At 44.6% G+C, this 70,937-nt stretch overlaps 4 protein-coding genes across 5 annotated transcripts in view; 1 reads left to right on the top strand and 3 right to left on the bottom strand.

Moving 5' to 3' along the window:
* LOC134492377 (zinc finger protein 585A-like) overlaps nucleotides 1-6,729 on the top strand; it is a 7,626-nt gene extending 897 nt beyond the window's left edge. Inside the window, exon 3 of the mRNA XM_063296548.1 lies at nucleotides 3,218-6,729. Within this exon, the coding sequence (XP_063152618.1) occupies nucleotides 3,218-6,729 (3,512 nt within the window). The remainder of the gene's footprint in view (nucleotides 1-3,217) is intronic.
* A 19,594-nt stretch (nucleotides 6,730-26,323) lies between these two features.
* Nucleotides 26,324-36,423, bottom strand: LOC134488990 (endothelial zinc finger protein induced by tumor necrosis factor alpha-like). Its single transcript, XM_063291371.1, has 2 exons — nucleotides 36,302-36,423; nucleotides 26,324-28,221 (listed from the first exon to the last, which is right to left on the bottom strand). Exon 2 carries the CDS (start codon nucleotides 28,205-28,207, stop codon nucleotides 26,627-26,629), a length of 1,581 nt encoding a protein of 526 aa, XP_063147441.1. The 5' UTR covers nucleotides 28,208-28,221; nucleotides 36,302-36,423; the 3' UTR covers nucleotides 26,324-26,626.
* Nucleotides 36,424-39,101: 2,678 nt separating this feature from the next.
* On the bottom strand, nucleotides 39,102-46,962 carry LOC134492375 (zinc finger protein 79-like). The gene is made up of 5 exons (XM_063296544.1): nucleotides 46,428-46,962; nucleotides 45,397-45,457; nucleotides 44,020-44,146; nucleotides 42,239-42,352; nucleotides 39,102-40,090 (listed from the first exon to the last, which is right to left on the bottom strand). The coding sequence occupies exons 2-5, from the start codon at nucleotides 45,445-45,447 to the stop codon at nucleotides 39,102-39,104; spliced, it is 1,281 nt and encodes a 426-aa protein (XP_063152614.1). The 5' UTR covers nucleotides 45,448-45,457; nucleotides 46,428-46,962.
* A 6,973-nt stretch (nucleotides 46,963-53,935) lies between these two features.
* On the bottom strand, nucleotides 53,936-59,758 carry LOC134488989 (52 kDa repressor of the inhibitor of the protein kinase-like). Of its 2 annotated transcripts, XM_063291370.1 has the most exons (3): nucleotides 59,629-59,746; nucleotides 58,009-58,086; nucleotides 53,936-56,696 (listed from the first exon to the last, which is right to left on the bottom strand). In XM_063291370.1, exon 3 carries the CDS (start codon nucleotides 56,692-56,694, stop codon nucleotides 54,388-54,390), a length of 2,307 nt encoding a protein of 768 aa, XP_063147440.1. In that variant the 5' UTR covers nucleotides 56,695-56,696; nucleotides 58,009-58,086; nucleotides 59,629-59,746; the 3' UTR covers nucleotides 53,936-54,387. The 2 variants fall into 2 exon arrangements, with proteins under 2 accessions (XP_063147440.1, XP_063147439.1); XM_063291369.1 differs by lacking the exon at nucleotides 58,009-58,086 and having other exon boundaries at nucleotides 59,629-59,758.
* Nucleotides 59,759-70,937: the final 11,179 nt, after the last annotated feature.

Below are 70,937 nucleotides of genomic sequence, written 5' to 3'. Positions count from 1 at the left end.
TGGGGCAAACATGGATGCCACGCCCATTTTGGTGCTGCCCCCTAGCATGGCTCCCGGGGCACATGCCCCACTTGCCCCCCGCCCCCCGGTTGCGGCCCTGCTCTGCACTGTCTGAAGAAATGCTCTTTTCATGGTCCTGAATCTCCTGTTCAGCTTCACTGCATCACCTAAATAAGTGGGGAGAGAACTTCAGTCTGCACAGCGTTGTATAAACTACTACTTCTTCTCTTCTCCTCCTCCTCCTCCTCCCTCCTCTGTTTAATCATGTCCGATTCTCAGACACTGCCTGGACAAGTCCCTGCAGTTTTCTTGGCAAGGTTTTTCAGAAGTGGTTTGCCCTTACCTCCTTCCAGGGCTGAGAGAGAGGGGCTGGCCCAAGGTCACCCAGCTGGGTTTGTGCCTATGGTGGGACTAGAACTCACCATCTACTGGTTTCTGGCCTGGTGCCTTCACCACTACACCCAACCGGCTCTCTTAACCCAGTTCTAGCAGTGGGGTTTATTGGACCCAGCTCATTGTCTGGGTTCACACACTCTGCTAAGTCATAATGAGGTTTGGTTTACTTTTTTGGCTTAGTGGGATGCATTAAACCAGCTATTGTGGTTTGGGAACTACGGCGTATGGGAAGGGTGAACAGCTCCGTTTGCCAGGGAAAGGGTCAAGTGGAGTGTTAATGGTACTGTTATATCACCAGTGTAGTTGTGGCTGAAAGTGTCAGCCTAAAAAGAGAGAAAAATTACATTTTGGTGATGCAACTTAAAGTGCAATCCTAAGGAGTTCCAGGTTCACAGATCACCCACCACTGGATTAAATCTTAGCTATAGTAGCTGGCTTCACATATAACACTATCTTATTAACCAGGGTTAGGGGATGAACCTGTCAATCATCCTATGGACCATCAAGTTAATTATCCTTCCAGCTGCCAAGTCCAAAATAACAGTCGTCTTTTCAGTGGCTTGGCTGCTGCATATTTGCTTTTCTTTTAGGAAATATTGGGTGGGGAGAATGGTGGGTCAATCATGACCAGATCACTGCATGGAGAATGGGGGACAGCTAGGAGTTCATAATGCTGTGTTTCTCAATCTTGGCAACTTCAAGATGCGCGGACTTCAACTCCCAGGATTCCCCAGCCAGCATGTTAGTTAGGGAATTCTGGGAGTTGGAGCCCACACATCTTCAAGTTGCCACAATTGAGGAACACTGTCCTAATGTGCGTTATGTTTCCAGTTACCTCCAGTAAGCTGTAACAGGGAAGGTGTTCTGTGGGCTACTGCATGGGGTTCTTCAGGGTTATGCCCTGAACAAAGGTGTCACATCTGAGGAGGTGCCAGCAAAGTGCAGGAAGTCAGCAGCACTTCCCTTTGAGGGCAAAACAAGACATTGGTGGGAGAGAGGACCTTTGGACAGTTCAACAAACAGGCATGGCTGCCTTGTCCCCAAGGAGATTGCTTGCTTGCTCGCTGAGCAGGACAGCAGACACAGTGGCACTCCTCACTTCCTTCATTCCATGGGAGCCTTTTTTCTGAGTTGCAGAAAGGCACTGCATAGGCCAGTGGTGGCTCTGAGTGGCCCGTATCTGCCCAGTGAACCAATGAGAACTGGTGGTGACAGATGAAGTTTTGCGTTTGGACAATATACAGGGCCATAGTTAAGATTTGCTTATCTAAACCAAAATGTAATTACAAATTATGATGAGAACGCTCTTTTGCTGGATGGCTACCTAATGGTGGAATGACTCAAGGTGGCATCTAGGACAAATTAAAAACAGAAAACAAAAGAATCAAATAGCGAACAATCATCCAAGGAATAAAAAAAATTAAAATAGTCATAGCATACTACAAAAGCCCATGGCCTAGGGACTTCTGGAAGATTGATTTAATGTTTATTCGGTCAATGACCAGCAACATAAAATTAATAAAAATAAAAAATAAAATCGAACTACATCAAATGAGTACAATTATATATAGGCAACTGTAAATTAAAACAATTATAATCTATAGATCCCTATTATGATAATGACATATTTACCTAAACATTAATAGATCCATTATATTAATCCTATGTTATAAAATATACAGTATATCCTCAAAAATTTATTAAAAGATAGCTCAACAAAATATTAATAAAAATAGAAAAATAAGCAAAAATCCCTGCTTCTTTGACCGGTTTTGCCTTATTATCATTGCGGCAGCACAAAATTTAGCTACTGCAGGTGTGACGGCCGGATTTAAGTCCTGAAGAAGATGGCTCTCATAAAAACTATCTGGTCTCCCTGGAAATCTTTCTATTAGGGGGTAAATGTATATTGATCTAATATTGCAGGGATATTTATTTACAGCGTAATAAGACATGAGAGATATTTTCAACCTCCTTAGTGCCACATGTACAAATTCCCTCTGCTAAGGGGGTTTTATTATACCTGCCTTGCAGGAGTGCTGATGGAAGGATATTAAATCTAGCTCTAAAAAGTGCTATTGTAGTCTTAGGAAAGACTTCCAGATAATGTGCTGGTTCCCATGTACCCCATTTTATCCAATTTCTACTGTGAAGAGGTACCCTATTAACTTCTAACTGAAATTCCATATCTCTTATTCTATTAATAACCAATTGCTTGGCTTGGACTTCTAGAAGAGCCAAGTCTCTATGGTCTTCCAGAAGGACAACAGGGTTGGGGCTGTGTAGACCTTGGGGAAATACTGTGCCAGAGGGCAGGAGTGGCAACAGAGAAGGCACACTTCTGGGGTCCCATAATATGATATTTCAAGTGAGCCTGTGCCAACCCTGTTGGATCTTATGGGATGGTAAGAGGCAACTGGAGAGAGGGGGTCCCACAAATAACCAGGCCCTAAGCCCCAAAGGGCTTTAAAGAGCCAGTTTGGTCTAGTGGTTAGGGCAACGGGCTAGGAACCTGGAGACGGTGGGTTCTAGTCCCGCCTTAGGCCTGAAAGCGGGCTGGGTGACCTTGGGCCAGTCACTCTCTCTCAGCCCAGCCCACCTCACAGGGTTGCTGTTGTGGGGAAAACAGGAGGGGGAAGGAGTATTAGGTATGTTCATCACCTTGAGTTATTTATAAAAATAATAAAGGCAGGACAGTAAATAAATAAATTAATAAATAAATAAGACCATCAACACCTTGAGTTGCACCTAGAAGCCAGCTGGCAACCGGTGCCACTTTCCGCTACTTGCGCTGCCACATTCTTCTTTTTTTTGGCTATAGGTGATGAGCAGGAAAGTGAAGAAGAAAAGCCTCATCGTGGAGGTTATCGACCGACAATCCTTCGCCGAAACTTATTTAACAGTTCTAAGGGGAGTGGATTGCAGAGTCTGAAGCCCAGAGAGGCCTATAAGAACGGGTCCCAGCTGAAGAAGCCTTCACGAAGCCAGTTAGGAAAGACGAAGGCAGAAATAGGCAAAGCCAACGAGAACACGACTGCAGGAAGTGAATATCAAGTCTCATGCCCTGATTGTGGACAGATCTTCAAGTCTAAATTATCCCTCGCCAATCATCAGAGGATACACTCTAAAATGAAGGCCTATAAATGCCCTTACTGCAGAGAAAGGTTTAGCTCCAAAAAACTCCTTGATCGTCACCAGAGGGGTCACGCAGCAGAAGCTGGCAAATCTTACTCCAGCACTGTGAAGCATCAAAACGCGAAGCTCTTTGAATGCTCAGCCTGCAAGAAGTGTTTTAAGTTCAAGGAGCACCTCCTCTTACATCAGAAGAGCCACACAACCCAGCAGCCCCATGAGTGTCCTGAACGTAGGAAAACCTTTGCTTGGAAGGAACTCCTTGTCAAACATCAAAACAGCCACACAACGCCCAAAAACAACAGACTGAAGGCTAAGAAAGAAGAAAAGATAGAAAGCTTGCCTGAAACTGCGAAAAAGAAAGACCGCAAAGCCCCTGTCTCCAAGGGGACTAGACCACTGAACATTGGCCTCACTAGACAACAGCAAGACCAAGTGAATCTCCATAAATGTCAGTTTTGTGGGAAATGTCTAAGATTCAAAAGTTTGCTGGTGGACCACGAGAGAATGCACAGGGAAGCAAGGCCATATAAATGTTCCCAGTGTGGTAAAAGCTTCCTTCGCAAGCCTGCTTTGAGGTCACACATGATGACCCATGTGCGGCAGGCCACCAGCAGACATCCAAAGAAAGTTAAGAGCTTGGCTGTGAAGAGTGCCTTGGCTGATCCAGGGATCTTTCCTACAAGAGGGAATTCTTCTAAATGCCCAGTTTCCAGGAAAATCATCACTCGCAGCTTCTCCCGCACTCAGTGCCCAAGAAACCAGACACCGAGGACGCCCTGCCTATGCCAATATTGTGGGAAATCATTGAGTACAAGCAGCATACTGGCTGAACATGAGAAACTCCATACAGGTGAGAGGCCCTATGGATGCCACAAGTGTGCAGAAAGTTTCATTCGAAAGCACCACCTTATCCGACACCAGGAGGGTCACCAAACAGGAAAACTCATTAAACACAACAAGAGTTTGAGGATGAAAAGCCACCACACTTTACCGGAAAGAACCCACCATGGACAGGAGGCTTGTGAAGGTCTTCTCCATGCAAGTGCTGTTACTCGCACCTCATGCCTTGCCAAACACCCCAAAATCCCCACCCAGGAGAATTATGTGTGTCTGTATTGTGGAAAATGCACGAGGACAAAAAGCTCATTTGTCAATCATGGGAAAATCCATAGGAAAAAGCAACAGCCACATCCCCACCCGGAATGTAGGGAAAACGTCTCCCAAGGGAAACATCTGGCTTCCCACCAAGAAACTCCTGTGGGGGGAAAACTCTCTCTGTGCTCAGGCTCTGAGAACAAAATGATCACAAAAGATGCCCCCTTGTCCCTCAAGCACAGGGTTCCCCACAGAAGAAAACTGCCCTACCTCTGCCAAAAATGTGGGAAAGCCTTTGATGATAACTACTCCTTCACAAGGCATCAAAGGATCCATTCTGGGCAAAAGCCATTTAAATGTGCTGCGTGTGGAAAAGCCTTCATTCAGATGTGGCATTTGAAGAGACACGAGAGAATCCACCTGAAAGAAAAATTCCCCAAACAGCCCGTGGTCATGGAGGCCAACCATGAAAACAGCCACATTGGCCAAAGGCTCTTCAAATGTGCTGGGTGTGGAAAGGGTTTCTTTCAGCTGTGGCACCTGAAAAGACACAGGATCATTCACCTGAATGAGGAATACCGTAAACAGTCCACAGGCATGGAGGTAGACCCTGCCTTCTCCTCCAGTGGCACGGCTTCTGAGGAGAAGGGCCAGGGGGGTCCTCTTAGGAAAGCACTGCTGCAGACACCATCTCATACAGCTGAAGTTACCGCTTTGCAACATACCCAGGAAGTCAGAAGAGATCCGCTGATGGTATTAGAGGAAAAATCAGAGGCAGGAGCTCCAGAGGGTTCTGAGCAGAAAGAAAAGCCTATTATGATGCAAGTACAATTATCCAGAAAATTCAAAGAAAACACTTTGCTGGGCTATGGGGAAGTCAGGCAGGCAGTGCAGTTAGAGGGGAAACGAAGAAGGAAGGACATATTCTCTATCCATCAGCCAAGGAACTGTTCCAAAAATGTCAATTCCCAGAGTCCTAAGGAGAAAAAACAAGCTGGCTGGCAACTGAGGCCACGGGCTTCCTCCAGAAGAACATCTAAGAGAGAGATGCAGGCCACTGGGAAAAGGGCCAAACGCTGCTTCTGTCAACAAGAAGAAGGAGAAATGGTCCCCAGAAAGAAATCCAAACCCTCCAGGAAAGGAAAATATTGTGCTGGTCCGCAAAGCAACCCCTGTGCGAGTGTTTCCTCCAGTTTGTTTCGAGGTGCATCAAAGAACCAAAAGCCAAAGGCTCTTTGCCTTGAACTGCCCCGCCAGAAATCATTTTCCAGAGAAGCCCAAATGAAAGTTCCTGAAAGCGTTGTGCGAGGGAATGCAGCCTTTGTGGCACAGGAAAGGGGCTCAGCTGGAGCCAACTCTACCTCCCAGAGTTGTGAGAAAGAAAAATGCAAGCCATCCAACGTCAGGGATCCAGCAGAGGCCTGGTCTAGGCCACAGGTGCCTGAAAGCAAGACCCAGCAGCACTGCGACCGATTCTGCACACTAAATGAGTGCCCAAATGCCACTGCCCAAAATTTGGGGGCAGCATCTTTGGCTCAGCAGCTGGAAGAGATACTAAAGCCACTAGGGGTACAGGAGAGCGTGAAGGATAGAAGCTGTGTCAAACTGCAAAGAGCCGTACCGAGGGAGCTCCAGCGCACACCTTCTAAGGCGAAAACCGTCGCTGATCAGCAGCGGTTGGAAACCACACAGACTGAACACGTGTGCGCTCAGTGCAAGAAATCCTTCCGGAGTCGAACCACTCTTTTGATTCATGAGAAGAACCACACTGGGAACAGACCTTTCCCATGTACCCAGTGCGAGAAAGGTTTCTTTGCTCTGCCAGCCCTTAATGTCCACATGCGAATCCACACGGGGGAGAAGCCTTTCAAATGCCCTGAATGTGACTTTCGCTGCAACGTGCTGGGTAATCTCAACAGGCATAAGAGAATCCACAGCCGAGAAAGGCTCCATGCTTGCGTGCGTTGTGGGAAAAGCTTCTGGTTGAACCATAAGCTTACGACCTCTTTGAAATTCAGTGGCAAGAAGAAGGCTTATGCCTGCCCTAGTTGCGAGCGAGCCTCTGGGCACGTGAATCTTCTGAAGCTGAATCGGAAGTTCTGATATGATTTAGAAGCTGAATCCTAATGTCAGGAGTCTCAAGGTGAGAAGCCATGTTGTTCTTCTGGTGTGATACTCAGGCCAGCAAAGCAGAGATACGACAACAGGGAAACATTCCAGCACCTTCTCTCTTTACACTCAAGATTGGGAATAACGTTTAAGCACTCTCTCTTGGCTACCTCCCCCCAAAATGAAGCATTACAGGAGGCCCCAACAAACACCTTTAATCTGCAGTGCCTTCATCTCAAGAAAATTCTTCTCAAGTTGGGTCAGAAGATTGCTTGTATCACCCCTTCTTGCATTCCTCCAGGAATCTGGATGAAGCTGCCATAAAGATGCTCCTCTTTGGTGAAAGGCAAGGCGGTTGGACCAAGTACTATGGCAAGATGCCCTTGGAACTTGATGGAGAAGATTGGGGGGGAAAGGAGGAGAATGACCTGCTTTCGTCTTCCATGCGTTTTTCATTGCCTCTAACAAATGCATGAATATCAGTCTAGGTTTGTGGTTTTCCCACAGGGAGATATGTGCCACTGATTATTTTCTTAGTTTTTTAGTGGTTTCTGTAATACAGTAACTAATGAGAATAGGGTCGCCCAAAAAAGAAAAAGAATATCTCAAACATCCTTTGGGGGAGGAGAATTTCCTCAGTTTTGTTCAAGGAAGCAGCTCAATCAAAAGGAAGGCTGAATTCTTATCTCCTCACCTTTGTCAACTTTGTCAGATCTAAATAGACCTCTTGCTTAAACCTGCTCTAATCCCCATTTCTGGTAGAGGGGAAGATGTGAAGGTGGGGGAGGGCAAAGCTTTCTGCTGCCAGACCTTACAGAATTAAAGAAATCTCAGGGAATTTAGTTTCAAATTGTGTCCATTTTGGCTCTTGTGTAATGGCCAAGATGAGATTTTTTTGCCTTCTTCTGATGGGCACTACGTAGGGTGGTATTTATGTATTCTGAAGCATGCAGTGGATTCTCTGTATTCGGGAGCAGCACTCAAAATTTTGTCTTTTGAGAGGGAGGCTGAGAGCATTTATACATTTGAACAGAGATATTGAAGTGAGATTTCCCCATTCCCTCCTATTTTGGCCATAACATTTTGAGTCTGTCTTGCAACTTGAATTTATCTCAGGGAGGGTGGTTGTGCCTAGGAGTTGCTGCCTCTCAATTCAAGACTGTCCAGATGTTCTGAAAATCCAGTAGACTCAATTACAGTATTGGTGTTTCTCGTTATAGATAATGAAGTCTGTAGAAAACATTATTTCAAGTACCCCCCAGTTCTTACTTATTTTTACTATGCTGGTTTTATCTCATCTCCACCCCTTCTCTGAATTCCTATCTTTCAAAGTTAAGTAACAGCCACAACACAAAAAAGGCCTGTTTAGTTTACCTTTTATTAATCATGTTTAATCCAAATTTGGTTCCAGTCACCTGGGGCTTACAGACTTGCATCCTTTTTTCATCATCTGATTTTTATTTCTCACGCATATATATGTCTTTTAAAATAAAATTTTCAAGTTTCAAGTCTGATCATCCTGAGGTTTTCTTCCCTCCAATAAATAACGGATTCCTTCTGATTGAATGTAATTCCTTGGTGTGATGGAAATTATTTTTATACAATAAATGCACATTGTAAACACAGCAGTGTCTTAGCCCAAATTTCCTTCTTGCTTCTTCACACACAGGTTTATCTCACAGGTTCTTCTGACATTCTAATTTTTGCAGTGAAAAGTTCACATCGTGGGTGTTAGGAGGAGACACAGTTGCTAGAAGACTACCACTGTAGTATCTGTAGGCTTCCATTCTTCCAGAGCTCTGAAGAAGACCCACCACAAATGCAAAGCAAAAGATCTATTGCAGCTTCTCTCCAGCACTTTTGAGTTAGTTTCCCTTTTCCACCATTTGAATAACAGATTGAGTTCATTTATCAAACAAATGGTGGTACATCGAAGAAGCCACAATAATGGCCTGGCTCAGGCTTAATATTAAGCTGTAAACAGTGGTTTGCCAGTGACAAGGTTTAAAGAGCACAGAGGTAATGTTATCTGCAAAAGATTAATTATGATTGATTCAACAAACTATAGTTAAGCATGAACTATCAGTAATTAGCAATTAGCTCATGAGATTACAGGAAATTTCTTTCCATAGTTCCTCAGATAAACTGAATGCTGGGGAAACATGATTAGATCACCTAGAAGGCTTCCAGCCTTCCTCTGTCTGGTTCTGTGCTCTCAATTTTTAAAGAGCTACAGACAGAAGATTGATTCGCACTACTGGGGGGCTCCAAACCACCTTTCCAAAATTATTTCCAGAGGGCTGCGTAGTCCGCACGTGAAGATCCAATGTATCTGGGTGGTTCCAGATTAGAAAAGGCTGCTGTATCCCCATGGCCGCCCAGCTGCTAAGCCCTCTCTTTTCTGTTCTTCCCCCCAGTTGCAAATTACTGTAGACATGTCCACTTTCCCATTACCTTAATCTTCAATATTCTGAGCAGTTCTGCCAAGCACAAATCCCAACCACCAGAGTCTCTTACGTCTGTCCTTCATTATCAGGCTGCACGATTCATTAACTTCTTTATTATCGGCAATTAGCACACTCAGGCATCAGAGGGTGTGTACTGTACACCAATAAAATGCAGCCCTACACTAATATGGTCCAGTTCATTTCCAAATTAAACATGGCATCGATCGTCTGTTCTCTCCATCAGGAAAGTTGAAAAATGAACTGGGAATCTGGATATAAACAAGACAATCGTAAATAATTTTACCTACATAGTTCTATAGTGCAGTCACTTACTCTATTAAATTTTGAAATATATACAGTAGATGAAGTCTGAATATGTTGTCATGGTGTCATTTAATGATAGCCATGAAGATTGCTCTTGAAGGCTTTTTAAGGGAAAAGCCATGTGAATCTCTGATAGCCCAAAATCAGGAGTCAGACTAACCACTGTTATGAAAAGGTGTGAATTTTTGTGAGGCGCAGAGACAATTCACACTTGAAGCTTATGCCTTTTCATAACAGTGGTTAGTCCGAAAAGGCGTTCCCAGACTCCTTATAGAAGGTTGTCACACATACTGTATTTTAAATGGATACCAGATTTTGTCAATTCTTGTTCGTTTGCATCCAATTTTTCACATTCTGTGACTGCCTGCCTGCTGATGCTTTCCAATCTTCTTTTGTCTCTTCACTTTAGTAAAGAAAGGGCTTTGTTTCTTAACCAGTGTTTCTCAACCTCAGCAACTTTAAGATGTGTGGACTTCAACTCCCAGAATTCCCCAACTTGCATCTCTGGTAAACATCCATAGATTGTTCAATCCAGTATTTTGGATCGACGCTTGACACACTGAAATATCAACTAATCCCATGGGCTGATTTGTGCCATACTCAATGGTAAAAGGTGGTGGGCTAATTTGGTGCAGTGTGTCATGCAAGCACAGCCACAGAATATTGAAATAAACCTGCAGATCATGTTCTATGTTGTGTTCACATCCCTTAAGCCATAAGTCAGGCTTTGCAAATCACATGGATAAATTTAAAACCAGTACATGACATGCTCTCCTTAGGTGTTGTGTGAACCAGGCTATCAGGCTAAGCCTTGATGTGGTTGGCTCCCCTTGTCTGAACACAGCCCATCTCAATTATATACAGTATGGTAGAATTACATATACTACTGTGATGGTTTCTTAAGAACCTAATATGGCAGTTGTCTTTTTTAAAATCATAGTAATAAATACAGCAGTTTTCTTCCCTGCCAGTTTGTCCTTTGAATTCCATGAGACTTAAAAAAACCCGTATAATTCTAAGGTTACACTGCAAAGTAATACCTAATGGTTAAAAAAAAAGACATTGAAACTGAATTTTGTCTACTGCAGATTGTATATCATTACATGCCACCTTTTATTCACATGCATGAATTAATATGTAAATACCGTATGCTAACAATATTACGCTAACAACATTCATTCATTCATTCATTCATTTTAGCCATTCAGTCATTTCCGGCTCTTGGCGACTTTATGGACAAGAGCTCTCCATGCAGCCCTATCAAGCACGGCTTCCTTTAATTGCTGGATGTTCATCTTGGTATCTGTTTTGATGGAATCGAGCCAGCGTATTCTTGGCCTGCCCCTTCTTCTTGTTCCACTAAAAATTCCTAGTATCACCGACTTCTCTAGTGAGCTTGCAGGTATGACATGGCCAAAGTAAGTCAGCTGTAGTCTTACAATTTTGGCTTCTAATGATGCATCTGGTTTTATATGGCCCAGCACTTCTCTGCTGGTTACTCTGGCTGTCCGCGGTAAGCATAACAATCTACGCCAGCACCAGAATTCAAATGCATCAATTCTTCTTTGGTCGTCCATTCTTATTGGCCAACTCTCACACCCATACATAATTATGGGAAAGACCATTGCGCTGACTAGTCTGCCTTTTGTACTTAGGGTGGTATCGCTGCTCTCCCAGATCTTATTCATGCTGACCATTGCAGTGCAGCTTAGAGTTATCCTGCGTTTGATTTCAGGTGTGGATTTGCCATCGTGGACAATTTTTGATCCAAGAAAGATGAAATCCTGGACTGTTTCAATTTCCTCATTATTAATTTTAAACATCGCTTGTCCGTCTGCTGCTGTTGTCCTTACCTTTGTTTTCCTGATGTTGAGGTTCAATCCCATTTTTTCACTTTCTTCCTTGATTCTCAGAATCATTTTTTCCAGGTCTTCCTTATTTTCAGCCAATGATGTTGTGTCATCTGCATACCTCAAATTGTTTGTGGTTCTTCCGCCAATCTTCACTCCAATATCAAGCAACTCAAGGTCTAATTTCCTCATGATCACTTCAGCACAGAGGTTGAAAAGGAGCGGGGACAAAGTACATCCCTGTCTAACACCCTTGCTGATCCTGAACCAGTTTGTGTCACTGCAGTGTGTTCTCACTGCTGCTTCCTGGTTTGACAAGTGATCTGACAAGTCTGGTCAGGTGGGATGCAACACCAAGATCATGCAGAGCCGCCCATAGCTTATTGTGTTCTACACAGTCAAAAGCTTTGCTGTAATTGATAAAACACACACAAACACACACACACAAACACACGTATATAGATCCTTTTGGTATTCATGGGCCTTTTCCATAATCCATTTGATGTTGGCAATGTGATCTCGAGTGCCAACCCACTTTCCAAAGCCAGCTTGAACATCTGGTAGCTCCTGATTGGTGACATTCTGTAGCCGCTGTTGTATAATCTTTACTAGAATCTTGCCTGCATGAGAAATAAATGCAATTGTGCGATAATTGGAGCAATCTCTGGCATCCCTTTCTTTGCTAATGGGATAAAAACGGATCTTTTCCAGTTCTGAGGCGATTTGCAAGTAGACCATATCTCTTGACACGAGGCAGGGATGATGTTGGCTGGCACCAATCTTACCAAAGATACTGCAGGTATCTTACCAAAACCAATTGGCAAACAAAAAAAGCTAACAATATATACATTATACATTATAAATATGCTAATATTATATATATTATATATTATATATTATAGCCAGTTTGGTCTAGCAGTTAAGGCAATGAGCTAGAAACCCGGAGGCTGTGAGTTCTAGTGCCACCTTAGGCATGAAAGCCGGCTGGGTGACCTTGGGCCAGTCCCTCCCTCTCAGCCAAGAGCCAATCAGGCGTGGTATGAGAGTTCTAGTCCCACCTCAGGCCTGAAAGCCGGCTGGGTGACCTTGGGCCAGTCCCTCCCTCTCAGCCCAAGAGCCAATCAGGCATGGTACGAGAGTTGTAGTCCCGCCTTAGGCATGAAAGCTGGCTGGGTAACCTTGGGCCAGTCACTCTCTCTCGGCCCAAGCCACCTCACAGGGTTGTTGTTGTGGGGAAAATAGGAGGAGAAAGGAGCATTAGGTATGTTCGCTGCCTTGAGTTATTTATAAAAATAATAAAGGTGGGATAGAAAATAAATAAATAAATAAATAAATGTCTACCTTTTATTTGGTAGATTTAGATTTTATTTATTTATTTAAAAACGAACTGGAGCTGAAACCTGAGAAACTCATTTGAAGTATGTATGTATGTATGTATGTATGTATGTATGTATATGTTGGACTGTCTCTGAGGCCTCTGCACAGCCTGCACCTCAGGTCCTAATATATATTACATTACATTACATTACATTACATTACATTACACACACACACACACACACACACACACACACACATATATATATATATTAAGACCCAAGGTGCAGGCTGTGCAGAGGCCTCAGAGACAGTCCAACACATAGTGGCAGGGTGTAAGATGCAGGCAGGAACGGCATACACTGAACAGCACAACCAAATGGCTGGCACTGTGTACAGGAACATCTGCACAGTGTATAGGCTAGAGACCCTCCCAAGTCCAGATGGGAGATTCCACAGAAGGTCGTGGAGAATGACAGGGCTAAGATCCTGTGGGACTTCCAGGTCCAGGCGGACAGGCAGGTACTGGCCAATCAGCCAGACATCGTGGTAACAAACAAGGACCAAAAGAGAGCAGTAGTGATAGGTGTAGCAGTGCTGAGTGGCAGCACCATCAGGAAGAAGGAACATGAGAAGCTGGAGAAGGACCAGGGCCTGAAGGAGAAACTAGAGAGGATGTGGAAAGTGAAGGCCAAAGTGGTCCCAGTGGTGGTGGGAGCCCTTAGGGCTGTGACCCCCAAGCTGGGAGAGAGGCTCCAACAGGTCCCAGGAGCAACATCAGAGCTCTCTGTCCAGAAGAGTGCAGTGCTAGGAACAGCTGAGATCCTGCGCAGAACCCTCAAACTCCCAGGCCTCTGGCAGAGGACGAGGCTGAGCCCCTTTTGGGAGATGGGCGGTGATAAATTTGATTAATAAATAAATAAAATAAATGAAGACACATACCACCCATATGAGTGAGAAGGGAATGTTTATTTTTTATATATATTGACCCCCACCCCCAATGTGTTGCTGAGAGAGGGGAGGCAGTATTTATTTATCACCAGGACAAGCATGAACAACATTGGGATTGTTCTGAATAGAGAGAGACCATTTGACTAGTATCTTCTTTTTTTGAAACTTTCATTTTGATATTTAAAAAAAAATCTTCCAACCTTTTTGGCAGCATGAAAAAACTGATTGTGAAGATCAGCCGTTCAAATTTACTAATTGCTTTTTCTTCCTGGGACTCTGCATCCTCTTAAGATAAGTAGACAAAAGAACTGTATTCCTTTTGCCCTTCCTCCGTTGTATTGTATTTCAGACTGTATTGCTGAAAATCTTTTCAGCCTGCTTTTGTCATTTAAGTAAGCCTTGCCAGCCTAGATGGTTGAGAATGACTTTCCTTGAGTTTTCGCCTCAGGCCTTCACAGAACCTATTTCCTAGTCATTCTTTTTATCAGGAGGAACCACTTAACCCCAGGCTCTAGAGAGCAGGCAGATTGAAATGGGCCTTACCCATCAGAACAGTTTAAGGAAGAATAAAAGTAGTTGTTGAAACTTGGCCTTCAAAGACAAATCTCCACAGGGGGCTGTTACTGCTTTAAATAAATTAGTAGCTTTAATTTGGTCAGTAACCAAATCAGATGGTTAATTAAAGAAGATCTCCCTCAAGTCAAACTCAACTTCTAAGGGACTTCATGGATACAGCTGTGCAGCTTCTTGGCCACAAGACAGAAGTACATTGGATTGTCCTTGTCTTTTTCCAGATGTTTTTTGCAACATCCCACTCTAGTCTACTGCCCTGAAGTTTCCTCAGTGAATCTCATTCAACTATAACTGGACCCAGTCCTGCTTAGATTCTGAGCCTCGACCAGGTCAGCAGATGCCGCCACCTGTTGAGGCCTCTCTGCATTACAAGAACAGAATTATGCTTCCAAAATCTCACCCAACGAAACCCTCTCCATGTCGAAACTAGGCCTAAGTTGCCAGCCAGCGAGCAGTGTAATGGCTTAAGTCTTCTTGTTTTCAGTCAGATAGATGTTTACTTCAGCAATTCTCCATGCCCACAAATACAAGTCCAGTTTTCTGCTCATTCACCTTCCACTGTCCAAATTATTAGGGCTGAAGTCCCACAGGGATTGATTGATGGGTTATGGGCCATCAAGTCAGTGTTGACTCTTAGCAACCAAATAGACAGACCTTCCCCAGGATGATCTGTCCCTCACCTGGCCCTTCAGGTCTTCCCACAGTCCATCCACCACATTCCCCTTCTCTTTCATTCCATCTTTCCCAGCATTATAGACTTCAACAGAGAGCTAGGGGGAATTCTGGGAGTTGAAGTCCACACTTCTTTAAATTGCTACAGTTGAGAAACACTGTTCTAGAGTAAAGCATGGTCCCGAGGTCGCATTATTGCCTCTCTGGTCAAAAGGCTCGGCTAGTCTTGAGATAGAAGCCCTGTGGTCATAGCTGACTTCCATAATTTAAATTTTGGCTAGGACAAAGAGGCTACCTTTCTAGCTACTCCGAAGAGCTGTTTCTTTGAACAGCTGGTTATGGCACTATCCAAAGGAGAGCCAACTGTGGATTTAATCCTAAGGAATGCTCAAGGTTGGGAGAGAGAGAAATACATTTCTTAGCAAAATAACTGGCAAGATGAATCACAGTGTGATTAAATTTAATGTATATGTACAGTAAGTTAGCCATTGCTTTTAAGTCCAATGAATTCACCCTTGACAGCAGAAGAAAAACATATTTGTTTGGGCAAGTTCCATTCCAACTTCTAAACAATTTTCAAAATATAATTGGCTTCCTATACATTGCAGGGTGCTATGTATCCAAATAATTTAGTATATGGTGTAGTATCATTTGTAATTTTCTTGTGCAGTTATAATGTCATAGAAAATCCAGAAACATTTTATTGAGATAATGCTGCATGAATTAATTGGTAATGCCTACTCAGTACACCAGCTGAAGAAAAGCATCTTGAAAAGCATCTATTATTTATGTTTCCCCCTTGTTGTAACATAAGCAAATCATAGACCTAACTTAAAGTCCAATGCACTACAGGTAGTCCTTGCTTAACAACCACAATTGGGACCAGAATTTCGGTTGCTAAGCAAAGTGGTAATCAAGCAAATCTGACCTGATTTTACAACCTTTTTTGCAGCGGTTGTTTGTGGTGGTCTCTCATGAAGGATACACAGGCTGCAAGTTTTCTCCGGATGAGAGCTTGTGGTCTCTCATGAAGAATGTAGGAAGAATGCACAGACACAACTTCCTCGGGATGAGAGCCCCGATTCAAGCTGTAAGCTCTCTTTTATTATTCCCCCAGTTAAGCAAGTGCACTAAAACAGTAATTCACATAGCAGAAGGCTGATTGGTCTAACTAGCAATGCATACCTCATGTAACCCCCCTGATAGCCTCCTGGCACAGCTCAGGTTACAGCTCCTGTTGCCTTGTGAGGAAAGTTTTTGCTACAACCTTATCCACTATGGAAGTTCAAGGAAGGTTCAATGTAAATAAGCATCTTGCACAGCTGTCGTGGTTTGCCAGCCAACAGCATAGCATACAATGCTCTCTACAGTTGTTAAGCAAATCACCATGGGCGTTAAGTGAACCATGTGGTCATTAAGCAAATCATGCAGTTCCCTGTTGATTTTGCTTGCCAGAAGCCGCCAAGGAAGGTAAAAAATGGTGATCCTGTGACCCTGGGTCGCTGCAGCAGTCATAAATGCAAACCGGTTGCCAAGTGCCCAAATCATGATCATGTGACTGGGGGGATGCTGTGACAGTCATAAGTGTGAGGACCGACCGGTCGTAAGTTGTTTTTTTCAGCACCATCATAAGTCTGAACTGTCACTAAATGAATGGTCATTAAGCTAGGACTACCTGTATTCTCTTCCAAGGAATTCACCTAAGAATTAATGGCACATTAGCAGCCCATTCTCAGCACAAAAATAATTATTTTATTATGCACAATCCATATATCAACTACTGCAATTTTTTTTTTGAGTTGTGCCCTTGAATAAAAAAATCAAATTCACAGAATGGATTTCATTTTCAAATGTAGCATTGCAGTAATTACATTGTTTTTATTCTGCAGCAGAGCTTGAGCCATACATTTACCAGGAGTGTGACAGAGCTCTGCCTGCAAATGTTGAATTTTTCTCCCACTAATGGCCTTTCCCTGAGTCTGCAGAAAATTATACTGGTATGACATGAGCTGCTCCCTTTACTTTCCATTGATGGCCTCTGTTCCTAGTCAGCACAGAGGACAGAGCAGAAAAAAAGATGCCACTATAAATGGGAGGCCAACCAAAGAGGATTCAGAGTTTTTTGAGGAGCTTTGGTGTTTTGTAAGATCTGATCTAGTCTTGAGGTTTCTAACACAGTCCCCTTACACTTCATTTTTGGGAGATTTAATACTTTTTCTCCTGAGCTAAACAAAGATTAAGAGTTCATCACACAATAGACATTCATCAGCATGCCAGTACAAATTGCCCATGTCCCACCCGCATTGCATTCGTGAAGGAGCGGGTCAGTATAATTACCATTGCACCTCTTATCTCAGCCTTGTCAGACCTGTGCTGAGCAGGATTGGATGGGAGACCACAAGGAGATACCAGGGCTCCAGGCTAAACTGGGAAGTTGAAAAAAACATTCCAGAACAAGATGAAGGCAAGCCACTTCCATACTGCTGCCAACTAAACTTGGATCTAGCCATGATACCACCAGGAGCTGAGCTTGACTTGATAGGGACATCACTTTATGCAACTCATAGCCTTTCGTTTCCTTGTCGCCTCAAGCATCATTCTCCTGGCTCTACAGTAATTGTGGGTATGTATACCCACATATGCATGCACCCCCCCCCTAAACATATCTCTTGATAGGCCAGTGTTCCTCAACCTTGGCAACTTTAAGATGTGTGGACTTCAACTCCCAGAATTCCCCAGCCAGCCCTGGTTGAGAAACACTGATGTAGATTATAGTTTGCAAAAGGTTGTGCCATAATGCAATTGTTGCTTTTAAAGCGCTCCCAGTTTCTTTGCTATAAAGAAAGATTAGGCACTTTTAATTATGTGTTGGATGGTGTCTTAGCCATCTGTTTTTCCATTCTTCAGCAGGGGCTTTGCAGCAGGGGCATCCACAGCCACAGCTGGGTGATCAAAGCCTTGCCCTTTTGACATAAGCACTTGAAAAAGGGGTGAGGATTTGATCACATGGGCGTGGCTGCCATCGACTTTTTTGACCCATCCCCCTTGCAAACAACCCTACCAGGCCCCTGGGCAGTATTGCTGGCACTTCTGTGTCCCACCGACCCCAGATAGCTCCAGAGAGTGCAAGTGAAAATATGAATCATTCATCCTGACTGCCTTGTGCCCGCCTGCAATGTCTCACCGGTCCTCTCCTTAGCCACCAGAATGCTCGCTCTTGTGTTCTCACAAGATCCTTTTTTACTGTTGTCATTGATGGAAAGGAAATAGTAGAAGTGTTGACCATCTTGAAAAGAGACCGGGACAAAGTAATGGCAGAGGATAGGTGTGTTTTCCTAAGCTCAACAGACCCCAGATTTATGCAGGTTTCCAAGGTTCTCTGGAAGTCTGCTTTTAATGGCAGCTTGCATGAAACTGAGGCTGCTACAAACTTGATGTGGATTTCCTGTAGCATTCAGTGGGGTAGATTTTTAAAATAGGAAGCTGCTCCGGATTTGATGACCTTTTGGTCTGATCCACCACATCAGTCAGTTTTTCCTCTGGAAGGAAACAAAAGAAACACAATGTGGCTGGGTTGGGTGGCCTGGATCCTCTCATTCTCTGTGGTTCCTACAGGCAAGAGAAATTGATGAGGGTGGCCTGTATTTTTTGCAGCTTCCTTTTCTATAGATGGCCTTTTAATTTTTCCTGGCCATTTCTGAACATTTGTTTTCTATGAAGCCATTTTCTGAAACTAATATGAAATTTACCTTAGTGCTTACTAAGTGGTTCTTATTACAGGTAGTCCTTGCATAACGATCACAATTGAGACTGGAATTTTGGTTGCTAAGTGAAGTGGTCATTAAGCAAATCTGACCCGATTTTATGACCTTTTTTGCAGTGGCTGTTAAGCGAATCACCATGGGCGTTAAGAGAACGTGGTTGTTAAGTGAATCACACAGTTTCCCATTTATTTTGCTTGCCAGAAGTTGTCTGGGAAGGTTGAAAATGGTGATCACATTTTTGGGGTGCTGTGACTGTCATAAATGTGAACTGGTTGCCAAGCGTCCAAATCATGATCACATGACTGCAGGGACGCTGCAACGGTCATAAGTGTGGGAACTGGTCGTACATCATTTTTTTCAACACTGCTGTAAGTCTGAACCGTCACTAAACAAATGGCTGTTAAGTGAGGACTACCTGTACTCTCTGGTATCCTGACATGGATCTCCCCTCTTGTCAATTTCAGTTTGCATTGGGAAACCCTTGGGTCGAGGAACAATGCACTTTTTTGCTCTGCATAAAATCACCATGTGCCATAGAAATAACAGAGTAGTCTGGTAATCAGCAGTCTTGATTTTTGGTGAGCAAAGAGAACATGTGTATGGGACACAGCAGGCAAATGATTAAAAAGGAATACCCAAACAATGAACAGATTTTTTTATGGCATTATTATGTGGCATTACAACTCCAGAGGATTCTGGAGGAAACGGGTTATCTGGACCCCTTTCAGTCAGGTTTCAGGCCTGGATATGGGACAGAAACGGCATTGGTCGCACTTATGGATGACCTCTGGCGGGAGTGGGATGTGGGCAGTGCATCCATCCTCGCTCTTCTTGACCTCTCAGTGGCTTTCGATACCATCGACCATGGTATCCTTTTGGGTCGGCTCAGGGAGTTGGGGGTGGGCGGCGTAGTTTTGTGCTGGTTCACCTCCTTCCTCCAGGGCCAGTCCCAGTCAGTGGTGATAGAGGGGGAAAGATCCGACCCTCGACCTCTCCTTTGTGGGGTGCCACAGGGCTCAGTCCTCTCTAATCTCCTATTTAACATCTACATGAAATCGCTAGGCGAGATCATCCGTCACCACGGGATGAGGTATCATCAGCATGCCGATGATACTCAATTGTATATCTCCATCCCGGGTGAGGTAAGTGATGCTGTGACTGCCCTCTCTCGGTGCCTGGGGGCTGTGGGGGTCTGGATGGGGAACAACAGGCTTCGGCTGAACCCTGGTAAGACGGAGTGGCTGTGGGTTAAGGGTTCCTCCGTATCCGGGATTTTGTCACCTTTAGTTCTGGATGGGGTTGCACTGCCCCAGACAGACCCGGTGCGTAACCTGGGGGTCCTCATGGACTCACGGCTCCTGCTGGAAGAGCAGGTGGCAGCCGTGGCCAGAAGGGCCTTTGCACAGCTTCGTGTTGTGCACCAGTTGTGCCCCTTCCTGGATCGGAAAGCCCTTCGGAAGGTCACTCATGCCCTTGTTATCTCCCATATAGACTACTGCAATGCGCTCTACATGGGGCTACCCTTGAAGAGTATCCGGAAGCTTCAGCTGGTCCAGAATGCGGGTGTGCGGGCTATTTTTGGTGTCCCTAGAAGGGTGCACATAACACTGCATTGGATACCAGTTTGCTTCCGGGTCCAATTCAAGGTATTGGTTATCACCTTCAAAGCCCTACATGGCATGGGACTGGGTTACCTGAGGGACCGCCTCTTCCCCGTATCATCAGCCCATCCCACCCAATCATGCAGAGAGGGCATGCTACAGACCCCGTCGATAAGAGAATTCCATCTGGCGGGGTCCAGGAGGCGGGCCTTCTCGGCAGTAGCGCCCACCCTTTGGAACATCTTGCCCCCAGCGGTGAGGAAGGCCCCATCACTCCTAGCCTTCCGGAGGAAGTTGAAGACTCTGCCACCAGGCTTGGGGCAGGGAGGAGAATCGACATACTTGGGGTTGGCTGGTGCCTTGAAGTGCCCCTCCTACATGATGGTTGAAGAGATCATAGCCATCTGGATTTTATGAGCTAGGGTAGTTAGAAATCGTTTTGGTTTTAATGGGATTTTATTGGAATTTTATTGTGTATTTATTTGAGTTTTTATTGTATATTTATTCTGTGTTGTAAACCGCTCAGAGTCCCTCCTCTCGGAGGAGATGGGTGGTGACAAATTTGATAGATAGATAGATAGATAGATAGATAGATAGATAGATAGATAGATAGATAGATAGATAGATAGATAAGGTTTGGGCATCTCCAAGTAAAGCCTGGAGAATCCCTGAAGGACCACTACAGGTTGGGGTCCCCACCACTGAATTCAGTGGACTTACTGACCTGATTTGGGATAAGCCAACATCTTGGCTTCCTACTGAATGTTGCCTGCTGCTTCTACAGGTCAGACAGTTGGGTAGGTTAGTAAATTTATGCCCCTGCTAGCTGAGGATCACAGAACTACAATTGAACAATGATAGTGAGCACTTGTTTAGGAAAAACTGGTATCAGTTGGCTGCTTTCCAGCATTTTGAGACAGGGGCCTTACTGGGGAGCAAACATTAAATCTTTGGAATGCAAAGCATCTCTGAACTTTCGAGCTACTGCCCTTCTTAATGATCACTGAAATTTATTGGGCTCTAAAAGGTGGTGCTCTATAAGACAGCTACAGAATCCGTGGCAGAGTCAATCTCACGTCTTCAGAGCTGTGCCATCTGCTTGTTTCCTGAACCTACAGACTGCACGGGGTCTCTGACCATGCTCCTGTTGGATTATCTGAAGGCAGGAATGACAGAGTACAGTTTAGTTAAGCTATGCAGGCAACTCTTAGCTGTAACTGGCCTTTATCAAGAGTACTGATAAGGCAAACTTAGAGCTCCGGACAAATATGGCTGGACAAAGCTGCTTGGTTTTACAATGGGTCCCTCCAGTTTATCGCACCACAGTTGCAGTCCTGAAGCATCTCCACAGAAATCTCCACAGCTATATAAGTCAAATCAATCAATCAATTCTAAGAGAACTGCACAGCTACAAGCATTCCCAAAGCAAAGCAATTATTTAATATCAGCATAATTATATGCCCCTCACCCTCCCACAATGGGCTGGGAAGCAGCTGAGCTTGCTGCAGTGACAGCAGATGTCCTGTGAACCAATTGTCACCACCATGATGATGGATTCTGCTCCAGCATTTTTTCTCCAGCAATATTCTTTGGATGCATGACTGACCATAGCTTGGGAACGGCTTGGGAACGGGGAGGGAGAGAAGCCAATTGTCTGGACAGAACATTTCTACAGCTCCACCTGCCCAATCATCAACAGGGAGATAAGGCCATAATGGCAAGATACAGAGCAAGCTCAGCAAGGAATTACTTGCCAATCAATGTTTACAATGTATTAGTGGAGTTCCTTTTTAATCCCCTTCCGCCCCATCTATTCTCTCATCTTCACCTCTCCTTTCAGTTCTAGGTTTTATAAAGGTATGATTTTGTAGCCTGTAATATCTCCAGTATTTGACCCAAGGAACACACCTTGTAGGCAGAGACAGAGCCATAGCTCAGTGATAAAATACAGGATTGGCATGCAAAGCATCTCAGATTCAATCTGTGGCATTTCCAAGTAAGTCTAGGAAAAATCTGTGCCCCAATTTCTGAAAGCCAGGGCTTGCTGGTATATAAAGGGCTAAGCTAGAAGGAGAAATGCGCTGAATTGGTATTCCTAGAAATCATCATCTTCCTCTCCTGTAAAGGAAATACCAAGAATAATACGTCTGGGGGCAGCTTGAGAGATACCAAAGTTAAGAAACTGTATGGTAATTTGCAGAGTGATATATAGGCTGCCCTTTCTCTCTTCCCAAAGTTCTGCCAAAGTTGAGAAAAAGATACTTAAGAGGCGTTTGTCTTCCTGTCTATGTCCAAAGCATACAAATATTTTGTTTCATGTTGAAAGGACACCATTTCTTCTAGGACCAGAAGCAAGGATTCTCAGGGTACAGACAGAAGGCAAAAGATAGACTTGTTACAAGCAGATCAAGATCCAATCCGTCTGATAGAAGGCATCACCAGAGAAGAGTCATCACAGAACCAAGGGAAAGTAAACGTGGAAGAGAAACGACAGTGACGCTCAGTTAGGAATGCCAACAGTGGAGGTTTGAACCCACCTCCTACATCCCTGATGAAATCCAGGTATAATTTCAGCCAGTACATTCTATGGCAAAGTGTGTGCAACATTCTCTGATAAACTTTACAGAAAAACATTGATTTTTAAAAGCATGTGATGGCTTAATTTGGGTCTCTAATTGTGGCTTGTTACTAAACTTGGCTGTTTTCACACAGGCAAGGGGTGGACGTCCCTCTGGACAGGTGAACAGGGAGCTGGAGACATGGCTGGGCAATCTCTCCCCACCTTTATCAGCCCACTGCACCCACCACTGCTAATTCGCAAAGAGATTTCACTTCCTTTCTAGACAGCACCAGGGCCTAGCGGATTCTGTTTCTTCTTCATTAGACCATATCCTTTTCTGGAGATCAGGGAAGGAGCAAAGCCTCTGGGGTCTGGGGCAATAGTAGACAGCTTGGTAAAACAGAAACAGATCTCTCTTCTTCTCTTTTCTCAGCACTGCTGCTTCTAGCTCAGCCTTGCTCAACCTTTTGACCCTGGAAGAACCCTTGAAATTTTTTTCAGGCCTGGGGGAACCCCTGCACATTCAGGCTCAAATATAGGCTGGAAGTTGCAAAATTATTGTATTCATTTTATGCGTAGGCCTGTCTATATTCATTAACCGCGTTCTTAAACTAAAAATGAAGAATGAAACTTACCTCTTTCATGTGATGTTGCCTCAATTTGAAATCATTTTTTAAATAAATTGTGATCTCCCAGGGAACCCCTAGTGACCTCTTGTGGAACCCTAGGGCAACCCAGAACCCTGGTTGAGAAATCCTGTTCTAGCTTCTAACCTAAAAATTGCATTCTCTAAGAGGAGCCCTTCCTATGAATTAAAAAGCAAGCAAATACAACATTTTTTTCCAGGCTGGTCACTTTGGGGGGCTAGTAACAGAAGTAAGAAATCAAAATAATTCAATGACTAACAACACCGTTTCCAGAGAATGAGGAGGATGTGGCTCTTGTAAAGCAGAGAGAGACTGGGTGCCTTCAGATTTTAGACACTGTAGGAGAGCAGCGTTAGTCTATGGCCGTGTTTCTCAACCGCAACAACTTTAAGATGTATGGACTTCAACTCCCAGAATTCCCCTCCTGGGAGTTGAAGCCCACACAAGTTAAAGTTGTTGAAGCTGAGAAACACTGGTCTATAGTAGTCAAAAATCAGGCGGAGTCTGGTAGCAGCTTTTCTGACTAACAGATTTTATTAAAAGGTACATCCTTTTCTTTGTTTGGGTTTAACTATTCCAGGCATCTGGAGCCTCTGCCTTTCAATAAAATGTGTCAGTCAGAAAAGGTGCTACCAGACTTTGCCTGATTTCCAACCTTTAGGCATCTTTTTTCCCCCAACGTGGGAATTAAATTCTGTGGTGAAACAAGCATGTATAAAAGGCAAGGCGAGACTTATGCTCTGTTATTTTAAAAAGCATGCACAATTTGTCTATTTCCATGAAAAAAAAATAACAGCAATGGGGCCCAGGATACTGTCTTAGAATGAGTGAGAAGCCACCGGGCACTGTTACCTTTCCTTAAAGGTGTAAACTTCACAGCTGCACTAGTGATGGTCTCCGGGTTCAGATGACTTTCAAAGGAGACCACATGAAAATCTGGAGGATACGAAAACGAGATAGAAAGCCTAAATTCTGTATCATCACATCCTTGTATTTATTTCTTTAAAATATTTATCTTCTGCCTATTCCTCCCGAGTCCAAACTTATATTTCAAGTTTGGCTCCCAATATAGTACCATCAATTTGGGGCAGGGAGGATTGTCTGCAGATTTTGGGGAAGCCAAGCCATTGCAAAATAAATCTCTGTGTAGGAAAAGTCTAAAGTCTTTTTGGGGTGGTGGTGGTAAAAATGGTAAAGAACAGCCCATCAGGAGCCAACAGTGCTTCGTAGCCCTGGGACACTGGCTGGGTGTTGGGGGACAAAAAAATAGAGACCCATCAGGGAAGACAGTACTCTCGTAAACGGGTGGCTAGTTGATTGGCCGCTAAACATGAGTGCGCCACACGGCACATTCTCTTTCCACTGCATCTCTAAACAGATTGCAAAGTTGTGGTGCTGCGGAAATTCTTTGCTTTCGGGTTCTGCCAATAAGACTGCCCTGAGGCCACTGGACAAGAGGTTAGCCTCACCGACCTCTTTCTGATGGGATGGACAATTATTCAGTAATGGAACACACATTCTGCCTGCAGAAGATCTCAAGGTACCTTCAGGCAAAGCAATCAGATTGCAAGCTATGGGGAATAAATACTCACTTGCCCAAGACCTGCTTTTAGTCAGTGGGCTAGGTGAAAAAAAGGTCTTGATTTAGGAAAAAGCAGCTTATTATATATGACCTTAGGAAGCAGCTCAAAAAACCCTTGTCCTTTAGAGCTTTCTCACTGGATTTCTGGCTTGTGCATCAAACAATATTTCTCAAAAGCCTCTAAGTATGGATTTGATTGATGCTATTTGCCTTTAAAGATTTGGATTTACTGTTTTGAATTGGGTTTGTTTTTTGGGTTTATTAAGATTAAAATTATGAAAACTGTTGTATTAGGGTTAAATAATGTTTACCTGGTTTGCTTTAAGGATTTGATTGATGTTATTCCCTTTTAAAGATATGGAATTACTGTTTTGAATTGTCTGTTTTTGGGGTTTATTAAGACTGGGATTATTAAAATTGTTGTACTATTAAGTATAATAGCAGACACCTTATGTGCTTTTCGATTTGATTCTTATTATAGTAGACAGAAATGTATAGAATAGTGGTAGGAAGGGAATAATTAAATATGTTTCATCTTTTGGAGGGGAGAAAGATGCTTAGGAGATTTATGTGAATTTTTTTTCTTTATTTTAATATAAGGGGAGGAGTAACTGTACTTAGTGATTTTCATTATGTGTTAAAGTGGAATGACTTATAGAAATAATGTGGTGTTTTGGTTCAATATAGAGTAAGAGATTGATTATGGAAATTTTTGTTTATCTTTGCTGTTAAAAGTCGGAAGCCACATCTTTTTGTAAATTTGAAACAATTTTCTCTTGTGTTTCTGTACTTTTTTAGTTTTTTTCTTTCTTTGTAGTTTTTTGGTTTTTACTCTTGAAACCTAATAAAATTTACTAAAAGGTAAAAGCCTCTAAGTATGTTTTCTCCATTTCCATATTTTACTAAGTTCTTTTAAGAGTTCATCCATTACCAAAAACAAAGAAGTGATGAAACAAGGCATAGGCTTCCTGTAAGGGGGGGAAAAAAAATCCTTACTACAAACAAAAATGATTTCAGATGAACTTCCAAGCTCCCACACATCTCCTACAACTAGATATCCTGCTACAGGCTGGACTACTCTTTTTCCCCCTGTGAAGATCTGCATCAACAGACATACAGATTTGCTCTGACCCCCACTGCCAATGGCACACGGCTTCTGTTCCATTCAGCAGCTAGAGAAGTTCATGTGAACCAGTTCATCCAGGCACGGGCTGGCTGCCTACTCAGACCGCTCGCTGTTTGCTGGGTCTGCCTCCTGTGAGTGCCTGGCAACGGGCACCATCTGCAGTGGATGGCAAGGCAGAACACAGCACTGCAACAATGGCATATCCTCTGTAGATGGGGAGGTGGTGCATGGGCTTGACAGGAACAGTTACTGGAGTGACAGTAACCAGGCAAGAAAGGAATCTTGGCACGAAGACTGTCCACAACAAAACCAGCTTGGTTTTTTGGTTTTCTACCACAAAAATCCATTTTGCCTCTTCAGACTCTAGGGTTGAAAGCAACCCAGTGCATGGAGATCTAAGAAAGACAAGTAGAAGAGGTGGGAGATCAGTGAGGTTCTCTCTGGGGAACAGGGACTCCAAGCTAGGATGAGGCTCCTTCAGCAGTCTGCTCCAGAATAGATCAGCTGAGTTGGAACGGGCTCTGAGGTAGTGTCTGTTTCCTCGTCTCCCCAGAAGTAGGTGATTAAGTTGTCAGAATCCAGAATGGTAGCCGGCATACTGTTCGCTTTAACAGGGTTAAAGGGCACCCCAGGGTGTGCTTTGTGGTGGTGCCTGGCCAGGTGGCTCCGCTGAACGTAGCCCTTTTCACAGTGGGAACACATGTAGGGCCTCTCGGCCTGGTGGAGCATCTGGTGCCGGGTCAGCGTTGACTTGACGGCAAAGCTTTTCCCGCAGATTTCACAGTGGTAGGGCTTGTCCACCATGTGGATTCTCTCGTGCCGGTATAGCTTGGACATAGAACAGAAACCTTCCCCACAGACCACGCACTTATAAGGCCTCTCCACCCCATGTGTTCGCAAGTGCCTATTGAGACTCCCACTGTGAGTAAAGGCCTCTCCGCAGACTGGGCACACGAAGGACCTCTCCTCCACCGGAGGCATTGGATAGGTGAAGGGGACCGGGCACGGGTATGAGAAGGAGTCCTCCCACAAGTCACTTTTATAAAGGCTTTCCTCCCTGTGGCTTCTCTGGTGCCTGGTGACGCTTGTGCTACGGGTGAAGCTCTGCCCACAGTCGGGACACTTGTAGGGTTTCTCTCCCGTGTGGGTCATCTGATGGGTAAGAAGATTCAGATTCAGGCTGAAACTCCGCCCGCAATACAGACATGAGTACGGCTTCTCCCCCGTGTGGGTCCGCCAGTGTCGCGTCAGGGTGGACTTCCTGTTGAAAACTCGCCCGCACTCTGTACAAGGGTACATTCTTCCTCCGGAGTAGAACTGCTGTTGGAAAGAGGCTTCGAAGACATCTCCCAGGCTGTCAATGGATGCATCCCAAACTTCTTTTGGATAGTCACCTTGATAAATCGCTGGTTTAAACGGGCTTTCCCAGACAGGATAGTCCTCTGGCCCCTGAGAAAGGCTTCTTTCCTCAGGATCATCAAAAATGGTAAAATGGAGTTCTACCTGCTGATCAGAACTCTCTGGCTGAAGGGCTGCCCCTTTAGTATCTGCTTCCAGTCTGCCCTCAGCCGGGAGAGACTTCTTCTCCACACCTGACGGCTGGCCAGATTTCTCACTCCACTGAACACACCCATCCCATGGCCGTTCCGGGTAGCTCACCTCCGGTGGCTCGTCCCGTCCTATCTCACTTGCACAGAGTTTACCTTCAGAAATGCCCCCTTCAGACTCCTCCAGGATTGTAAAGTGCAGCTCAACCTGCTGCTCAGAACCTTGCTTGGGGTACATTTCCACTCTTCTGTCCCGGGTTCCCCTGTCGGGTTCCGGGAGTACCGGCTGTATTTCTGGCGAGGACGGTGATTGATCCGAATAAAGTAACTCATCATCCAGCTCGGGCTGACAGGAGCTCTCAGGTTGTAGCTCCGCATCGATCTCACAGTGCCAGAGTTTCCCCTGAGAAATACCCCCTTCTGATTCTTCCAATATGGTGAAATGCAGCTCCACTTGGGGTTCAAAGTCCTCCGCTTTTCCCTGCAAGGTCTTTCCCTTGGTGTCCTTCATTGTTCCATCACCTGCTGAGAAAAAACAAGAGTCCAGAAACGTTAGCCCTTCAAGGTAGCCCAGATAGGAAACCAAAGTTGTGAATGCTAATACTACTTTTATTGTAAGGTTACAGTAACAGACTCTTGCAAGCCTGAATGCGCCTCTCCCCTCCCTGCCTTTACGTTCAGGAGAACTAGGGAGGGTCAAGTCTGAGACGCTCTCTCAAGTTACATTCCTGCTCTGGACTCCGATTTCTCTTATCTGACTGTTGTCTTGGTTGCTGCTCTTCTTCCTGTTCCTCAAGGTTATTCTCAAAGCCCACTGCAAGAAGTCACTCTGGCTCAGAGTTATATAGGCACAACAGCCCCTTGGGAAACACGGTCTTACTACTGTTCCAAGGCATACAGCCGTGTAGAAAGACCAGGGTGATTACCATCTGAACTTGGCAATCTTCTGGATGGTTTGAGATTTCCCTCTCAGAATTCCTGGCGGTTGGCCATCCTGACTTGGGATTCTGGGAACAGCAATCCCAAAGCATCTGGAGGGACCGAGGCTGCATATAGTCCACACATCACACTCAGTACACATCAACCTCCTGGGCATCAACATACGAATTCACGCCTAATCTACCGCATTCTAAAAGGACTGCAGAATTCTCCAAAGTTCTAACCTGCTATTTGCTCCCTAGGAACCAAATCTGCATGCTAAGAAATGCTGCAAATAATTGTTTAGGGACATGTGTAATCTGGATTTCTGCTCCTGTAAATAGTTTGAACCTTGTATGGTTCTTAACTAACCCAACTGGTACGAATGGTAATTCAGTAGTGCGAATTGACCACTATGGCATGAGCCAAATAGTGGAGAACAGAGACCTTGGGGTTATGGGATATCAGCTCACAGAAGGCAGCGTTAAGCACCCATTAAATTAAAAAAAGTTTAATTCTATGGAAGTCATTAGTAGGTATTGCACATACTAGCTCTCTGGACAGACATAGTTATATCTGTGACTTCATGGACATTTACTTGACAGTCTGCTGTAAGAATTTATATTTATGACCAAGACAGCAAAACCAGCAGCTTGAAGACAGTCAGAAATGGAAAAAAAATGCACAAACAACCCGCAAAGTGGCCAGAGCTTTGCATCTCCACTATTGATTAAAATGCCTGCCTGCCTCTACAGTCAACTAGCACCTGAAGATAAATTGGCAAAGGGGTGGGTGGGCAGGAAATAGTCCTATTCTGGGTCCATAGTAATGCCTTTATTAGGCCAACCTCCCATGTTCAGGAGAGATCAGCTGGTTCCCATATCACTTGCACACCTTTCTTCTTCCCTACTATGATTTTCAGTTAATTAGCCTGAACTCAACCAAAGCCCTAGAATTTCTCTGAGAGTTGCTTTAATTACTTGTAATCCATCCCAAACTGTTCCAGAACTTCTGCATCCTTTATACAGGTAGTCATCACTTACTGACCACAATTGGGACCAGCTACTTCATCGCTAAGCAACACGGCTATTAAGTGAAACATCATGTGGCCGCACCGACTTATGACATCAGTTCCGGCTGTGGTTGTTAAGCGAATTATGAGTCATTAAGCATAATGTCACGTGACCATGACTTGAGACTTTTTGCCGGCTTCCCCACTGACTTTGCTTGTCGGAAGCTGGCTGTGAAGGTCACAAATGGTGATCATGTGACCATGGGACACTGCAACCATCGTAAATGCATGCTGGTTGCCAAGTGACCGAATCATGGTCATGTGACCGTGTAGACACTGCAATGGCTGCAACTTCAAGGACCGGTCGTAAATTCCCTTTTTCAGCGCTGTCATAACTTTGAACAGTCACAGAATGGTTGGTAAGCGAGGACCACCTGTAATCCTACACCCCAGAACTTGGCAACGGTTTTTCTTTCACCTGGTCAGAACTTTAGTTTCCCTCCAAAATTAATCTGAACGTCAAATTTCAGAATTCCTTCTTTGCATATCTTTCTCTTGTTGCCTCATTTGACACAGATGTGAGTGTATACACCAAAGGACCCCCTCCCCAAATAATTCCTGTTAAACCACAGTTGTGACTTCTTGCAAGTGGCTACGCATGAATTGCTGGCTCTGATTTGCTAAAATGTCTTAAGTCAGGTACATGCTGATTAATCTTTTCTCCCTTGCAGTCTTTCTCCACCCTTTGATTCTGTCCAATTATCTTTTTATGTAGTTTGAGTGTAAAGAGATGTCCCACTTTAAAGCTCCCAATTTTAAATTCTACAAATTGATTGATTGATTTCCCGCTTTTGTATGGCCACCCAACTTAAGCAGTGTGACTCTGGGTGGCATGCAACAAAAATGGATAGTAACAAGTAGAACCCTACATCGTTAAAAGACACACTATAAAAAATAAATTAAAACACACGCACCCACCAAAATATAAAATGGTGAACCAAACAAGATAATCCAACAACTAAAAGGGGATTTCACTCAACTGGAGCCAAATATCTCAGAGAAAAAGGTAGTCCTGAATGGCTTTTCTAAAGGCAAGGAGAATGGGGGCCTGTCATATATTGGGGAGTGGTAGGTCCATTTATAACTAAAGCCAGAGATCAGAGAGTACCCAGGACCCACTGTATTAGTCCAAATGCCTATTATCACCTAGGTAGCGAGACACCTGGTTTCTTTTATTCTTGAGCAAAGTAACTCTCCCTGTCCATGCGCCATTCCCCCTCTCCCCAAAAACTACCCCTTCCATTCCATGACCTCTTTTTCACTAGCACTCAACTTTCCTACCTTCCCATTTTCAGTATTTTTTGTTGCGGTGGGTGCAGTTAAATGTGAACTTCCCAGCTTTCATCCTTTCTCTGTTACAAATGCCAGGTCAGGTTCTAAGTGGATAGTACACTGATCAAACTGTTTTTCTCTTTCCTAACATATCTGCATGTTTCTCTATAAAAAATTAAGAATCTATTGTTTTGGCCTTCAAGGTCTTGAGCTATTCCCCCCCCCGCTTTGTAAGTAGTTGTTCCCCATTTTATCGAAGCACAGGGCATAAATCTTCCAACTGTCCCTTGGAAAATGTTCTTTGGATCCTCCACTGTCCTGATATATACAGGTAGTCCTTGTTTAGTGACCATTCACAGTTATGACAGTGATGAAAAAGTAACTTTACCACCAATCCTCACATTTATGACCTTCACAGGTCGGTAAAGCAAAGGAAAGCTGAAGCAAGATCGTAAGCACAGTCATGATTTCACTTAGTGAACGCTTTGCTTAGTGACCAAGTTGCCATCCCAATTGTGGTCACTAAATGAGGACTACCTGTAGTACATATCTACATTTGAACAGCTGATGTGCTGAAACATAGGAAATGAGTGAAAATTAAGCTAAATTATCTTACTTTCTATAAGCTGCATCTTGGGTCTTGAAATGATCATACTAGCTCAAAAACAGCAAGATTAAGAAAAATGCAAAAAAGGGCTAAGGCTTCATCCTATATGGTTGGTTTATTATTTGTTTGTTTAGTTGTATGATTTATATAGCTGCCCATCTCTCTCAAGTGACTCTGAGTAGCAAATAAGATTAAAACACACAAACCCAGTAAAACAGCCCCTTGGCCTCAAGGATAAACAAGGACCCCACTGGCCATCAACAGCAGTAATGCTCATCTACTCACTTGACCCAAATGCCTGGGGCAACAGCCAGGCCTTCAATGCTTGTGAAAGGCTAACAGGGTAGGAATTAGGAGACTTTTATTTCATTCATATAGAACCTTGGCAGAGCAGCATGCCCGTGATGGGTGTCCTACCTTCTCTTATGCCACTTGAGTAGGCATACATAGGGCCCACCACACAAGGCTCCAGGGGCTGCAATGCTTTTTTTATAAATAACTCAATGTGGGGAACATACCTCATACTCCTTCCTCCTCCTCCTGTTTTCCCAACAACCCTGTGAGGTGAGTTTGGCTGAAAGAGGGGGACTGGCCCAAGGTCACCCAGCTGGCTTTCATGCCTGAGGCGGGACTAGAACTCTCAGTCTCCTGGTTTCTAGCCCGTTGCCTTAACCACCAGACCAAACTGGCTCTCCTTTACAAGGATGTAAAAGCTCTAGCCATCACAGTTCGTTTAATTTTTATACAGCCTTTATTATTATTTTTTTCTAAGTAACTCAAGGCAGGGAACATACTTAATACTCCTTCCTCCTCCTCTGTTCCCCACAACAGGAACCCTGTGAGGTGAGTTGGGCTGAGAGAGAGGGACTGGCCCAAGGTCGCCCAGCCGGCTTTCATGCCTAAATGATTCATAGCCTGATCCTTCACCAATTTGGGCAAATCCCTTTTAGGCCTCCCAAATTGATGGCCATCCCTTTATCTTACATTAGCAAATTCCATAGTTTAATTAGATGCTCTCTGTCGTGAGTCTTCCATCATGTAAATTCACTGCATGATTTCAGCTTCTAATATTGAGAGAAGGGAAGACCCTGTTGTTTTTTTCATATTGTGTGTTATTTTTTTTTACACACACACACAATTTCCTCCATGTATGGATTTGGGGGAGAGGGATAAGATAACCACTGAGCTGTGGAACATGGTGGAAATGTATGCAATTAAGCGTAGAGCAGAAATAAAGGTGAATGTTTCTGCCTGGAATTTGGTGGACCAGAATGAAAGACTGAAGTGCTTCTTTGTGCAACACAACAACATGGAATTTGCTTCCACAAGGTGTAGTACTGGCTGTCAAAGGAGATGATATTAGCTACGGGGACTTGAAACCTCCATGTCAAAGTAGTGAATACCAGTTGTAGGAGCTGGAAAACAACAGAGGACTGCCATCTTCATGTGTGGGGAATTCCTGGAAACAGCTGGCTGGCCACTCTTGGAAATGGGATGCTGGATAAGATGAACCCTTAGTCTAAGCCAGTGTTTCTCAACCTTGTCCTTTTTAAGATGAGTGGACTTCAATTCCCAGAATTCCCCAGCCAGCATGGCTGGCTGGGGAATTCTGGGAGTTGAAGTCCACACATCATAAAATGAATAAGGTTGAGAAACACTGGTCTAATCTATGAAAGCCCTCCTTGTGCAGCCATTATGGATGATGGAAACTAGAAGAATGACCCTCTTGAGTGTGCCATTCTTGCTGCAACAGTTTCCTTCACAGACTGAAACAATCCATCCTTGCACAGAATAGGAGATGCCACAGACACGTATCAATCTCAAGTTTGATAAATGGATTTGCTTTGGACACAGCATGCATATACTAAGTTGTGAAACTCCTATCTACAAGAGCTTGACCAACATTTTTTCCAAATTCAGCCTACAGTGGCAACACCTCTCAAGCAAGGTTCAACTAAAGCATCCAGAATCAATGCCAACACCCAGGATTTCAATTAGGGATGAAGTCAGGGATTTGGAAGAAACAATCAGCCAGAGGTCAGGAAAAAGGGTGACTAGACCTCATTGACAGAGCACGTCTCCCTGCCTGCAAAATTCTCAGGTTGCCTTCAGAGGTACAGAACTTCAACTCCTATTAATTTTAGCTTACAACATTTGGTGAAGGTTGCATTATACAACTGTCAGTGTGGACAACCACAAGGTGGAAAAGACATCAGCATCATTCTGTAGAAAGTTCTGCCCCAGCGGCTGGAGAACGTTTGCTAGGTAGGTCAGGCATCACTAAACAAGGCAGAGAAGTAATATGACTCAATATATGGCAGCTTCCTATCAGACTTAATGGATTAAACAAAAGCCAAGTATATTCTTGATCATCAATATGGTGAATCAAGGCCCTAAACCTTGATTTTAGCTTACATTACAGAATTTAACATTTTTGTTAGATGTGATCTACCAAGAGTGGGACAGTCTGAAGCTGGGCTTCAATTTTTCCAACCCATTCATTCTAGAGTGGTTTCATGGAGGTCTAGACATTATGTAAAGGTAATACAGTAATGTTTAGAGCTAAATTTTCTCATGCTGACTTTAAAGTATGTAAAATGGCATAGATGTAATGCGAAATTACTCTGGGCACCTTGGGCCTAAAACTCAACTCCCAAATTTGTGGTCCTAATCCCATAGTACCATTGGTCAGGCAAGCAGTTTTGGATAGAACCCATTTTTTTTATTAGCAGTACATCTGATTCCATAACTATTGCCCATCTCATGCCAATCTCAAAGCCACCCACCCACCAAGAACTTGAATGCCTCATCCTGCATTGAAAAATAAGCATTGATTAAGCAACATTACTCAGATAACACAACACCAGCATACTAATGACCTATTTTACACAATCACATAAGACTTGATACATCTTCCAGACAATTCTTCCCCCCATGTCGACATTTATAATACTAGCTTTCCACATCCTGGGATCTTCCAGGTGTGTTAGATCACAACTCTCAGATAGCCCAGCCTGTATGACATTGGCTGGGGATATCTGGAGGTGACCCAGTTGGAAAACGTTACACTAAACTTGGGAAAGCATTAATTTTTAATGTTTTTTTTTTCCCATTACCCAGGGATGTCTTTTTCTTCTTGCAAAGAACAAGCAGAATCAGGCCCTGCAGTAAGAGTTTGCATATTTTGGAGAGCCTAGGCCTTACTTTTAAGCACATGCATACATATACACACTTGGATTTTTAAAAAAGCATTCATAATGACCATGGCCGTCTAGCAAGATTAAACATCTAAGTACCTGTTTTAAGTTTCACTTGCCTGTGAAATATGTCTTGCTTGCATGATACCCCTTTATGTGAGAAAAGTAATTCCAGCCCTCCTCTCAAACCCATTTTGGCACCCTCCCTACCTCCTTCCTATTCAGAGAAGAAGGTCCCATCAATGCTACATTCTGGGCATCCTCTAAAAATGAGCTTGTATGTTTCAGCATCAGACAGACGGGAGCCTGATCGTACTCCTAAAAGGAGTACTCCTAAACCCCTCTTCCTGGTTTGGACAATATTTCTTACCAACCATCAAGGTTAAAACTAACCCAACTGTTCATGTTCTGTAGTTGCAGCCTCAAGATCATTAATTGATCTGATTAAGTGCGCTGTACAAATGCAGCCCCTTCATCCTCTGCAATTGTTATTTGTAGCCATCTATTTTCCTTCTCTGGGAATTCAGGTGGTGCAAAAGCATAGGCCATCCCTCTCCAACCTGATGTCCCCAGAGCAGTGTTTCTCAACCTTGGCGACTTGAAGAGGTGTGGACTTCAACTCACAGCATTTCCCAGCCAGCAAAGCTGGCTGGGGAATCCTGGGAGTTTATTTATTTTTCAAATTTATATCACTGCCCACCTCACCCAAAAGGGGGACTTGGTGGTTTACAATAAAATAAACAGTTAAAACCATTAAAACACAATTTATAATAACAATTATTGTAATTTTTCAAAGAGTTGAAGTCCACACCTCTTCAAGTCGCCAAGGTTGAGAAACACTGCTCTAGAGATTTGGGGCTGCAACTAGACCCAGGACTTCTGAAATTTAAAGGGCCAAGACACCTGGTCTGCCAAGCTGGGAAGGGGAATCTGATACAGAACTGAAAAAATTCTGAATATATATCAACCCTCCTTCCTCCCCCCACTTGTACTCAGGAAAGCTTTTCCTGAGCCACAGTCCCGGGGCAAATGGGCAACAGAAAGTCGCCCCCAGCCCAACGTCGCTTTTTCAGTGATGGAAATCTAGGTGGCCATCCTGGGCTTCTAACCCTTCTTCCCCAGACGCCCTGCTTGAGTCTATTACTTTTCCAAAAAAGACCCAGGCACTGCTCCAACCAGAAATTTGGAAGAGGAAAAAGGCGGTTCTGACTCTTCGGGAAACACCATAAACGGGGAAGAGAGGAGGGGAGTGCGGAAAGGAGAACACACTTTCTGCCGGCCAAAGCAACCGCAGCTAGAAACAGCCCCCACCGGACCCGTCCCCTCTTGGGGCGCGCCGTGCGCCCGGGAGCGCCCTCCCTGAACCGCCCGCTGCGGGCCCCATCTTCCCCCCGCGGGCTCGGCTAGCGGGGTGGATGCCCATCCCTTCCCCCTGCATCCCCCGAGGGCATCCGGCTTGGCCAGGACGGAGGCGGCTGAACGGCCGCAGAGCCTGGGCGTCGCCCCTGCTGATCGTTTTGGCCGGAGGGGAGTTCCCACCTCGGTCGAGCAAAGGGAGGGAGACAGAGAATAGCAAGCGGAGGCCGGAGGACCAAGATCGCCCCGCTGGTCGCCAGCGCCGCGCGGTGCCGGTCGTGGGTCGCAAAGGCGGCGCAGCGGCTGCGGCGGCTCTCCAGGCGAGCTGGCTCCCGCTGATCCGGATGCAGCAAGCGCCTGAGACAGGAAACTCATCCCGGCCGACGCAGGGCGGGGAGACGAAGAGAAAGCGCAGCCCCTCGCTCGGTGGAAGTCGCCGGAGCCCTCTGGTGGCAGCGGAGCACGGCCTGAGCCGGGGGCGGGGGAGAGGAGCTTGCTGTCTGGCGGAAACCGGCAGCTGCGGCCACCCTGCCCGCGTTATGCCGAGTCTTGTCCCCGGGGCGACGTCCAGACGGTTGGCTGCAAACGCGCAGCTCCCGGCCGCTTGGACACCTCATTTTCCAAGCAAACTGGCCCATGACTGTTTTTCCTTCAAGGAATTTCTTACAAGACCCCCAAAAATACATGGAAGAGAAAACCTAGTTGGCATCCTGGGCTGTAACAGCTGGCATATATCTCCACGTGCATTAGACAGCGTAATTAAGGACATTATGAGGTTACACTGAGGTGTGTTTAGGACTGCAGCATCAGCATCAGGTAAGTTGGCTCCTGTTCTTACCTTCAGTTTGTCCCAGAGTTCCACCTCCTTCCACCAAATCTAGGCAGAGGTGAGATTTTGACTTAGTCCACTGCAAACCATTATTACACTACATAGACACCCAAGCAGTTACTTGCCTGAAATAAGCCTAAGGTACTCTTACAGTTATGATAGCCTTTCTAGACTTTTTTTTTAATCCATTCAATCATGTTCAATTCTTGGAGACTGCCTGGACAAGTCCCTGCAGTTTTCTTGGCAAGGTTTTTGAGAAGTGGTTTGCCATTGCCTCCTTCCTAGGGCTCAGAGTGAATGACTGGCCCAAGGTCACCCAGCAGGCTTTGTGCCCAAGACAGGACTAGAACTCACCGTCTCCCGGCTTCTGGCCTGGTGCCTTAACCACTAGACCAAACTGGCTCTCTCTAGTCTTCTAATTTGTACAGAAATAAAATGTGCACCATGTGTAGGATTTACTTTAATAGTAACAATGTTCGCAACACATTAAAAAAGTCTGCATGAATACGAACACATCTGCCTGGTGTTTAAAAGGTTACCATGTAGCCACCAGACAAATCTCACTGGAAGGATGCACCAGAATTGCGAAGAAAGTTCAAAGAAAGTTCTTAACAAGTCCGTGGTTACATGACATGGATCCCACAAACAAGACACCTGGAAAAGGATTTTGCAGAATACATTAAAACCTGGTTAGACAAGGCACTTCATCAGGAACTTGAAAATCCAAGTAATAAGCATTTGAAAGAACTAGCAACTTGAACATGAGTACATTTTCAGCCCCACTTAGAGCCTCTGAGTCCAGTTCAAAGGCAGCCATGAGGATATGGCATTGCAAGCAACCAACAGGACAGTCCCCAAATGCTGGCCCCCTTAGCTCCACATCTACTGTGGAGGTACCTTCGTTGCCCAGGGGCATGTAACAGTTCTGCCTTCCATTCGAGATGGCACAGATGGTCTGATCGGTGTTCATAACTTATTAGGGTGTCACATCTGCTGGTTTCAGCGTTGCCAGGACCTCTGGTCATGTGGCCTAGGCAATGAAATTGTATGTGAAAGGACTGGACAGTGTCCTTCCAGATAAGGGCAGAAGGGAAAAACCATCTGTTAAAGAAGTGAATCTCAGGCCAGATGCAAGGCCATGCATTCCTTATCCCCGTGCTGCACGTATTGCCTTGGGGTGGTCCCGAGCTCGCAGGAGCCCACAGGCAGGGATCAAGGAAGCCCAGGTTCCTATGGCTTGCTTCACAGTGCCTAACCAGCTCTGCCAAACCAAAGGCCGGGGAGTTTCCCTGCGAGTGAAGGAGGGACGTGTCACAACTATTAACCAAGCGAACATGTTGCTTTTCAACAGCTCAATTCCACTGCACAACTCTGTGCCAAATATACTGTAGATTTCCTTAAGATTACAATTCTAGGCCCAGTTATTTCAAAGTGAATAGCACTGAGCCACACAAGACGACCGAAGAACGCACAACTACTTTGCCGGATCTGATCAAGTCCACCCAGGACATTTTCTCCTGCTGTTCGTTCTTGCGGCAATTAGTGGTCAACACGCACGGTCTTTGGGAAGAGAGGCCTCTGTGGACTTGGAGTGCATGGCTTACTTTTGAATAAACCCATGGAGAATTCAGCCATGGTGGCGACAGCAAAAACAATCATGCAGCCAAGAGACCACCTCCTTTGCAGCAGCACAACCATGAAGATACTAATATATGTGATTGGTTATTGCTGTTTTTAGGGTTGATGCATACAGCTGATGGACCATGTTGCTTCAACAACTTGCTGGAATGCAGTTCCCATTGTTCCTCCCCACGGGCCATGTTGATTGAGCCAAGCTGGATAGCTCCCATGCTAACAAGGAATGAAGACAGCAGAAGAGGAAGAGTGAAGGGAAGGGGAGGTCACAGACTAAGGTAGGCTGGCGGCCCACGAGGTGGTCAAATCAGAAATGACCTGCTGACAGTAAGGACAGTGAACAGACCCGTCGGTGTCCTAGTTTGGGGAAAGCCCCCGTGCTCTTCAGGCAAGGTTTGACCAGGAGAGGAAGAGAAGGAAATTTCTCCCAACAGTTCCCGGTTCCAGAGTGAGCCTACGCTGGGAAGGTCTAAGATGACGGGGAGCAGCCTGCGCCTTGAGTCAAAGCAGCTGTTCTGCTCAGGGAGTCTCCTGGTGCTTCTGCTGCTCATGCCTCTTCAGATGGCTCTTCTGGCTGTAGCTCTTATCGCAGAAGAGGCACCTGAACTGCTGGTCCTTCTCATGCAGCCTCTGCAGCTTGGCTGCCGCCGACTTCACTGCAAACCTGGTCTCACAATTGGAGCACTGGTAGGGCACGCGCTGCCCAGAATTGGGAGATGAGTTCTCTTTCTTATGGAGCCTCTGGTGCCTGGGGATGCTGGACCGGTGAAGGAAGCCCTTCCCACAATCGGGGCATTTAAAGGGCTTCTCCACCTTGCTGGCCCCTTTTTTAGAAAGGGAGCTGAGGCTAAGCTGGCCGAAGAGCCTCTTCCACCTGTTGGTGGCACTGACTTCCTGCCCCACGAGACTTTCAATGCTGCACTTAAAAGGGTGGCTGCAAGTGGGACATCGGAAGGTGGGGAGGTCTTTAGGGGAGACCTGCTGATGGTCAACAGGGGCGGGGTTGAGATGGTTTACTGCAGGATTAGAACCCACACAGGGTGGCTCTCCAGCACATGTTTCTTCACAAACCGCAGAAGTTGGCAGCTTGCTAACGTTTGCCTCAACGTTGTTCCTGGGGTGGCTGTTCTTCTCCGGGTGTGACCTCTCACTGGGATGACCTTTTTGCGAACTATCTCCTGCAACCCCACTGAATCTGACAGCATCCTGAGGGTTATCCTGCTCACAACCCAGGGGAAAAACCCCACTGCCATGTTGCTTGAGTGCTGCATAGGCGGCATTGGCATGCAAAGTGCCCCCTTGGTGTGGAAAAGCTGCGCTGCACTCTTGAATGGGCTCTTTTGCATTGGGGTGGACTCTGGGCAGCTCAGGGAACAGGCTGACATTTTCACTGGTCGGGAAGAACTCGCTGCTTCTGGTTGGCAGATTAGCTTCTTGGGCAAAATTATACTGCAGCCTCACCAGGGGCATAAGGTTTGCTTGCTGTTTGGTTTGTGCTGCCTCATCACCTGCTTGGATACCAGAGATGGAGTTACGGTTAGTTTTGAAAATGAGTATATTTAGAGTTAAGCCTTTAAGTTAGTCCTTCCTAACCTGGTGCCCTTCAGAAATACAGGATTGCCATTTCCATGCTGGCTAGGGAATTATGGGAATTGGTTCACTGTATCTGGAGGGTGCCTGGTTAGAGGAAACTAGCTTTAAATACAGATAGCCCTTGTTTAGCAACTGCCTCATTTAGCGACCATTCACAGTTATGGCAGTGATTAAAAATAAATTTGTGGCCAGTTCTCACAATTATGACCTTCACAGGTCTGCAAAGCTGAAGTAAGACCATAAGCACAGTTGCGGTTTCACTTAGCGACCAAGCTGCAGGTCCCAATTGTGGTCGGTAAACGAGGACTATCTGTATGCAAAAAGAACAGACGGAGTAGGGGAAGTGCAGAGGTCATATACTGTTTTATCCAAGGGCTGCAGAATGACCATCCACAAAGCAGGTGGTTTGTATTGGAGGTGTGGAATGCGTGGCTCTCTAAAACTGATGGACCACAACTCATAACATTGCTCCATGCTGGTTGATGATGCTGGGAACTGTAGTTCAGGAGTGTTTAGAGGACTGCAAATCCCCTACTTCTGATTCAGAGAACTGTTGGATTGTAAAGATGAAAGAAAATTTACACTGGATGTAGGAGTGGAGGGAAGAAGTTGTTTTTATCACTTTTTCCCTCTAATTTTTGTGTGGCATGCAAAACTCCATCCAGACTTAAACTACCCACCCCTTTTCCTATATAAGATTAATTGGAAACCTGCTCTTGAAAAGACACCTTGAGTGTTAATTCTGAAGAGTGGCCATGCAAATCAAATAAATTTAATTCAATTTAAAAAATTCTCTAGGGCAAACCTGGGCAGATCCTGCTTATAAGTAATGAACAATTTCTTCTAGCTAGGAAGCTTTTTTAAAATGCTGAATGATACAGTACTAGCAACAGCAGCATTTAGTGAAAATACTAGCCGTGAGACTTGGGAACGGGAATTCTGGAAACTATATTCCTGATTCCCATGGAAAGCAATAGGATCGACACGGCTGCACTTCATTGGCTCACTGACATTGTTAGCTGAGCTAATACGTGGGGGGGGGTGTCCTGGTTAATCAGTCTAGCTAATTGACTCCAAGAGGGTAGATTCAGCCTCAGACAGATCAGTCCTGCTTAGCTGTTTTGCAATCTGCTGGCCATAAGAAACCCTAATCTTTCTAAGATAAAGTCCTAGAGACTTCCCAGACATTTCATTTCTATCCTGTCTTGCTTTTTTTAACCGCCCCCCAATGGGGAGTAGGGTAAAGACTCCCCCACCCCTGCCAAAATGTCTGTGATGATGCAATCCCATCTTTTTCTTAGCATTTTTCATTCCAACTTGGGGAAGGGACGAAAAAGCAAAGAGCAGGAAGAGACCGCTCCCAGGCTTCTCTAAGGTTGCTGGAAAGCAGACCCCTCTGTCCCCAACTGCGCTTTCCTGGCCCTTGGGGGAGTCTACTGGCTAAGAGAGGGAGAACGACCTCACTTGGGTTAATAGAAGATGCCTTTATGGAGGAGACCCAGGCCTCCATCTTTCTCCTGATTTATTTCAGGCAAAATGTTCTTGGGGTAGGAAAATGGAGAGTCCAGCAGTCTCGCACCACTCTTCCAAAGGAGGGAAGGGTGGTTTTACTTTCTGAGAGAGGTGGGCAACCTGGAGCCCAAAGCTGAATGAGGCTTCCATGTCCCTCTCTGGTGTTCCAGAGTCAACCCTGACCACAGGTGCTGAAACTTGGTGCCATTTTCCCCATCAGTCTGCAGTGTGAAACATGCAGAGTGCCATGCCCATCCAAGAAGAGGGGTAACAGTTTAAAAACAAAACACAACAAAGAAGGTCTAGTCCCTCCCAAAATGACTCAGGGTGGAGGGGAGCCCACAATATCCTGACCCACTTCGTATCATCCCCTGGCCCACTGTCCTTCTGCCCATCTAAAAGCTGTTTGCCTCTGCTCTGAGATAATTTGAAGGGGGCCCTAGTGGGTAAGTCGATGCATTTCCATTTTTCCCCCTTGCTGTCCTCATCTGGTCAGTGGACCAAGCAGTGACCTCCCAGCTGGTTTCACAAGCAAAAGTGCAACTCCTTACCTTGGTATAAGCGTGGAGATGTCCCAAATTCCTCCACAACGTGGACCAATGAGAGGGGTGTTGCGATACCTTCTTCTGTCTCCAAGGTGAGTTCTGACTTGTGATTCCGCATTTCTGTCCAGCCAGATTGCAAAAGAGATTAAAACGATGGGCTGATGGTTAGTAAAGAGCAAATGCTTCACATGAAAAAGTTTAATCCCTGGAATCTCTAGTTATGCGGTCAACCGGTTAGTGAAAGGAAACTTGGGAGAACTGTTCCAACTCAGAATGAACAGTAGGAAGATGACTTTGCCCAACAACTTGAGTTGTGTAATCTTGCACAAGAAAATGAGTTGACAGAATAAATATGCATAAATAGCCTCTCTAAACTCCTGTTGAGATTTTGGAATAACAGGATGGGTTCACCTGGGACTTTCTGAAGTGGCATTCTCAGTTTATATTCAGCAATGCAGGTCAACTGTGACTAAGACAAGGGTATGCTTGCATACAAGTATGTCATCTTTCGTCCGCAGATGTGCTGAATTCCCAGCCGGCATGGCCTTTAGGATTTGCAGTCCTAACATACATACAGAGAAGACTGACCAGAGCGTCCTGCCCAGTCCAGCACTTTGGCCAACCCCCCCCTCCATCATCTGAAAACATCACCAAGGACTTAGGGTCATTCCCAAAGTCAACGCGTTCATCTTCCTGACGCAAGGCTGGTTGCACATACCACACTACTCATAATGTGGTTTGCTTTGTTTAGTTTAGCATGTTGTAGGAATGCAGACATTGTGGTTCAGGAGGGGCTGCACATGTTCCTAATCAGTGTCTGGGTGTAGCGATGAGGGATAACTAACCAAGATTGACAAAATGGAAGATCTACTGGGTGGGCTCCCGGATGAATTCTACCCAATCCAAGCAGGTTTGCAGTCCCACAGAAGGAACACGTAGTTTGGGAATGTCATTGGAGGCCCAGAGGTTCTCTCTGGAGAAGAAGACGTATTGCCAGCTTTGTTAGGAGACCACTAGCCTTGTCCTTGACAGGAACTGTCACATGTTGTAAACCTCCCTAGATTTTTGTAACATAGTCTATGTAGTGCTCTGGGGGTTGCAGCCACTATAGAAAATGGGGATTATTGGTGTCCCCTGGTGACATATTTGGGACACCTCTTTTGGAGCGGGTCCAGGGGACAGCCAGTCTTGAAGTTCTGCTTTTATACAGAAGGCCTTCAGTGACTTGGTACTAGGATTCCTGGTAGGCTGCCTTTATTAGGGGTTCGGGTGGCTGTGGAGCCCTTGGTGCTCTCTGGACTAGGTTGTTTGCTTGCAGATGTTTCATTGCCTGACTAGGCAACATCTTTGGGTGATTGACAAGATCTGGGGAAGTTCTGCATTGGGCAGAATGCCATCTATGTCTCCATGTCTAATGGAAATGTTATTTTTATATTGTGTTTGACGTATTAGTTTTTATTTAATTGTTCTATTTTGAATTGTTTCAAGTGTTTCCCTGAAGGGAAGCAGTAAATAACAACAGTAATAGAACAAAAAAGCTCCTGTCCATAATTTATTCTTTAGTACTGGGCTAAAATTCCCAACATCCCCAAACAAAATCACCATGGTGCAGTGTCGTTCAATTAAAAATGAAGGGTACTAAATTCAGGGTGGTAGCCAGAGGAGCTAAGCTGGAGAATGAGCTTGGACACTAAATTCCAAATCCTGGTTCAACCTACTTTCCAGGGTCAGCAGGATGCATCACTAAGTGGGATGGCTGAATAAAAAATTATGAACAACAACCTTACCTAACCAGGACAGCAAGGTGCAATACTGTTGTAGGTTACTCCCACTGAGGGCGAACAGGTACGGATCAAAATCAAATTGAATTTCCTCCGTGAGATACACAGTTACTGCTTCAAATGCAGTTGACTCCTAAAGCAGCAAAAATGACAGCCCCCCCCCCCCGCAAATCAGTATGTGCTCAGACACATAGAAAGTAGGGACAAAACAGAAAATACTCAGCATCCAGATCATTTGCTATGTTGCTGATGAAAATAATGGGAACCCTAAACTGGTCATCAGTTCTCTCTATCTCAAAGTTGCTAAAGTTGAGAAACATTAAGATGTCTGGGCTTCAGCTCCCAGAAAGCTGGCTGGGGAATTCTGGGAGTTGAAGTCCAGACATCTTAAAGTTGCTAAGGTCGAGAAACACTGCTTTATCTAACAGGCTCCAGGTGCAGTAGGCTACCACTCCCATCCATGGCTCAAAGTGATGAGCCTATTAGTCCAACACCTGGAAGCCAGTATTTTGAGAAGAGCTGCAATATTCAGTGGAGTCATGCAAGTGATTTGGTCTCTATTTAGGCACAGAACTAAACATCTCTTCTGTAGCATGCAGGAGGAATCCCTGAGAAGGAATACAGAACAGACTTTATGTACAGAAGGTGCAGAACCACGTCCACAACTCCCTCCTTTGCAGGTTCCTGATTGTGGAGAGAAGCATTTAACTAAATGTGCACGAGGCCATGTTGAGATCAGTCTTCCTCAGTCAATGAACTCACCATTGGGACTAGAGCTTCTAGGACCCCTAGTCATGGCTCAAAGGAGGGAATTCTTAATTACAGTCTCAGCAGGTTATAAAGAGCACCAGTTGGAGAAGGCTGATCAAAAGCACACTTTGATACCTGGCGATCCGGTCCTGAGAGACTGAACAAATCCACTCACTGGATAACTAAAAAATGCCCTTGATGACCCAACATACAAGACCATCAGTCCTAACACAAAACCATGTGCAGTTCTTCTTAGACTACAATCCTATACTTGTCTAATCAAAGGCAAATGCTAACAAGTTCAGTGGTATTTGCTCCCAGAGAAGTTAGTTTTAGGTTACAATCTGATACATGCACATCCCTTGGGATAAATCCCAATAAACTGAAATAGGATTTATTTCTATATGGACTGGTGTATGATTGCACCTTTAAGGGTTTCTACCAGGTTCAGCTGTTTGCCTGAATACAACTTTCAAGGTCACACATCTCAGGGCCGACCCTTCAAATAGAAACACCAGGCTTGCGTTAGCAAGTCTCTCTCATTCAGGACACACTGGGTCCTGACCCTCTTTCCTATGCTCAAAACAGAGTTTGCTGAAAGACAAAACCTTCCCACCCTCAGCATGGTCTTACCTGAATGCGAAACTTTTCAGCAGCCATCGCTGGAGGCCGAGATGGATTCATCAGTGGGGCTCTAGGGAAACAGACCATTAATTCTTCTTTTTGTTAATGTGGAGATACCAGATCCCACACTATTACTATTGGTATTTATTACCTCACAACACAATTCATGTACGTTTGCTTGAGTTATACATTTGGAAATTACATCCATTATTATTAGTACTGTAGTCCCATCAAAATATTTGGATTTTTTCCCAAACTATCTAAAAAGGTAAGACAATATGAATAGTAGGAGCATTTTACAAGTTCCTCAGCCCTACACACATTTATTTACAGTTTAGCTGCTCTTAATTCAGTAAGGTTGAATTATAATTTAAATAATTAATCATATAAACGTCAACCTTGGAAAGGAGACAGAGGCCAAAGGATTTAGTCTTCGGCATGTTTCACTAGGCCTCGCTCCAAACTGGGAATGCCTCAATATTACCCCCACTAAGCAAAATCCACAAGATCTTAAGCTTTTATTCCAGAACAGGATGCGGAGACTTAGACATGCATTTCGGCAGGTAATGGGAGCAATTTACTTCTGAATACAGTAACACCTGCAATTTGCTATTCAGAGAGGAAAAGATTTTCCAGATATTCATGAGTTAAAAAATGGGTTTCATATTCTTTCTTTACCTCACCAAAAGAAAGAAATCTACACGGCTGGGTTTGAGACTCCCGTACTCCCAATTCTATGAATTTCTAGAGATCCCCTCCCAAAGTCCCCGTAAAGGACCCCTCGGCGTTTTGCTAAAGAGTTTGATTTCAAATCAAGAGGGGGGCTTTTAAATGGGACAAGTCATCTGGGACAGTAAAGTCAGCCTGGTTCAGCTTTCCGGACGGAAAGTCGCCGCCGTTTTCTCCGACTGAAATTTCACGGTCCCTTGGTTTGAAGAGACTTTTCAAAGGCCACACAGGAAAGTGGAAACCCAGTTCTTGTGGCTCAGAGTTCCACGGACTCCAACCACTTGTTCCGACGTAAGAGTAACAATCCCCACCCGACAGGCCGATGATGCCACTCCGGGGCCCCTCGTGCCTCAGGGAACCGGACCCCAGTCCAGGTCGCTTCCGCCTCAGCGAACCCAACGCGCCAGGCGGATCCAACAAGGCTCTTCGCCGCCGTCGCGGCTCTCGCTGGAGCTGCCCGACAAAGGAAAACCAAGGCTGGAGACGGAGCTCGGGCGGACCCGCTTGTGCAGGTGCTTCCCCGGAGTCTTCCCACGTGCTCCGGTCCCGCCACCCACCTCTCCCAGCCCGCCCGAGGATGTCCGCTCAGGGATCCTCCGGCTTCGGCAGCCTCCCCAGCGAAATCTCCCCGGCCGGGCCGTCGGACAAAGACAAACTTGCCCCGGGCGTCTCCCGCTCTCCTGTCCAACTTGCTACCAGACTCCCAGAAGAAGGCAGCCGAGACAATGCCAGTCCCGCCACGGATTTTAGAGGCGGGGCAGGCCCTCCCAGGAAGGAACGCAGGCCACGTTCCTAGACCTCATGAAGGAAAGGGCGCGAGGGCCCGCCCACGGGAGCTCCCTGGGCGAAGAGGGCTGATAACTTGCCTGGTCGAGGGAGGCTGCAGTCACGCGATTGAAAGAAGAGCCGCTGCCCTCTCCGCTCCCCCTGCCCGGCGGATTGGTTTCCTCCATTCACCTGCCGCCCCCGGCGCCCGCGTGCATGGCTTTGGCCTTGAGTCTGCCCCCGTCGCGACAGTTCTTTTTCATTCAAAATACTGGCCGGGCATATGGCTAGTTTGGGATTTGGGCATTTTCTTTTTGTCTTGCAGCAATTCCGAGCAGGGGCCTGAGGGCATGTAGCGTGAACGACAGATAAATGGCTCCAGTAGAGGGAAAAATAAAAGGGGGGGGGGGCTGTTGATTAAAGACGATTTACACGGATGGAAGAGTCCGAAGATGTGCAAATGCTGGTGGAAAGATTGTGGGTAATCTGTGGTCTGCTGGGAGGGATGACTATTAAAATAAGTGAAAATGGCTGAGTAGAAAATTGTTTCCTGGAAGTGGGTACTTCAGGAGGTTAGCAGTGGGAATGGGATATTTAACAAGTGCGCAATGAGGTGTGCAAAGAGCAAGAAGAGTTTGGGTCAATAATAAATGGGTTGAAAGGAAGGAGGCCGTTGGGGTGGGAGCCTTGAATGGGCTCCTGGAAAGGAGAGAGGTGGGGACTGACTTTAAGGAGCAAAAGGCAGTGAGTGGACTGGGGTATGGATGGGGTGGAAAGAATGGCTTGCAAAACGAGACAGTGTGGAGGGGAATAGCCATGCGCTGGAGTTTAGGTATGTCGCCTTTTCTTTTTCTTACCTCACCTTCTATAACATCTCCTCACAGTGCCCCTCTTTTGTGCTCCACATAGACTGCTTATGCTTACCTCAGAAGGGAATAGTGTGCAGGGCCTGTGTATGCACCAAAGAAATATACCTTATTTTGCTTCTGCATAATCCAGAGGCATAGGATGGAATCGACTACAATGTAAACCAAAAGCTAAAGTCATTTTAATTTGGACACATCACTTCCAGAAGTGCTGAACCAGAACATAATGTTTTCCCCCCATCGCTCTGTGCCTCTTTTTTAGATGGCTTGATGGCTCTGACACTCAGAAGTCCTACCATGGAACAGGACGTCATCCCATTTTGGATTCGTGCAAGAATAAGATTACGGAACGTGGATTTTGAAGAGTGGTTGATTTCATACTGTGAATGAGTTGACCTGTTAGAAATACATATCCTTATTGATAGTCAAGGCCCGGGAGCCCTGCCAAGAAAAGGGGATAATTTTGTTATCTTAATTTTAAGACTGATGGTCTGGTCAAAAGTGCCCCCTCCCCGGAGATGGAGAGAGGTGCTGAGAAGTGGGTGTGGTTCTACTTGCCAGCAGGAGGAGCCCTTCCTTCTTGGCAGCTCTTGGTTAGGAGGATGACCTGATTCTTTTTTTAAAAAAAACTTTATTATATTTTCAAAATATAGATAAAAGATAAATAGATTGAAAAATAAAATTAAAAGAAAGAAGAAAAACTAAAAAGGTGTAGAAATAAATAAAAAATACATAAGGAGTGACTTCTGACGTTCTGCAGCAAAGATATACATAAAAAAACATCAATCTCTTACTCCAATTTTAACTATGGCAAACGTTATTTCTGTAGTCCATTTCAACTTGCCAAACATCGTTCCCATCTAGCACAATTCCCCCCACCCCCCTAAAAACATAAAGAAGAAATCTTCAAACACAGTTTTTCACCAAAGACAGATAAGAGGATGGTCTGATTCTTGAACCAAATCTGTGCAGATCTGGGAGTGCTTTGGATGTGGAAGGAGCTGGGTCTTCAGGATGATGTGTTGGGGGTGGGAGTGTGCTGCAGCAGCCCCCTGGGCATGTCAGACTCTCTTCTACTCAGGCGGCCCAGGCCTTGAATGGGCTTGCCAGGGGTTGCGGAAACTGATCCAACATATCCTGGATCCTGCTGGGAAAAGCTATGCCAGAGAATACAGTAATTCGTGAATCTGCTCCTGACTCTGTTGGAATTGTAGCTGGCATGGGGTTTCCAAATAGATTCAGGCCGACATTTACCGGAGGTAGCTTTCCTTAGGACAGGGCAGAATAGTGGTACAACTGTTTCAGCCTCTACTTGTCTGTCAGCTGCAATTCCTCAGAACCTGGTTCACCCGTTGCGCTAAGCCTTGGACTGTGTTACCCATGGTGCACTGAATATTCCATCCTTTGCTGGGCTCATGCACCACATTAAGCCCACCCCAAAGAAAAACACACATGATAGATAGAGACCGTGGCATGTGAAGCCACCCAGGAAAGATCTTCAAGAAGCCATCTGTCAAATCAAAGCTCGCTCTAGCCATTGTTCCTGGGAAAATTATAATCAGTCCCCGTTGTATTATTATTGTTGTTGTTATTGTTGTTATTATTTCAGCACTGCCTGACTCTGGGCAGCTCGCAGTATTAAAAAAAGGATTAAAAAAATACAATACAGTAGAATAAGTGAACAAGATGGACTATCTGGCCAACCAACACCAAAAGTATGTCAAACACCTGCAACCAGGGGTCCATCCACCCTACTTTATGTTGGTCATCAGATGGAAGCATTGGCTAATTGGTATCATATCTCTTACTTCCCTCTTCCCCTCCTTTCTCTAACAACATAGGCCTATCAACGTAGAAGGAAGAACTCCTCAACCTCTTTCACCCTGTATGGGAAACTGAGATTTTGAACAACACAGTTGCTGCTGGTTGGGAAGAATTGAAACCCTGACCTTTACTAAAACCAGTTAAAAAAAGTTCATGTCATTCCTTTCATTAGAATGAATTTATGTTTATTTAACACAAATGTGATTTCTAGTTTTAAAAGCACTGTAAAAGTATTGAGCAACATTATTCATGTCAAGTCCTCTAGTTTTCAGACAAATCAGCCACCAATAGATACAGAGATAAACCACATTTACACACCATTCAAAAGAGACAATAACAAAGTTATATGAAGGAAGCAAAAAGACCAGAACACATCCGCTGCAGCAAGCACACCCAGAAAGCAGGGATCAACACCAGACAAATAATCAGGCAGAAAACAATACCCTAATCAAAGAACTTCCAAGGAGAAAACCACACCCCCACCAACACTGGCAGGGCAAGCTACTGCAGATAAACTGGGGCAAACCCAACATTTATTTGCACTGATGATGTTATCTAGTTAAGTAATGAAATATCTGCAAGCAAACAGCGAAGCTCAGAGAGCACCAAGGACTTTGCAGTTCAACCCAGAGATGCTCTTCTATTGAAATACTCCATTGCATAGGTGTGTGCAAACTTAGTCGAAATCATTCCTAGTTGAAACTCTGGCAAGACACGCCCAAGCTGTATATCTAAGCTTCTGCAAGCATCTTGACCCTCCCCCGCTTCCTAGGAAGCTCCCCAGTCAATGCTCCCCCTCTGCTAAAAATACAGATATGCCCTGAGGGTGGAAGCCATAGAAGGGGCTGTCAAGGAAGACCCCTGCTGATTTGAACCTGCACTGGCAGACATGCGCATGCACACACCCCTCTTGTACTTCTGCAATGTTGAAGGGGGGGCGACTGAATCCCCAGGTGGATCTATTGTTCAATTAGCCAGGTCCTCCTGCTGTTGATAACTTCAGCAAGCCCTTTTGTTTAGGACAATCCCTGACAGTATTTGCCCATCACCAATAATTGGGCTAAATCAGCAGTCTCCTCTTTCCCCCACCCCAGCACAGGAAGAAATATTTTTTTCCCCTATCTGATGACATTTTCCCAAACCTATCATAAATAATAGTAATCATGTGAAAAAAGGTGAAAGGTCCCCCGTGCAAGCACCGAGTCATGTCTGACCCTTTGGGAGGACGCCGCTTTCGCGACTGTTTTCTTGGCAGACTCTAGCGGGGTGGTTATAGTAATCATAATAATATCCGAAGTCTGAAATTAGAAATTGGTTTTAATTTCTTTGGATTTGCTAAGTTCTTCAAGAATCCAAACCTGGCCCTCACCCCTCCAGCAAGTCAGAAGAGGACAGAGATTCCTACGCATTGCACTGTACAAATGCTCTCTCTTCTCCCTTCCTCACTCTTTCTCCTTGTATTTATCCAGAGGAAGCTAAGCCACCTTCAACCACACCGAATCAGCAAAGGAGCTCAGTGCTGTCTGGAATTCTGCTATCTTGTTTAGCCATTCAGCTTGTATGCTACCACCATCTTCAGGGTTAAGAAGGAACAAAGAACATAAGCAGGGCCCTGCTGGATCGGACAGCTGGCCTGTCTACTCCAGCAGTTTGTTCTCACAGTGGCCAAGCAACTGCACAAGGAAGCCCAATGGTCTCTTGGCAGGTGGCCTTCAGAGGCAGCCACACTGCCATCAAGGCTGACAGCTAACCATGAGCTGCACTAACATTAAAATATCCATGGAAGAAAACTGCAGGGACCTGTCCAGCCAGTTGCCAGGAGTCAAGAATGACTTGAAGGCACCGAAAAGAAATAATCAAAATAAAAATTAATCCCATACTAACAACCCCCTCCCCCCAAAAAACACCTGAAACCCAGTAACATACAATCCGATACATAAAATGCTCCATCTTCAGCATTTTCTGAGACTGGACGGACTCGGTCTTGCTCTCTTCAAAGAAAGAGTCTTCCCTTAAGATTTCTGGGTCGCTGCTGATTGCAATTATTGAATACTGAGTGGTCATTTGATTGCCTTTTATGCTATTAGGCACAAATATTATTTTATGAATTGAACAAAGGGATTATTAAAGTGTTTCTTAACCTTGGCAACTTTAAGATGTGTGGATTTAACTCCCAGAATTTTGGGAAGCTGGCTGGGGAACTCTGGGTGTTGAAGTCCACACATCTTAAAGTTGCCAAGATTGAGAAACACCAGATTAAATAAATTTCCAGAACTCAGAAGCCTCTTAAATAACCTATCATTTTGAAGGTTCCAATAGAATCAGCTTTGTAGGAAGTTCCACTGAGCTAAATGAGGCAGACCCTGGTTCCTGTATCCATCAGGTTTCAGGGTCCTTACAGGTGAAGTGTGTGTTGGGAGGAAGGTTAAAAATACAGTTGGAAATCCCTTTTGCCATTATTTTTTTTTTGGGGGGGGGGGAGAAAAAAATTGCATGTGAAACCCAGCCAATTTGTAGCCAAAATTTTGCAACGCAAACTTAAGACTGCTGGGAAGGGGTACAGGCAGCCTACAAGTTGCCCATCTCTAAAATAAATGATTTTATGTATCTTAATTCCCAATTCCTTTGGTTACAGGGTAGCTCAAACTTTCTTCTTCCCCACTTGATTCTGATGTATCAGCAGCATTAGGCAGTACTTCTTACCATGAAAATGAGTTTTTTTTTTTTTCTAATTTTCTACTCCAGCCTTGCATGAAACACTTACCTCTTGAAGAATGCGGAGTCTTGGCAATCCTGTAAGAGGTGTGGACAGAATCGCACGCACACATACACCCCCTCCTTTTCAAAGGAGATCAAAGCAATGACAGTTCTTGCCTAGTTAGAAAGGGCTGCTTAGCTGGGAGCCCCAACTCTCAAAGTTGCCCTTCCTTAGCAGCTATGTTCTAATTGCAGTGCAGATATAGAAACGTCCCCTCAGTAAGAAACAGGATGGAAGATGGGAGAGACCTCAGGTCTGCTCTTGTAGATTCCTTTCACTTCTGTGCTTATGAATGGTTAGCAAGGCATTAGGAAGAGAACTGTCATTTCATGTCATAGTTACTCATGGACAACCATCATACTTTAGCCAAGGAACCCCATTTTCTTGGTTGCCATGACACACTGAATCTTAAAGAAACCACATGGACTGGGTTAGTTCATGGTTTGTCTTAGCCTCTTTCTAAAACGGGGAGATGATCCTACTTTCCTTGAAGTCTGTGTGTTGGCTGGATCTTAATAGTTTGGGTTCTCAGGTATGAATCTCACAGAACCCACTACAGTATGCCCAAATAAAACGAACTGTATTAAGGCTTAATGTAGGACTGCAAAGGGAGCAATCCATAGACCACATGTAGGCAGAGGCTGTATCTCGTATGTTAAGGCTACCAGGCCTGGATTGCAAATGTCTGAATGGCCACAAGATGTAAATAAACTATTCTCCGTATCTCTTTCTTGCCATCTGCGGGTTGCCTGGAGTTTTGCAATCCATGTATGATGTCCTTAGGGCAGTGTTTCTCAACCTTGGCAACCTTTAAGATGTGTGGACTTCAGCTCCCAGAACTCCCCAGCCTTTTGTTTGAATGGCCACCACTTTTTCACAGAGCTCCCCTTATATCTGAAAAGCAAGGGTGGGCCTAGCCTGCTGGCAGTAGCCTTTACCTCTTTATGTACAAAGGCAGTCATACTGCATACACCTGGTGGGGCATCTGCAACATTTGGGTTTAATACTTGTTTTTTACAGTAGCAACTGCAGCAAATCCTGACCTTGCTGCTGGCTCATCCAGGCAAAGTGGAAACGGGTTCTGACAATGACCCCTTGTGTGCGCCAAGTTCAAAACACGTGTGAGACTTCTAATTTCCTCGCAATCCCATTTGAAACCCTGTAGCTATTTCATTAATTTGGGGAAAATGAGGTTGGGGAAAATGGACCAGGAGAGGCTGGAATCCCAAAACTAAAAAGAACTCTGACCCCATTCCTCATGGATGAAGGCCCAACATAGTCTCAAATGATAGAGCAAGTACTGACCACTGGACTAAGAATTATTTTGGCTAAAATATGCTTTTTTTCCTGGGAGGGCAAAATATACACTATGTCAACAAAAATCAACAAACAGATGCATCAAAAGTTCATTCTCCTTACAGAAGACTCACTGGAAAAATTCAAAATTAGTCATGAGAAAGAACGCAATTCTATACGCAGCCCACTGTTTCACCTGGAAATAAGCCCTGTTGAAATCAACACGGCTTATTTCTCAGTAAGTATGGATAGAATTTCACTTGATTACTTCAATGGAATTACTCCAAATAGAACAGAGGAAACAATCCAATAAAATTCATTATGTTTATAGACCAGCATCAATCCAGCATAATTAGAATCAACATTAAATCAACACTTCCATTCCCAAATTAGAAAAATCTATGAGCAGAGATTGTGAAAACTTTGCGTTTTCTTATATATACACTTTATATCTTAATTTGATGGAAAACTTTGACTTAATGTGCTGCTTATAGTGTTTCCTAGTGATGCACACTGTTAATCAAGCATTTTCAGTTTAAAGCTCAATACAGACATTAAAGGCTTACAAAATGGATGATATATTTTATATCATAAGTCTCTAATTATATACTGGAACATAATGGTTTGTATGATATTCTAGATTTGTTGTATATCCAGCTGTAATCCTACCACTCATATTTTATCCTTTTATATTTTTTTATTCCTCCTTACTTATATTCTTCAAAGTTCTTAATAAAAATAATAAAAAAAATAGTTAACCAGCTATTTTTCAAAGAGAAATTGTAAACGCCTGTTATCTTCTGCAAATCTGTCAATCACTTTTTGGAGTAATTCGTCCTTGTTTTCATTAATTTTTACTCGATGAGCACTCATCATGCAAAGTCCAGGCAAACGGTCATCTGCCACTGTTGATCTCAGCCACGTTTTTACCCTTCTCATTGTACTGAATGGTTTTTCCACTGTACAGGTTGTTACTGGGAGCGTCAGAGCAATCAGAAGGGCCTGTTGAATTGAAGGATACCGGTCGACGTACGGCAGCAAATCCAGAAGTCCATTCTCCCCGTTTTCAACTGTTTCTTCCTTCTTCCTCAACCACTTTTCAAACCAGGTGACTGCTTCACTTTTCAAATTTTCAATTTCGTATAACTCACTGATTTTTTCCATCTCCATTTTCAAGTTTTCAAGGCCAACTTTGGCCATTTCTACAGGATGAAGCGAGAAGATCCCAAAAACCGCCTTGCTTTCTGGAGCAAACCGGCTTTCCAACCACGAGATTACCGAGTTCAAGTAGGGTACGTAGAGCGACTGGCGGAAATACTCTTCCTCAGTTGGGCCACTGGCATTTGAGCAGTTCTTCTGCAGGCCACATTGTCTGGGAACACTCAAGGCAACGCCCAACTTGTCTGCTAGTTCTTGAACTTCCAAAAAAATTCCCTTGAAATGCTCCTCTGCCTTTTCTTGGTGGCCACGAAAGACACTTAAGAGCTCCTGGACGTGTTCATACACCTTCGTCATATCAAGCCGAACAGCTTGCAGAGACTGGGTCACCGACTCTAATTTACCACAATAGGTTGAAATTATAACAAGGCAAAAGAGGAAATTAGGTGTCCCTGAAGCACAGTGTAACTGATACGCATCCTGGGATGTTTGACCTGAAGCTGTAGTGGCCAGTTTTCTTAACTGATCGAAAATCTGTTCAAAATTCTTGGAAAAAATTCTGACTCTCTTGTATTTTGCAGCCCAATGCGTTTCACCCAGCAACGGCACAGCTGGAATAAGGTGTCTTCTGCTTGTACTCTCACGGAAAAAGCGAACGATGGCTTTGATTGTGCCAACTGCATTCCTTATCTCAGGCACAGCATTTAAGTCATTCACAGCCAGATTGAGAGTATGTGCTGCGCAGTGGACAAAAGTAGCTTTGGGGTACCTATTCTTTAGTTTAGCTTGCACACCACCCTCTTTGCCGGCCAATTTAGAGCATCCATCATATCCTTGGCCGTATAATTTTTCTAGATTTAAACCATATTTTGTGCACTCCTCAATAATGGTCTCGGCAATGCAGGCAGCATCCCATTCCTTGAGTGCTGCGAAACCAAGGAACTCCTCTCGAACGACAGGTTTGGTGCCAGCCGTGTCCACAAAACGTACGCCAAGCGACAACTGCTCCTCCCCAGAGATCTCGGCGCCTTCGCCGACAAGAACTGAAAATCCAGTGGAACTATTGGCGGCAGAAACGATCTCTTCCCTAATGGCATCAACACACAGCTTAATCAGTTCGTGTTCTATTTGGGCTGACATGTCCCGAGCGTTACCCGCATCGGTTTCCAGATGTTCCCGCAGGGTCGCATCTCCAGCTTCAACGCGGAATGCCAAGAGACTCTGCATGTTCCCCGTTTTGCTTGTTTCTCCGCGTAAAGGAATGTCATGGGTGCCACAGAATACGATGGTTGACAGTATCGAGTATAATTTTTTACGATTTTCATTGACTATCCGGTTTATGCTGCTGTCAATCTGACAGGCAAAGTTTGTTTCAAATACATTCCTGCTGCTTAGGAAGTTAGTTGCATCGACTTCTGCGCTTCTGTGCCATGCGCTTGACATGTGTTTTTTTGCACACACGTGAAAATCATTGTATCTCACAAATGGCACCATGATGAAGCCGCCCTGTCTCCCACAGAGATCAGGCTGTGGGAACACAATGCAGTATTTACAAAATGGTCCTTTCAAGTAGGAAGAGTAGCTAAGCCACGGTGAATATCTAATTAGCCATATATGACGAAAACTGCGTATTCCTGTTGAATCTCCCTTGAAATTATAATCGTGTGCTGGTGTGTAGGTATTCACAAGAAGATTATACTTGACATCATCTGTGAGAGGAGTGGGTGAATTCACATATAGCCCAATATCGTAAGGATGGACAGCAAATTCCAAATCATCCATGATGCATTCATATTCTGCGGGTGAGCCTGAACAGGAACTGCTGCTACTTTCTTCCTCGTTCTTCCTTTTCTTCTGCGATGTTTCTTCTTCAACTATTTTGCGCTTTCCAAAAAAACTTCTGATCTCCATTCCTAGGGAGAAAAAGAATGTGAGAGGGTGAATGGAACAGAAATTGATTCCAAAAAAAAAGAATGAATATAAAAATAAAATGGTGAGATGTTATTTTCATGGTGAAACAGAAATTTCTGTTGTTAATTGTGCCTTAAAAATTTCTTGTAATTTTATTCATACACACTGGAATACAGATTAGTGCAGTGTTTCTCAATCTTGGCAACTTTAAGATGGGTGGACTTCAACTCCCAGAATTCCAGAGCCAGCATGCCGGCTGGAGAATTCTGGGAGTTGAAGTCCCCTCACCTTAAAGTTGCCAAGGTTGAAAATCACTGGATTAGTGATTGCTAATCTTTTTCGCAGTCTTCATCTCAGTACTGCAAAAATAAACCATTTTTTTCTCCACATTTTACGTTTATTAAAATTTACATGCCACCCGACTCCCAAATTAGTTTTACTCCACAGTGATTTTCCACATTCCTTTTTCTAATTCACGAGAGCGTGAGAGTGAAACAGAGAGAGAAAAGGAGACGTGAGCTTTGCTTTCCAGCCCCTCCCCTCCAAAATACACGAGGAGACTTTAGTTGGGGAGGGGGACAGTGTGCGCACACACGTGAGGGAAAAGCGGGGATGCAACGAAGAGAGTATTTAACAGTCTGGAACGGGAAAACAATGACACAAAACACTCTGCCCTTTCAAAGAATCTGGTCTCCAGGCACTGATAAACTCGGCAGCCAGAGAGCCTTCTTCTGCTCATTATCACCAAGTCTGCTTGTTCATCTGGTGCGGACCTGCAGACGTCTGGAGCGTCTTCTGCCTCACCTTGGCCTCTGGCAGAGAGGCAGCAGGAGGCTGCCCATAGCAGCAAATGCCTGGTGGGGGCAAGATGATGAGGGGGAGTGGGGGGGAGAAGCCTGTGCAGCCCCACCATCCTGCAGACAAGAGCAGGGAGAGAGGGATGCGGAGCAGGCTCAGGACGCCCAGCAAGGAGAAACTTACCATGTTCCGTCCAGTCAGGGTTATTTACTGTATTTATTTATTTTCTATCCCACCTTTATTATTTTTATAAATAACTCAAGGCGGGGAACATACCTAATACTCCTTCCTCCTCCTCTTTTCCCCACAAGAACAACCCTATGAGGGGAATTGGGCTGAGAGAGGGGGACTGGCCCAAGGTCACCCAGCCGGCTTTCAGGCCTAAGGCAGGACTAGAACTCTCAGTTTCCTGGTTCCTAGCCCGTTGCCTTCACCACTAGACCAAACTGGCTCTCTTATGGCTAGAGAGGGGAGGTTTCTACTACAATGGGGGAAAGGGGGGAAAACCGAGCTTACCAGGTAGCCGTGTGGCTCTGGAGTGGCTATGCGGAGCAGCCACGTGAGGCAGGGAGGCCAAGAAGGGAAAAGTTCACTCTGGAAAGTAAAGCAGAAAATAAAATAAGATTCTTTGCAGGCACAGAAGGGAAGGTGGAATATGCCAGGGGGCAAACTGGCTGATGGATGAGGATTAACCAAAAGGCATCTTTGCTTGAAAAGACATCCCCTCAAATGGCAATTGTCTTTGGGTCAAATAACAGATGTGACAATAAAGAAAACAATTCCACCAAAAATATGAGGGAAGGGGAGAGAAAATAAGAGTTTGACATTGTTTCCAGGGAGTAAAGCAACTTTGCTTTGCAGATGCTTCCTCAGAACCCAGATGCAAAAGGCCTGAAGGGTCTTAACTTAAGGGTTCGAAACTCAGGCCTTGTAGACCAAAACTCTACAAAACCGGGACGCTGGTTAACAACACAGCTAACATCCTGTCTGAAAGGTGTTTTGCAGACTGTCTGAGGCTATGTACATGAGGAGCTGAGAGTGAGAAAAGAACGGCAAAACTCCAGGAAACCAGGACTAGACCTCCCTTGGAATACCGCAGTCATTCTGCTTGGCTGACGAAGCAAAGCCTTGAATCTGGGTCTGCCCAGGCCACACCTAGCCCTTCAACACAGGGGTTGGTTTGGCAACCGGACTCATGCAACGTGCTAAGCCACAGCTGTTAATAATGGGTTTAAAACTGGGTTATTTAAGGAATGCAACATGTAAGCCAAAACCAAACCAAGGTTACCATGCCTGAATTGGAGACTGAAGAGACTCTCTAACCCCGACCTACCTATGGGACGGCTGTGCAAATAAAATGTGGAGGGGCAAAAAGGTGTGATGTGCATCAAGCTCAGCTCTTTTTGAAGACTGGCAATATTTTTTGTTTAATAATTATTTTAATTCAGAATGTTTAGACAGCTGTGACCTCAAGAGCCTTTCATCCATTTGATTCTTTTTTGAGCAGAAAGTGTTACGAATTGAATAAAAAGAAGTTACTTGCTGTTTGCATACTAATAGCCAGGTGATGGCAGAAAAGCCATAGTCCTATTTAAGAATGGGAAAATCTGCATATATAGCAGACCACAAGGAAAGGGCTGGGATTTTTCTCCCCTGAATTCAAAGGGACAAAATGCACCAAGAACGGGGATCTTCAGTTCCAATGGCTCTGCATGGAGAACATTTTGGATGAAAGCACACAATCCCATTCACCTTCAGGCAAGAATCTTTCCATCAACACAATTAATTCTACAATATACAGCTTAGTTTTTAATTCCTTTGAAAACTAGTAATGGTATTTGTGTTAAATAAACATGTAAATTCATTCTCACAACATGAACAATTCCCCCCTGGATTGCTCAAATCATGGTTTCAGGCACAGGATGACCAAGTTGAGGCGTTTTTCCTTCTTAGTTGACAGGCCTAAGTTGTTAGAGAAAGGAGGGAGGCAAGTAATTAGCCAATGGGCTGCTTCCATCTGATGACCATTATTTGTATTACTGTCATTCATGATATTGGGGTGGGAACTGATTACAAGGCTGTAGTGAACTTTGACTAAGAGAGATCATGCCTGGGTGGCTTTAAACTTCACATTACCTATTACGTGGGGCTTTCTTTGGTACAAGTTGAATGTGCTGGGTGAGCCAAGGCAAGGATGGTCCATTCAGTGCATCATGGTTAACACATCCATGGCTCAGCACAATGAGTAGATCAGGTCCTCATAAAGAACGGCTGATATAGCAGCTGTGGAAAGATAAACGTATGGCCCCGTTTACTCAGTGGACTGAAGACCTGACTGCACTTGCTACTTACAGGCAGGTTGCCTACAGACGTACCTTTTGTATGGACAGATGTAAGGACATATCGGATCCATTTACACAAAATACAGTAGGGTAAATACACAAACAAACACAAGTCATATAAATATATTAGAAATATATATGCATTTGAATATTTACATTAGATAAAAATATATACCTTTGTAATTATAACAATATATTATGGTAAGATTTTTTCTTTTGTTATATTTCTTTACTTTTTTGTAATAGCACTGTTTTTTTCTTGATAGTGTATATATTTTATTATTTTTTGTTTTCTTTTTTTCTATTATTAATTAAAAAAGCAATAAAAAATTAATAAAAAAAATAAAGAGCAGCTGACCAACAAGCAGAGGCTGCAACTGTTGCACCTGTATTCGGCCATGTCCTCAGGAAAGCTACACCTGATGAATGTCTGCCTGAATCTATTTGGCAACTCCATGCCAATTCCAACCGAGTAAGGAGCAGATTCATTCCCTGGCACAGCCTTTCCCAGCAGGATCCAGAACATGTTGGATCAAGCTGGGTGTGAAAATGTGCCTTATAGAAGGTCTGTGAGTCTAAGAAACAGTGGGTAGAGCTTGGTAAGAGTGAGATATTCAGCTCACAGGTTTCACAGTTCATGCAGGAAGAGAGAAAGAGAACTCACAAGCGCATATCAAAGCAATATGGCAAAAGCAGTGATTCAGAAGGAGGGTTATGGGGCATAGCAAGGCTCTGTGTAACTCAATCCAGCACAAACTTTTCACGAATATACACAGTCATTTCCTATATTCACAAAAACAGGTTCCTTTCCTGGGACTCCATGAAAAGAACAAGAGGAATCTGAAGGATGGGGTGTCGGGTTTAAGCATGGATTATAAAGTTCAACACATGCACATCCACGTCACATCAAAAGCCTACGTTTACCTCAACACACACAACTCTGACCATTCACAGTTGCAGTCTCGCTCCTTTCCCTGCCTTTCTATCAGCATTACGTTTCTACCAACATCTGCATGGCTTTAGAACTTCTCCATCCAGCTTCCAATCTTTCATGTACACAAATTCATCTATTTGTTCAAAGACTTCTAAATAGGTCTTTCCCATTCTATCACTTTAGGCCTTGGGAGCATGGCCCAATGGAGGGCTGGAGAAAAACCTAGGTACAAAATACATGAAAATATACATCTGAATAAACACAGCAACCGTTTTTCTGGTATTGGAGAAGATACATTTTTATCCTCAAATGTCTTTGTAATTGTTGCTGTTGTTATCGTCATCATTGCAATATAGTTGGGAAGTAAGGTTTCTGTTTAGCAATGTAAACCTGATGATCAAATGCTAGATGCCTCTTTCCATGCCACTGCACCCTAACTCGGGTAAGAAAGTTAGACCCAATATAACCAACAAATTATAGCAGCAGGGGGAACAGCATGACCTATCCAGTAAAGGTTATTCCAAGTGTGATGATGATGATGATTCTTGGAAAAATCCATTTTAAGTCATACATACTTACCAGCTGTTCAAGAGAGGTTGTATGAACCACCTGTTTTTTCTTCTTATACAATGAGAAAAATGGACTCTGGAAAGTAAAATAAGAAATAAAATAAGACATTTCGCAGGCACAGAATGGAAGATGGTTGTAGTGACAAAGCTGAATCCACAGGATGAAAAGCTGGCAGTCTCACACCTTCTTTGCCAGGAGTGTTCCAAGTTTATCCCAACCCTGGTGGATTAAAGAGGGGACCCCATGCCCTCTGCACCTTACAGACCCTTTACAGGGAAACAAAAGCTGATCAAGATAAAATTGATTCTATAATTCCACTTCCTGGCTTAGAGCACTGAAGACTGTGACTTGAGAAATCAGCCCCCTCTGTTTGGGAAGTCTGATCCATAGCACAAAGGGTAGCATAATTAATTAATTATGCATTATTAACAGCTTAATTGTATACACACTTGCTTTATAAGTTTGCACTTATCTATGCACCTGTAATTCCAGAGGCATGGATAACATCACTCAATTCTTTGTTTTTAAAATGATTAATTGGGCTGGAGATTGTTAAGTCTCTCCTGGGAACAATGGCTGGAGTGGGCTCTAAATTGCCAGCTTGATTCCTAAATGAGGCTCACCAAGTCAAGATCCAGAATGTATTTAATGAACTTCCAGGATCCCAGAAAGCCCACTGAAAGTCTGGTTAGAAATTAGAAGAGCCCAAAATGCCTGGCGGCTGCACTGCCACACTCCCATCTCCATGCGTGTCATTCCATAGACTTATCTCCCTCCACATCCTGGTTAGCCCCAAAGCACTATAGCTTTGGTGAAGAAACAGAGGCTATTTGCTTAAGACCTTGGCTGGCTGGAGAATTCTGGGAGTTGAAGTCCACACATCTTCAAGTTGCCAAGGTTGAGAAACACTGTCTTAGAGTAGTACCAGCAGCAGTTGTCATTTTACAAGCTTAGTTATGAGCGAAGCGTAGTGAAGGCACAGAATAATACTGCAAATCGCTACAATAATAAACTACAAATAACTCTAACTTAATCATATAAAATGAGGAGCCTCTAAACTGAGGTTGAGGACCTATAGTAATATTAACCTCTAGACCAGTGGTTCTCAACCAGCTTGCTGCTGCACACAGGTGTGCCATGGGCTTGTTTCTACTGTGCCATGTCATTTTTGCCTTATGTTATTTTTTTTTCTTTTGTATTCTGTATATTCTGCACAACCCATATATTCAACACAGTGCAGTTATTTAAAAAATGAGTAACTCGCCGCCCAACCATGTTTTACACATTTAAAAATACTATATACAATTAATAATTTTCTGGTGGGCCACCGAGCTGCTGCTACCTTCCATATTGTGCGGCGGATTCAAAAAGGTTGAGAACCACTGCTCTATCCCTTTTTCCTTTTTCTTACTTTCTATCTTCTTTTTGTTTCCTATACTTTTACTGAAGTGAAAAATTCTGATAAAAAGAAAAGAGAGAGAGAATCGCTGCTCTCGACATCGGAAGTAACAGGTGAGGAGGCGCTTACGGCTATTTCCCCGCCCCGGAGCCTTCCCAAGTGCCCGGAGCCCGCCCGAGGATGTCCGCTCGGGGCTACTCCTGCCTTGGCAGCCTCGTCCGCGAAATCCCCCCGGGCGGGCCGTCGGACAAGGCCCAATTTGCTCCGGGCGTCCCCCGTGCAAGGCCGGCTTTCTCGGGGTATCCGACGCCCCAAGAAAGGAGGCCGCGGCCAGGCGATGCCGGCCCCGCCAAGGGTGCCAGAGGCGGGGCCGGCGCTCCCAGGAGGGAAAGCAGGACGAGTTCCTAGTCCTCATGAGGGAAAGGGCGCGAGGGGCCCTGGGCAATGTGGGCGAGCCCTGCCCGGAAGCCCAGGAGGGGGAACAAAGGCAGCCCCGGCGAGGCCCGCCGGATCTGCGCGACCCCGTTCAAGAAAGAGCCCCTGCCCCCTCCCCCCGACTCACCCGCCGCCCCCGACATCCACGTGCGCGTCTGAGCGCGGCAGCCTAGGCGGGCCCGCGGGGTCCCGAGTCGGACAAAGGATCGGCAACGCGGGGCGCCCGCGGGTGGGGTCAAAAAAAGCAAGATGGCGGACGCGGCGGCGGCGTCATTCAAGCCCCTCCCCCTTTCAGGGTACGTGAATTTCTCTGGCGCGTTCCAAAGGGGCGGGGCTTGTAGGGTCCCTCTGGACGCCTGTGAGAGAGGCGCGCGCCCGGGACAGAGCTGGTGAATTGCTGCGGGCGGCAGCTGCTCAGAGCGTCCTCCCGCTTCAGCTGTTGGCGGAGCCGCCTTCTCACCGCCGCCTCCCAGGAGCAGGTGCTGCAAAGGAAAGGCGATTGCTTTCCTCCTCTCCCCCTCTTCAAACCAGGATGAAGCTCTCTGGTCTAGTTTATTCCTCCCTCCCAAGAGAAGGGCGCCCGTGCAAAGGGTATTCTTTTGCGGCGTGCGCGTCTCTGGCTCTGGGGATCAGCGCACCCTCCGGTCAGTTTCTCTCCCTCTTTGCGGCGGCAGTGATCGATGTCCGGCTTTCTGCGTTGCCCGCTCCTTCTCCAGCTGAACCGTAGAGCGTGAACCCCTTCCTGAGTCCCCTCGCCCTTCCCGGTCCTTCTCTCGCTGCCCAGGATTGTTTGCTGAATTCCCACAGACTAAAAGATGCCTGTCTGGGGCTGGTGGGCAGAGGGGCCAACGCCTGAATCCACATCAGGCTGAATACGGAACAAACTTGCCCGGTGCAAAGCCAACTGCCGTTGGTGAGCAGAGAAGGTTTCCCTGATACCTTTGTTGGATACACAACTGGGAGCCTATTGCTCATCCAAATGATATTGGGTTGTATGCGAACTCACCCACTCCTCACACAGATGATCTTAAGTATAATCTTGTTGTGAATACCTACATCCCTGCACGCGATTGTGATTTCAAGAGAGATGCAACAGGATAACGCAGTTTCCACCATGTACGGTTAAGTCAATATCACCATGACTTAGAGTAGCTAAGCTTAGCTACTCTTCATACTTGAAAAGGCCATTTTGAAAACATTGCATTGTGTTGCCACAGCCTTATCTTTCCTACTAAAAATACTCTTTAAAATTGCTTGTTTTATTATTTATTTCCAATAAAAAGTACTGCGTTGTAAAGTGGCAATATTCTATTATTGTTTGTATGATTTGTAAATTAAAATGTATTAAAATAAGTGGTATATTACTTGACTAATGTTAATCCCCATGAATCCTTAGTTTTTTTTCTTGGGAGGCAGGCATCACCCAAATTCACTTACTGAAAGAGTTTTGGCAGTGAAAAGCTTGATGTAACCCACTCCTTTGTGCTGGTTAAATTTTCATTTCATCCATAAAATGTGTATTTGATTTACAGAGAAGGTAAAGAAGGTGAGAGTCTCTGAGAGGCGGCCTATAAAATTAATAAATAATAATTTTAAATGTAGTCTAGAATTCATGCAAACCATTTTTAAACAGTTTCATAGGACCAACAAAACATTCTACTTTTTTTCCATTACAATATATTCCTCTTTGTTTTTTCTTTGTACCACTTTTGGTGCCCTGAAAACTATTCCCTTTTGGGACTATTTCATTTTAGAAGCTGTTCCTTTGCTTGAGATCTGGTGAGATCTGGTGGGGATTTTCAAAGAAGCAGTTCCTGAAAACAGCTTGCATATATAAAACAGCAGCTCAGTATTCTTTGGAACATTTAAGAAAGGGATTTCCTTTCAGTCATTTAAAAAATGCAGATGCTTTCAGCTTGATGTGTTGGCTGGGGAATTCTGGGAGTTGAAGTCCACACATCTTAAACGTTGCTAAGGTTGAGAAACACTGCTATAGAATAACATCTGGCTACCTGTGCTGATAGGTCTCAAATAGGACAAAACTGGTCATGTAGGGTCTGCCTCCTGGAAATTAGTATAAGTGAAAAACACATCAGAATTGGATTAATTAACTCAATAGGCAGCATAACATAATGTTCACATGATTAGATCAGTAATAGCATTTGTATAACTCCTGCTTAATCTAATAATTTGTGTTTTGTTCCCAGGTGATAAAACCTTATGAACACATAGTTTTGTAAGATTATTTTAAGTCAAATCATTTCCCCAAATTGATTTGGGCTGCCTTTTATCAACTCTACTCTCCACCCCCACCCAAAATCAGTGTTTTGATTCCTACGGATTCTCTCAAATTCCCACGATTTTTAACTAAGTGGAAACCAAGTTTCAACCAAGCATGATGCAAAGGTTGTTGGTGTCTTTGTTTTGTCTTCCTGTTACAAAAACAATCTTTTTATTATTATGAATATTTATTTAATATAACAGTTTGTAACAAAACATCAGTATTTTCAAAGCAGCACATCCTTACCCTTTCTAAGGAGTTGTTTCCTAATTGTAGAGGGAAGAGGGAATGGCCTTGAAGGACAGGAGGGAGAGCCACTACCAAGGCAAAAGTTTGATAAGAGGGGCCTGAGACTGTGCCAAGAATGTAATGTGAGAAAACGTCTTGGACAAGCCCCTCCCTAGTTCACACAAAGATAAAGGTGTGGCGGGGGAAGCACATTCAGACTTGCAAGGTTCTGTTTTTATAGCTGTTACAATAAAGGTAGTTACGACCTATATAAACAGCCTCGTGTGGCGCAGAGTGGCAGGCGGCAGTACTGCAACCAAAACTCTCCCCACAACCCGAGTTCGATCCCAGCGGAAGCTGGATTCTCTCTCGGGCAGCCGGCTCAGGTCGACTCAGCCCTCCATCCTTCGGAGGTCGATAAAATGGGGAACCAGCTTGCTGGGGAAGGCGATGACTGGGGAAGGCAATGGCAAACCACCCGGCTAGAGTCTGCCAAGAAAACATCGCGAAAGCGGCGTCCCCCCAAAGGCTCAGGCATGACTTGGTGCTTGCACAGGGGACCTTTCACCTTTTTTCACATGACCTATGTAATAATCATTTATTAAACTTCTATGCCGCCTGACTCTCAACAACTCGGCAGTTCACAACAACCAAAGAAATTACAATAAAACAATTTTTTTAAAAAAAAAAGATGGCAAGTGTGATGAATTGAGGGGTCTCCTAACTCTTCTTTGCTGAAGGCCTGGAGTAAGACACAGCTCTTCACAGCTCTTCCAAACTACAGCAGGGTGGGGGCATCCACATCTCAGGAACCTCATTCCAGAGGGCAGGTACTATGACAGAAAAGGAGCGTGTCTGGGGTCCTGAGAGATGACGTGGTTTAATTGAAGGAACCTGGAGTGCACCATCTCTGCAGGACGGAACCATCCAGGCAGATGTTATGGGAGACAGGTGGTCCCTCAAGTAAACAGGCCGTATGGGCTTTAGGGCTTTATAGCTAATATAAAATAATATATTACTTTTATAATATAGGTAGGTATATGTTGGGATGTGGTGGCGCTGCGGGTTAAACCGCTGAGCTGCTGAGCTTGCCGATCGGAAGGTTGGCGGTTTGAATCCGCATGACAGGGTGAGCTCCCGTTGCTAGTCCCAGCTCCTGCCAACCTAGCAGTTTGAAAACATGCCAATGTGAGTAGGTTAATAGGTACCGCTTTGGCGGTCAGGTAACAGCATTCCATTTAGTCATGCCGGCCACATGACCATGGAAGTGTCTATGGACAAATGCCGGCTCTTCGGCTTTGAAACGGAGATGAGCACCGCCCCCTAGAGTTGGTCATGACTGGACTTAATGCCAAGGGAAACCTTTACCTTTACCCTAGGTATATGTTATACCTATACCTGTATAGATAATATACCAGCACCTTGAACCACACCCAGAAGCAAATTGCCAACCAGTGCAGCTGGCGAAGCAGAGGTGTTACATGGCATATTGAACTATGCCTGTTACTGCTCAAGCTACCACATTTTGGACCAGCTGAAGCTTCTGGGTGGTCTTCTAGGGCAGCCCCTTGTAGACAGCATTGCAGTAGTCAAGCCATGAGGTGACTAGGGCATGAGTGACTGTCTGAAAGTCCCCCTGATTTAGGAAAGGGCGCAACTGGCACATCAGCTGGAGTTGTGCAAAGGCCTTCCTTGCCACAGCTGACACCTGCTTTTCAAGCAGGAGCTGTGAGTCCAGGAAGACCCCCATATTGCATAATGGCATTGGTGTCTTAGTCTGGTCAACCTTGTTGGGCTGACATCACACACTTTACACAGATGCTTCTTAAAATCAGCTAGAACCTCATTGAAAGTGCATGGGAGCATGCTGAACTATGAACTAAAGCTAATATGCAAGAATACTTTGTGTGTTAATTGTATATTTTCCACCATATATGAAGCAATGCCATGAGCACTTACATTTCCCATTTCTGAGGGTTCAAGCAGAAGCCGGACAGCCATCTTGCTGGGATGCCTTAATTATAGAGAAACAGGGGAACTGGGTGCAGTAGGAGAAGTTAAAGCCAAATGAAGACAGGACAGTGAGAAAAAACTTCATTTGGCAGTGAGAAAAAATTCATTTGGCTTTCTTACCTGCAAGCCAACTCAGAGTGGCTGCATTCTCACTTCAGTGAAGGCAAATTTCTGCCATCTGTTGGTCTCCTGAAAAATAGAACCAGGGACACAATTAAAACAATAGTAAAGAAGACTTTAGCACTGAAAGCACATTTTTAAAAATTTACTTAAGCATACTGCAACTGGGAAGAATATAGGAAGTTAACTGCACCAGTGGAACAGGAAACTGAAAAAAGAGGTGTCCACCTGGAGAAGGGTTTAAAAAAGTCAAGTTGGCTGTGTGATGCAACTGAGAAAGGGGCAGAGCTTTGATCATGTGGTCCATTGCGAATTTTTTTGACCTTGAGATGCCCCATCATGATTTTCAAGAGCAGAGCCCAGCTTTAAACACTGCTTGTTGGAGAACAGAGTGGGAAGGTACTTATAATGTTTTTTAGGGCATCTGGCTGGCTGCGGTGGGAAAACAAATGCTGAATGGGGAGCAGAGAGCTGGAGCAGATGGCAGTTAAGATCCTCCAGGTCTATAGCACAGCGTACGCACTGTGGCTTGTTTAACTATATTTTGTTGAATAAGCACAATTGGTTAGGTTCACACAACCTGCCCTGCTAGAACCAAGCCAAGTGAGACCACCTAATGGCACAGTGGGATCAGTGAAGCCAGACTATAATTATCTTGTGCCTTGTCTCCAGATAAAGCAGGAAGAAGCAAGAGAACCCTGAGGTTGCAAAAACCATTATATTCTTTTTTGCTGGAAGGGAAAGATGCTATTTTGGAATACTTTCCTACAGCAAAACAAGCGGGTCACCACACGTTTAAAAACAAAAGAAACAAAAAGCAACACAAAACCTTCTCTTGCCTGCCACCCATCTGATGAGGTATCTACACCTCCCATCACTTTTAGTTTAGGGAGGCAGATCTGGGCTGCACAATTGTAGAGTTTTCCTACATTTCTCTGCTGCCATCTAGTGATCATCCTGATCCAGTGCCCTTCCTCAGCTAGCATGACAGCTATGTTGGATAGGGAGATAGCATCTCAGAGAAAAGTTTCTTCATAGCCATTCAGAAATCTATTGTACAACTTTTCTATTTGCAAAGTAATTTTACTGCATAGAAACTTTTCTTCCAAAGATCTCATTCCCAGTTGATCCTATAGTTCAGTGTTTCTCAACCTTGGCACCTTTAACATGTGTGGACTTCAACTTCCAGAATTCCCCAGCCAGCATGCTGGCTGAGGAATTCTGGGAGTTGAAGTCGACATATCTTAAAATTGCCAAGGTTGAGAAACACTGCTATAGTTGGAACAGCTCTGTCACTCCTTTCTGTACATGTAAAACAGGCCTATGGCACAATCTGCACACAAAGTAGAATAAGAACAATGAGCTGTAGACAGGAGAATTCCTTACTTTTTATTCACTGCCGCCAGCAATGCCGCTGAAAAAGAGCCAATTGCAACTTTTCCCTAAAGATGCTGAAGATGATAAATGTCTCCCATATTAAAGCTGCAAAAAAGCATAGGAGCCTGTTGAGAAGAAAAAGATAGCAATGATAAAGAAGCATAAAGAAGTGTGGTAAGGTGCCCAGAGTCTTTTGGAGTGGGGAAGTTATAAATAATAATAATGATGATGATGATGATGATGATGATGATGGTTTATAAGTGGACAGACACAATAATAAAACATAGATGGACTTTATAAGTGGACAGATATATAAACATGTTTTTAAGTGTAAAGAAATAAGAGAATACCGATTAAAATGTACTACAGAGAAGCTATGCTGCATTTTTTAAAACTGGCAATAGTAGTGCTCAGCATGTATCTCCCAGCTGAGGAAAACACTCTTGTTAGATGGAGTTTCTTCCTTTTTATATCATGCTTCTTATTATTGGCTCCTGGGCTCCTTGGGGTTTTGCCTCTTGATAATTTAATTTCAAGATGCTGAAGGACAGCATTAGCTGTAGCAATCACTTCACACCACCCTTCCTTTTCAACCAAGTAGGGCGTTTGTCAAAGCTGAGCAGAATGGGAGTCTTTGGGATGAAAGCCTTTGGCCAAAAAAGGAAAGGCAGCTGTTGAACACACTTCGTTGCAACATCCACAACTCTTGTCCTAGGACTAGATAATCCTGATCAACCTACTGGTGCTCTGATGATTGATAAGGTTTATATCGGTGTGTTTTCCTTATGTTAATGATTATGTAAGCTCCAATAATCTGATTTGATTCATTATGTGCCATCAAGTTGGTGTTGACTTTTAGTGACCACATAGATGGATTTTCTCCATGAAGATCTGTCCCTAACCTGGTCTTTCGGGTCTTCCAACAGGGCACCCATCGCCACTGTAGCTGAGTCCATCCCCCTTGCTGCTGGTCTTCCTCTTCTTTTCTTTCCTTCCACCTTTCCCAGCATTAGAGCCTTTTCCAGAGAGTTGGGTCTTCACCCAACATGAACAAAGTAGGATAATTTGAGCCTGGTCATTTGAGAAATCCATCCAAAGAAAGACGTTGCCTCATGCCTTTCCTTTGTAGAAAGGAAAATGACCAGTTTGAACATCACACTAAACTATGGCTTAGTAACTATATGAGGAATAAACCACAATGGGCTGCATCAGTGTAATACACCAAGTCATAAACCTTTGTTTTACAAACCCACAATGGCTGAGTTCACATAACACACAAAGTCAAACAGACAAAGTCAAACAGGTCACAGAATAAATCAGCACAATGTGTGAAACTCATCGCTCTGTGTGTGTGTGTGTGTGTGCGCATGGGTGTCTGGGGGTGGGCGGAATGGCTTCTAGATGGACAAACTACTAAATCTAGTTACATTTCTCTGTGTGTATGAAAGAGTTCAGATCAACAAAGAGGTGCCCTCATTGCATAAACAGCATCCTAAATATAACCACTTGGTTAGGTTTTAAGATGCCATAAGCCCTTTGGTGGGTTTTGCTGTCACAGACAGAATTCAACACATGAATTAGGTACTTAAGTGCTAATGATTGCCAAAGCTCACCAAGGAACTGGAGCAGGAAGCTCTTGATGGGGTGTTTGAAAAGGAGAGGACCATTAATTTTAATGTCTGAGCTTTCCGCTGGCCCCAGGAGAGCTGGAAATGGCCCATCTTACAAAGATACCCTTTGTAATAG

This window comes from Candoia aspera, chromosome 2 (genome assembly GCF_035149785.1).
Source record: "Candoia aspera isolate rCanAsp1 chromosome 2, rCanAsp1.hap2, whole genome shotgun sequence".
In the NCBI taxonomy this organism is placed as follows: Eukaryota; Metazoa; Chordata; class Lepidosauria; order Squamata; family Boidae; genus Candoia; species Candoia aspera.
The sequence above is the reverse complement of the archived record's forward strand: the minus strand, read 5'-3'. Positions and strand labels throughout refer to the sequence as shown.

Coding starts and splice junctions, on each gene's coding strand:
- LOC134488989 (XM_063291369.1), bottom strand. CDS start 59,695: ATGGACCATCCTTGCCTTGGCTCACCCAGCACATTCAACTTGTACCAA. Junction 56,697..59,628: donor AAGAAAGCCCCACGTAATAG/GTAATGTGAAGT, acceptor TTTTCTCCCTAG/GAATGGAGATCAGAAGTTTT.
- LOC134492375 (XM_063296544.1), bottom strand. CDS start 45,447: ATGAATCCATCTCGGCCTCCAGCGATGGCTGCTGAAAAGTTTCGCATT. Junction 42,353..44,019: donor CACCTTGCTGTCCTGGTTAG/GTAAGGTTGTTG, acceptor CTGGCTGGACAG/AAATGCGGAATCACAAGTCA. Junction 40,091..42,238: donor ATCTCCACGCTTATACCAAG/GTAAGGAGTTGC, acceptor GTATCCAAGCAG/GTGATGAGGCAGCACAAACC.
- LOC134488990 (XM_063291371.1), bottom strand. CDS start 28,207: ATGAAGGACACCAAGGGAAAGACCTTGCAGGGAAAAGCGGAGGACTTT.